Source organism: Cygnus atratus, chromosome 2 (assembly GCF_013377495.2).
Source record: "Cygnus atratus isolate AKBS03 ecotype Queensland, Australia chromosome 2, CAtr_DNAZoo_HiC_assembly, whole genome shotgun sequence".
Taxonomy (NCBI): Eukaryota; Metazoa; Chordata; class Aves; order Anseriformes; family Anatidae; genus Cygnus; species Cygnus atratus.
The window spans coordinates 43,990,917-44,062,287 of record NC_066363.1 but is presented as its reverse complement, the minus strand read 5'-3'; the positions used below and the strand labels follow the sequence as shown (position 1 = coordinate 44,062,287).

The 71,371-nt window shown below is 44.0% G+C and overlaps 1 protein-coding gene across 1 annotated transcript; it reads left to right on the top strand.

Moving 5' to 3' along the window:
- Positions 1–13,093: 13,093 nt before the first annotated feature.
- TRIM71 (tripartite motif containing 71) lies at positions 13,094–67,757 on the top strand. The gene is made up of 4 exons (XM_035549844.1): positions 13,094–14,020; positions 53,397–53,564; positions 63,337–63,471; positions 66,306–67,757. The coding sequence occupies exons 1-4, from the start codon at positions 13,094–13,096 to the stop codon at positions 67,755–67,757; spliced, it is 2,682 nt and encodes an 893-aa protein (XP_035405737.1).
- The last annotated feature ends 3,614 nt before the right edge of the window (positions 67,758–71,371 follow it).

Genomic DNA, 71,371 nt, shown 5'->3' with positions numbered 1-71,371 from the left:
TGCCATCATTTGCCAACGGGAGTTTCTACTTGATCTCATCAGTACCCTTACTCACAGGTCTGCTCAGCCACAAACACAAACAGAAGACTAATTAACTTCTCCAAAGTGCTCTCATAGCCCTCCGTTCCTGCTGTCTCTCTCTAGACCTGCTGACAGTCCTTTGATAGATTTTACTGTGCTCAGGAGAATCCCAGCTCTGCAGATGCTGCATAACAGCAAGGCTGCCCCGAGACTCACTCCCGCTTTATAAATGCGGTAGTTTTTGACTTCTTTTTGCTGTGGTCCTCCCCCTCCATACAGGTTTTTCCCCTCAGTAATCTCAGAACCCCTTTAGACAAGATACGAGTTGACATGCTTGGTTGATGTCAGGAAAACTGTCAGTTAGTGTATGGGCAGGAACCAGCCTTCTGGGAGATGCAATACATTATTCATCATCTTCCGAAGATCATCTAAAGGTCAGGCTATTTTGGCCTCAAGGTGGATAAGATATGCATTCAGCCTCACGGGCTGGCCACGGTTCCTATACCTGAGAGCCAGGGGTATTACACAATGTGCTTTTATCAGAAACCTGTAAAGCAGAGATGTCTTCAGAACCTTGCAGATCACTGGTGCTGGGATCAGATAATTATTTACCTTATCTTGAGACAGCCTCAGTCTATCATGTCAGGAGAGAATCAGCACTTCAGGCTTTGTTAAAAGGTAGGGCTTTTCTCTTTAGCCACTGAGGAACCACTTCTTGTACTGGGGTTTCTGCTGCAGTTTGGATCCACACAGTGATAGAAGTCCAACAAAACTTCATCATAAATGACAAATATGTGAATTCAGTTCAGAGCAGCTCCATGCCAGGGCCACCGTGGCAAGATGCCCAAGGGCAGTCAGGACAGGGCAGAAACTGCCAGGACTCTCAGCTACTGCTGCGGGGCTTGGAAGTTTTAATTTTTCTGAGTTGCACAGGTTCCCAGGGGCACCGGAAGTTTTATTTTGACAGTCATGTAGTCAGCCATCCCCCAGCCAGGCCTTTGACCAATATTCAAAGTATCTTTGGGAGGTGCTTAACATTGCAGGAAGTTTAAAACTTAAAACATTTCCATCTTAAAAACAAAAAGTAGCTCCCCAGTTAGGTGGAAGCTCTCAGGGTGCTGTGTCAAGCAGTGTTCAGACAAAATACAAAATGAATTTAGGTTTGTCATATCTGGGGTTTAAAATAAACAATGAAAGAAAGAAGGTTGGTTCCCGTATTGCTATAGCTGAGTAAAAATACTCTTTGCATCCAGGAAATACACAGCATTCCCTAGTACCTCCAGAAATACCGCGGTGCTCTCCGTCTGCTCTGATGCTGCCTTTTTTTTGAGGGGTGAAGGTGGCCACATCCCAGGGGCTTAAACTAGACCAGCTTCTCATGTCCAAATTTGTGTCTCTCACTCTGTAATATATGTGGTGACTTTCTCAAGTGTTTGTTTGACAAACAGACTGCGGCACGGTGGATTGGTCATAGAGAGTTCCCTGCGAAGTTCTGCCATTTTAACTGCAGTCATTTGCTGTCACCATAGCTTGGAGTTAAACTGGGGAGCACTCTGCTATGTCCCAGCATCTGAAGCACACAGCAAGAGGGGGCTGGGTGCTGGGGTGAGACCCGAGCGATGAATCCCCTGGTGCCATACCAGCTTGCAGTAGGAATGCCCTCAGCCCATATATGAGATGTTTTTATTCCGCAGTAGCAGCTTTAACTACCATCTAAGAGAAAGGCAGAGTTCACCTTTCAGGCAAGAACTCCAGTGAGTTACTTTGTATTTAAATTACATCTAATTGTCTGGCTTTCATATGGAGTGAGGACCAACCCCACCAAGCTGTGAAGTGTCCAGGCACATGGCTTCCTACCTAGATGCCATCTGACAATGGACTTGGAAAAAACTCATTCAATGCTTTCTTTTCCTTGCCTTTACTGGCAAGGTCTGAGCTCAGTGCCACAGACAGGGGAGAGGAGCACTCCCCACACTGGAGGATGGTCAAGCTAAGCACCAAAGAAGCAAGCTGGATGCACATATGTCCATGGGACCAGATGGCATGCACCTGAAATGCTGGGGAAGTCGGTCAATGTTGCTGTGAGACCACTCTCTTACATCTGGAAGGTCATGGCAATCAGGAAAGGTCCCTGATGACCAGAGAAAGATGCCTGCCTTCAAAAGAAAGGCAGAAGGGAGAATGTGGGGAAGGAACAGCCAATAAGCCTCATCCCTGTGCCAAGGAAAATTATGAAGCAAGCCCTGAGGGACTCTTTCCATGTCATGGAGGACAGGAGAGTGACTAGGAACTTCCAGCTTGGGTTCTTCAGAAGGAAGGTGTGAGGGTGCAGCCTGCCTGCCCTCATGATGGAAAATGTGACCCATCTATGTGGTAGAGGAGGCAGTGAAGGTAGATTTCTTCAGCTTTAGCAAGGCTTTCGCCATGGTCTCCCATAGCTTCCTTGTAGCCAAACCAAGGTAGTATGGGCTGCGTGGATAGACTACAAGGTGAACAAAAAACTGGGCTCCAGAGGGAGTTGTCAGTGGTTCGGAGTCCATCAGGCAGCCAGGTATGAGCCATGGGGCCAGAACCACTTTATACCACCATCACCAAAAACCTGCACAATGATGAAAGCTAACTCCATACTTGGTGGATTGGCAAGCATGTCAAGTGAAGTGATCCTTTCCCTGTTTTCAGCATTAGTGAAACTGCAAGTGGGTACCATGTCCAGTTTGGGGCTCCCAGTACAAAAAAAAAGATACAGACTTAGGGGAGCAAGGGGTCTCTGAGGTGGTTGGAGGACTGGGGCATGATGTGTGAAGAAAAGGCAAGGGAGCTGGGTCTGCATCGCCTGAAAAGACTGGAAGGACGAGAGGCAGCAGTCACGAGCTGCAGGGAAGGAAATCACGCCTGGACATAAGGAAAAATTCTTTGTTGGTGGAGGGGAGGCAGCAGGGGGCAGAGAGGCTGGGGACTTCTGTCACGGAGATTTTCAACCCACCCCCCCATAGCTTTTTCTCTGCCTGCTACCAATGTAACACCACTCTTCCAGGGACTACAAGAAGCAAACATTTTTACCCAGCTTATTCTTAAACGCTTAGCCAGAGCAGAGCAACAAAAAGCACCATTTACCGAGTGACGAGCTGAAAACCTCTGGGGAATGGAGAAGCTGTGGCTGGCCCAAGGGTGGCACGAGGGCAGGAAGGTGAGTGCCTAGGGCTGAGACAACACTCATCACCTTGGAATGGGACTTTACGAAACGATGGAGAAAGCTGCTACTGGCCACAGCATAGCTGGAATTTGGCCTGGAGTGAAGTCAGCAAGAAAGAAGAAATAAAACCCCCAACATCAAAGCTTTCCTCTCGGGGTCAATTTACACCTTGGAGTTGTCTGCCGCCAATGTATGTCAATCTAACAGCTCGCTGCTGAGCAGGGAGGGGCTGCGTGGCTCGGGGACCCCAGCCCAGGACCTCAGCCCTCCACCTCCTGTCACCTCCTGCGAATCCCCAGGCAGCTGGTTTTCCTCCATCCACCTGGCATCGAGGAAACAGGATCTGCAACTACGTATTGATGCCTGGCATAGCGACTGGCCAGGGGAGATTACTGATGAACCATTTACTTTTATCTGCAGGTCAAACTGTCTTTCTGCTTCCTGCACTGCCACCTCGAAGGCTGCCTTCTTACCACCACAGAAGAGCTGCTGCAAATCAATCCTTCGAAAAAGTTTCCTGGCGCAGCCTACAAATCACTTATCTTTGATTATTTCTAGTTCCACCGTGCAGTCCATCATGTCTTGAGGGCACGGGACAGAAGCCAGGAGCCCTCCAGTGCAACCGCTTGCTTAATTCCTTGGGTGTCTTCCCTGCTGATACATAGCAGAGATTGGCAACTAATCTATATATAGTACAGCGCCGCGGCCGAGACACAATGGCTGCATTCAGCGTGCATACATGGTGATGTCAGCAATGGATGTTTAATTGCATCATGGGAAGTGAGGGGAGAAAAGAATTGGGAGAAAAAAAAGGGAAAAAAAAAAAAGAAAGGGGGCCCCTTGCCCCTCCACTTTACATAATTTCCTTCGCCGCCAGATGGGAAGGCATGGGAATGCCGTCCCCGCATATCGGGAGCTCCCTCCCCTAAGCCTGGCACGGCCACATCTGTTTCCCTGATTTCCTACGCTTCTGATCTTCTTCACCTGCCCTGCACCCCACCGCCTTGGGAGAGCTTCCTGAGATGCTGCCTCCGCCGTTTGATTTGGCTTCCTGAGGCTCGCTCCCTCCTTCCTTATTTTTACCTCTCCGCCTCGCGGTAGCATCCAGAGGCTGGTAGCTCTGAAATGCTGAGGAAGGGTAGGGTCCGCACCGCAGAGACCACACAAGCCCCTTGGCTGCTTTTATTTAAACAAATGAGCATCTGTACGGCGAGGCAGTGGCTCACAAAAGGGGCTGTCAGCCTCAACACAACTCCAGCGCTCCGTGGCGAGCAAACAGAAGACACACAAGCTTCTCTTCCCAGCAGCCATCCATCATCCTAACGTACGTGGGTTTTATTTGGAAGGAGAGACAACACCCTGCTTCAGCAGAGCAAAAAAAGGAAAAAGATACTCAGAGCTGTGGAGTTCCCCTGTGTGAGACCTTCAGCATCAGCCAAGTCCTGGTGTCCTGGCTCAACGGCTCTAAAATTTCCCCGAGTCGCCGCCTTCCCTTTAAAGTTCCCGCTCTTGCAAACAGTTTCTGTGGCATCCTCTGCTTGAAGAAAGCTTCCCTTTGTCTTATCCCCCGGCCTATTTATAGCTCCCGTGATGGAGGTATACTGGGAAGGATTTACACCAACATGCCCTTCTGTGTGCGGACACGAGGCGCAATGCAAAGGGACACCAGAGAGCCTCCAAGAAATCAGAGGCTCCTCAGGGCACGTTTTTGGGAAGGAGGCTGTAGCAAAAAAGGGATTAATTTGGGTGTTTCACCATCAGCATGCAAGAAAGGCACTTATGAAGGACCGTATGAGTGCTGTCAGGGTCCCACATAGGAGAGGAACCACCCCAAAAGCTTCCCATGGCCAGGGAGAGCTGTCTGAGCAAGAGCTTCTCCCTCCTTGGCAGCCTCACAGGGCTGTGAGGAGGGGAGCTGCCTCCCCCGGGGCGTCGGAGCCTTCCCAGTGGAATTGGGGTCTGAGACTCGAACCTCTCACACATCCCACGGGTGCACAAGAGCCTCATCATGTAACCTGAGTCTGGAGGAACCGCATGATGCAAGGTAGCAAAAGCTTCCTCTGAGCCCATCTTACGGCTTTCCCTACAGGAAATGCAATTATAGCCAATTACAATACTCGAGTGAAGCAGAAACTTCGATTATCACTCCGCGGGGCTGCCGGCTTATTCATTCCCTCTGCTGAAGGAGCATGTTACCATTGCTGTACTGTCACTGACCAGTTGGTTTCAACACATAAAACCCTAAACATCTGAGGTCTGGGTTAGCTCTAAGACTATTTTTCTGCTAAGGACACTGCAAAAACGCCTCCGCTTTTCTCTCTCAGCATCCAATTCACACCTCTGCAACAGACCTGCCTTGGTCAGAGCTCCTCCTGTGGTAGAGTGGGGTCAGGATCGGTGCCACGGGTGTTTACACAGGTCGTGGTCCACCCATGCTCCAGGAACTGTGGTCCCTGGGGAATGATGAGGAGGTGTAAGGGGATTTGCAGCACTCTATCTCAGTTATCCTGGAGATGTAGGGGATGTCTCTTTGCAGACAGCTGGAGAGACTGAAGATGGGAGCATCCCCCTGAGCAGGCTGCACAAGGGCCGCATCCTGCCCTGCACAGGGCTGGCTGTGGCAGTGCTGCGGGGTGTTTGGGGCCAAATCGGGGGCTGGTAGCAAAGAATCGAGGTGCCCAAGCATTCCAGCTCCTGCCGGCAGGTCTGGAGGGAGCAGTTGCTTGCACCCTGAGTTTACACAGCTGCATGGAAGTGTTAGCAGCTGGCAAGCCATTCTCCCCCAAGCAGCAGTGTGTACCACCTCCTGCAGCTAAAAGCGTTCCCCCAGCCCGGTAAAAGGGTCCTGGGGACGTGGAGGAGAGTGAAGGTGGGGCTGAGTTGGGAGTTACAGCTGAGTTAAGCAAGCAGAGAGGATAAACTCTGAGGGAGGTATCGGGGCAGCGGCGCTGTCATGAAACAGGAGACTAATAACGAAACGCTTGCAATTATTAGCCCGTAATGTTGGCACCTGCTTTCTACCCCCAGCTGCGCGGAGCTTGCGTTCCTTGACCTGCAGAGCGTGTTTACAAGACGTGTCTATTCTGCCAAGATTTTCCTGAAGGGAAAGGGGACCCGATGGGACTTTTCTCTGAAGGTGAGTTGAGAGGCCGTTTTAATACCACTCCAGCATCAGTTTTTGTGCATGTTTTATATAGTCCAACATCCAGTCACTTTCTTGTGCACCCAAACCTGGATTTAGACCATTCTTAATGGCAAGCATCACCTTTGAAAACCATGACAGGATTAGGGCAGGGCTAGGGTGAGAACAGACATTTTCATCTTCTGGCCTTGAGCCCATCCTGGAGGGCAATAGTTGCGCTGTCAGCATGAGATTAAAGCCAACGCAGGTACTTAGTGGAGCAAGGGATCTGATTGAACAGATGGTGAATACAGAGAGATTTGAGAGCTCTGGAAGAGGAAACTAGTTTTTGAGATGCAGTTATTCGGAGAAAAAGGTGCTAAAAGTCCTTGGTATGTAAATCCCTTTAAGTGGTTAGAAATATATGATTTTCAGCCAGAATCTCTGAAAGGAAGAAGAAAGAAATCAGAATGCACAGGAAAAAAAAATGTTCTCAGGTTCCTACCAAGTAGCAGGAGAGCTAAGCATAAAAGGTGAGACTATCAATGCAAGTGAAAAAAACTTCTTTTATCAAATGCAAAAATGACACCTTTTCATTGGCTCTGTGCTCTCAAGCATGACAGTAGGGCCTTACTGCTCTCGGGAATGGAGAGAAGAACATCGATCCCCTAACCTGGTTATGCCTGGGGTTAAAAGCATTGTCAGCTGCTCGAGCACAATATCCCTGCTTCCCAACAGCCCTTGAAGTGTGCAGAGACGCAAAGTTGCATGCACACCAACACAATCTAGAGATTTCACTGGCACATGTGAACAGGGGAGGCTCTCTGTTCCCCTCTGGATCCTACCACATCCCAACAAGCACATCCTTAAACTCAAGGTGACCCTGCTGTAGGGGAGATGGATGGGTGGAGGAGGGGGCATCAAGAGCTTGAATTAAATTGCTGCACAAGCCAGTTCCCAGTGATTTATACCGTGGGGACAACACTTTACCGCTTCTTTACTCCCCAGCCCTCCACCCTGCTCAAGACCCAGCATACCATACAGGAAGCTCAGCAACACATGCAGAAAGTTGAACTTACTACTGTACTTACTAATGGATCCAATGACAGATATATGGTTGAGCAAGAGTCAGTGTGCAAGAGCAGGCATGGCAAATTTGGAATCTGAGGCAAATTTAGAAGTTTGTGCTTGCAAGAGGAAAAATGAGGAAAGAGGGGGGGAAAAAAAGCACAAATCAGTGCTAAAGTGGCTGGATATAAGTGGCACAGTTGTCCATGGAGTACTGTCATGGTGAAAGCCAAAAAAAAAGAATGGGTATTCCTCTGAGTATAGTGAAAAAGCCGCTAACAGTGAGCTAAGGAACAACAGCAAACCCTTCCCCTTTCACTTATTTGGGACTATTTGACAAATGTGAAATCCCCGAAGATGAAGGCAGCATCAAAGCCTTGCCAAAGACTTTACTGGGATAGATCTGCTGAAAGTGACCCCCTCACACCCGCATTGAGTGCAGGAGGCAAAGATCCAAGGAGGATGCGGCACTGTGTCTCTTGCCTCTTTGTCACTGTTAACAAATGAAGAAGGAAGGGGATTCTCGGGTGCACCAGGACAGGGAGAGTTTAAGGCTTTTATAATCCCTAGAAAATCTTACACAACACTTAAAGTGATGAACTACTGGCTTGGCTTTTTATGTCTGTGTACTCCTTTGGTATAGCAATATCAGGGATAGAAATGTTTTCCAGGTCCTTAGGTGCAAAAAAAGCCACAATGACAGAGAAGCTTGGTCCTATACATTTATTATTATTACGTGTGCATGTTCAGGGATTTTCACCAGCTACTCATCCTCTTCTGTTCATGTGCCATAATGAGCTTTGAGCTTGTGTGCTGCTGTAGTGCTCAACACAGCAGGGCAAAAACCGCCCGGCTGCTGGACCGTTTCACGCAGGTGGTATAGGGGAGAGCTCCTTATGTGAATGTTTGCCTCTAAAATTACAGTAAAATATCCCCAAACCCACAATTACTGTACCTGGTTCTATTTAACAAAGCTTTTAACCTTCAGACCCCTGGCTTTTCCAGCTGTATTGCTTTTGGCAGGAACACTGTTCTGTTTGTCCTGTCGTGCTGCTGGCAGAAATCAGATGCTTTCCTTCAAGTAGACAAAGTTTCCAAGCACAGACAGTGTGGAAAGCACATCCCGACATTTGAAGCAGATGCTAGGGAATGATTCAGGTGCAGTCTTACATCCTAAAGTCTTATTTTCCTCTGAAATAAAAGGGGAAAAGGAAAAAAAGTGTATTTTTAATGCATAGGTCAGCTGCAGTGGCTGGGCAGTTAGTCAAAGGCAGACAAATGTTGCCAAATAGAGATTTTCCAATTAGGCAGAAGTTGGCCAAAATCCTTAGAGCTATTTTGAGGCTAGGTAGGTGTCTCTGAAGATCTGGCCAGCAGTGCCCAGATTTTCATATTGTCAGAACGTTTTAACATTTCATATCTTAACACAGCTCCGATGCGATCACAGCAGAGTTGTGATTTCAACGCAGTCTAAGTGATGGACTTGCCTCGAGAACGAGCTATGCCGTTTCAAATTCAGATGGCAACAGTGTATGAATGGGGGACAAAAGAAAAATGGGAGAAACGGGCGTGAAAAATACAGGAGAGAAGGGAAGAAATGCGAGAAACCTCAGCAGAGTGACACAAAGGAGAATGAGCAGAATGCCAAGAAATGCCTCAGACGCTCACGTAAGCAGTAAGATTTCATTTATTTGGCACGGAGGGACAATAGCCCTGCTAACCAGGATAGCTATTGTTCTTTTGTTTTTAGGAAACAAAAAGGGTAGATGCAAAGCATGAGATTCCCAGGGAAAAATCATAAAAATAAGTTCTCATCCTGCTGTCTACCGAGGAACCAGAGGACCCTCATACTTCACCTATGGCCCTCGCGCTGTTACTCACCCCCGTGTTTGTCGGCTTAGAAAACAAATGAAATATATTGAGGCCTTGCTCCGTCTGAGGAGAGCCAAGGGTTTTTTTATAGTAGAAGAAGTTAATAGGATTGAAAAGCATCGAGTCAATGCACTAAGCAGAAAAATGCTCAGCGCTGTCTGCTGTGTCGCTGAGCACATGAGCGCTCCAGCAGCTGATGTTTCAGAAGCGAGTGTATTCCCCTTAGCTTTATTTCAGTGCTTTTCATAACGAAAACAGAAAGGCATCCGTACTCAAAAGAAGCCTCAAAATGCTGCATTCCTTCGGGGGTGGTGGAAGGAGGAGAAAAGAGGGACTTAGATCTAGAAAGACAGAGGTGCCCAAACATGAGGATGACAGTCAGGGAATAAGGACCCACTGTCTGGGGACAGGGATTTGCTTATAGATTTTTACAAGCTCAGGGAGGGTTTAAGCGGTACACGAGGTGCTGGAGCTTTGGCGCAAGCACAGTGGATCCTGTCAGCAAAAAGGACCTTCCACACGCAGGTAGCCTCGTGAACCCGCAGGAGCCATTTGAAGCATGGAGGCGCAGAATTTCCCCCTTCAGCCGGCTAGCTGAAAAGCAAACAGCTGTCACCGAGGAAGGCAGGGGTGTCAGATATGCCTGGAGACATGCATCTGGGGATTTCTGCCCAATTAAAATATTTCTGAATGCAAAAGGCGAGGATTTCAACTGAGGGGGCTAGCGGAAGGCGTTATCTGGGAAACCCAAACAGACCGGCTGGGCGTTTGTTGTTCGGGGAGTTACTGCTCTTCGCAACTAACTGGCTTCATCTGGAAAAGGACAAGCTCCACAGCATCATAATCCTCTGCGTCAACCACAGTACAAATAAACAGAGTCGAGTCAAGGCTCAATGATTTTTTAACCTCTGCTAGTCAAAGCCGTGGTGGGTTTCACCTGCACGCTCCACTGTGAACATATGGATACGGGATACAAAGAACAGAGCCCCCGAGCCGAATCCTTTACTGATAAATAACGCAAGTTCCCAGCTGCATACACTACTGAGGGGCATGATAAATATTCATGCTTGTTTATAACCTAATGCACGGGAGTTGCCCCGTGGACTTCTTCAGCGATTCCCAGTGCGCGGTCTGGCATAAGGACGCTGTGCTCTTGAGTTTCTCAGGTCTCTGAAGAGCTTTTGGAGATGCTCGCAGGCATGGCTCAATGCTGTGTTTAGGACCTGTCAGTAAAAGACAAAAGGCGTTTTTATTTCTAAGTAGACAGTTTCAGTCAGTGCCTAGTTTTTTGTATGTCTAAGGCCTAAAGAGAGGAGGAACGTCATTCCGTGTAGTTTGATAGACTGTTTTCCTTTTCGCTCTTTTTTCCTTATTTATTATCACTACTCGACGCGCATTTGTTTTGAGTTCATTTTCCTTTTTCTTGTTTGTTTTACCACCTCTTCCATTCGCAATCCTGTGCGTACCCTTCCCAGTCTCAGTTCTTTGCTCTCCGACCCTCGGCCGGTTTCACGTGCCCGAGCTTCCCCTCGCGAGGGGCGCGACGCCGCGGCAGCCAGTTGGGATGGGTGCAACTCCCCCTCGCCCTGCTGCTGTCACGGCCGGGATTTCGCGGCGGTGCAAGGGGGATGGACGCTGATTTTTTGCTAGCTTCATCGGGTCGGTGTCGGGAGGGGAAACGCCGCTCCCCGCCCAGCAGCAGAGCCGGGGCTGGCCGCAGCAGCGCAGAACGGGCTGGGCGCAAGGATGGACCGAGCGATGTGGCAGGTCTGAAGCCACCTTAACGCCCCGATGCCTTCGCAAAGCCCCAAACGAAAAGAAATATATAAAATAAAAGGAAAGAGGGGAAAAAAGGGCTGGGGGGCGACCGCGGCTGGGGGTTCCCGGCTCCGAAAGGAGCGATGGCAAAGGGCGGGGGGTCCGGCAGCGCGGATGGGGGCAGGTCGGGCGGCAGCAGCAGCAGCAGCAGGAGGAGGAGGAGGAGGAGGAGGAGGAGGAGGAGGAGGAGGGCGAATGTTTCCTGCCCGCCGCCGCCGCCCCCCGGCCGCCCCCCGGAGCCGGGCGGAAGTCAGCCCGCGCCGTCGGAGCTTAAAAGGCTCCCGCACGCCGCGCCGCCCCAGTGCCGGCGGCCGCAGCGGGGCCAGAGGCAGCGCCGCCAGCCCTGCCGAGGCCGGGCCATGCGCTGCCCCCCGCCCTGAACCCCCCCCTCCCCGGACCCTTCCCCACCTCCCAGCCGCCCGCCGGGGCCGGGCTCAGCCCCGCCGCACCCCCGCCGGGCCGGGGAAGGCGCCCGGCGCGATGGCTCTCCCCGGCTGCCGGGACGGTGCCGCCGCATCAGTGAGTAATTGCTGCTAATTCGCCCCCCGGGGCCGCCGGGCTCCGGCCCGGCGTTTTGCGGGGGGAGGTGGGCTTGGGGGGGGGGGGGGGTTGGCTTTTTTTTTTTTCTCCCCCTCCTCCTCTTCCCTCCCTTTGCCCAGGTTTTATGTTATTTTTGTTTTCTCAATAAAACCCCACGCGAAGAGGCGAGATGACAAAGGAAACGTGATCCCAGGCGCTGCAGGGGCTCCGAGCGAGCGAGAACCGAGGAGGAGGAGGAGGGGGCGAGCGGAGCGCTCTCGGATAGCATTGCACAGCGGCTCCAATTTGTGCGAGCGAATATAATCCACCCCCCATGAATAATTCAGGGCGGCCGGCGGGGACCTGCCGCTGCTCCTCTGCCCGGCCGCGGCGTGTGCGAGCCGAGCCCAGCCCGCGGTGCTGAGCGGGGGCCGGGCACCGCGTGGGGGCTCGCCGCTGCCCTCCGCGGGGGAGCCCCGCTGGGAAGGAGGGAGGCAGGGTCCTGCGGGAGCCGGGGCTCCGAGCAGCCGCCGGATCCCGTTCCCTCGCCGTCCCCGGAGCCTCTTTTTCTTCCTCCCTGCCCCATCCATCTCCTCCTCCTCTGGGTCCCGCCGGTGGGGTGGGTACCGAGGCCGCCCTCCATCCCCACCCCCAGTCATGCGGTGGCGGAGCAGGCGTTGGCGGGGGAGGACTGGAGCCGGAGAAGTCTGCCCGGCCGCTCTGTTTCAGTGCCTCTCTCTCTCCTAGAGCTGCTCTGGATTGCAAAAGTGGAGGGGGGAACTGAAACGAAATTTCCCCTTCCCCCCCGCCAAGCACAGGTTTAAAGGAAAAGAGGACAAAACCCAACGCCCCAAGAAGAAAGAGCGAAACTCGCGGTAAGCCCCGCTGCCCCCAGCCCGGAGGGAGCCACAGCGGACAGAGCAGAGCAAAGCAGAGCCAGGACAGAGCAAAGCAAAGCTGAGCCCGGGCCCCGGCGGCCGCGGGGGGACCTGGCGCCTGGCGCCCATGCACTCTCCGTTGAGGGAGAAGACGGGTAACCAAAGCGCCTTGTCAAACTGCTGACCCGAGGGGGAAATGAGAAGACTGCGTGAGGTATTGACTGCTCTGGGGATCGATACAATTTGTCTAATGCAACGGGGGATCGGGGGTTAAGTACATGGAAGGGAAGAGAGGATCCATTTGCTGAGGGAGAGCGGGACGGCTACACCTTGATACCAAAAATACCCCCCCGGCGGCGAGGTACGAGGCGAGGATCCAGCAGCTCCCTGCGGACTGCCAGATCGATGACACCCTATTTGCAAACCTGGCCAATCGATCCCACTTGGCAAAACGACTGATCGATGCCAGCTTGCTCGTAAGCCGTTTGCAAAACTACCTTCGGCACGCCCCCCGCCTCACTTTTCCTTTTTTTTTTTTGCGTGTGTGTGAGGGGAGATAAGCTTTTCTCCCCCTTAATTCCATCCGGATCAGGCCCCTCGCAAATGGCTTCGTTCCCGGAGTCCGACTTCCAGATCTGCCCGCTGTGCAAGGAGATGTGCGGCTCGCCGGCTCCCCTCTCCTCCAACTCCTCCACGTCGTCGTCCTCCTCGCAGACCTCCAGCTCCTCCGGGGGGGGCGGCGGCGGCGGCGGCTCGTCCTGCGGGGGCCCTCCGCGGCGGCTGCACGTCCTGCCCTGCCTGCACGCCTTCTGCCGCCAGTGCCTGGAGGCGCAGCGGCACCCCGGCGCGGGGGACGCGCTCAAGCTGCGCTGCCCCATCTGCGACCAGAAGGTGGTGATCTCGGAGCCGTCGGGCATGGACGCGCTGCCCTCCTCCAACTTCCTCCTCAGCAACCTGCTGGACGTCGTGGTGGTGGCGGCGGCCGCCGACGAGCACAAGAACGGGCGCCCCGCCGGCACCGGGCCCGCCGCCGGGTCGGCACCGGGGGTGGGCGGCGGCAACAACCGGCACCACGGCCGCCCCCCGCCGCACCGAGCCGCCGCGCCGGGCTCCTCTCCTGCCGCCGCCTCCTCCTCGTCCTCCTCCTCGTCCTCCGCCGCGCCTTCCTCGACGTCCTCCTCCTCGTCGGGCGGCGGCTCCTCGGCCGCGCTCCTGCTGCGGCGGCCGCACAGCCGGCAGGGCGAGCCGCGCTGCAGCTCCTGCGACGAGGGCAACGCTGCCAGCTCCCGCTGCCTCGACTGCCAGGAGCACCTGTGCGACAACTGCGTGCGGGCGCACCAGCGGGTCCGCCTCACCAAGGACCACTTCATCGAGCGCTTCGCCGCCGGGCCGCCCCCCTCCGCCGCCGCCGCTGCTGCCGCCGGGCCGGCCGCGCCGCTTGCCCTCAGCCCGCCCTACCCCGCCTCGCCCTACAACATCCTCTCCGTCTTCCCCGACCGGGCCAGCTACTGCCAGCACCACGACGACGAGGTGAGGCCGGCCGCAGGGGGCCCCCCGGGGCGCTAAGAGCCGTTAATGGACGTTACGGGGCCCCCGGGGTGTGTGGTGGGGGCACCGGGTGGGCGCGGAGGAAGGGGAAGGGTGGGGAAAATGGCCGCGGCGCCTCCCCGAGCCCCTCGGGGGGTGGTGGGCACTGAGTACATCTGAAACCGAGAGGGTGAAGAGGGGACGGTAACCCTTTGAGTCAAAAAAAAAATATATATTTTCCTTGTGAAGTTAGTAAAGTTGTTCATATTTTTTGACTCAAAGTTGTCCGTCGCTGTGCATCCCACCTCCATCTCCCGCTGGTGGTTAACAGTAGAGTTTTCTTGTGGAAAAATGGGAGCTTGCTTTATGTGGTCTCTCTTCAAAGCGCTTTGCCTGAAAGCTGCCCTCCAAATGATTTTAAGCACTCTAATGCCGCTGCTTCTTCAAAATCTGCTGGAAGTGTGTTAAGTCTCCTTGGGATGTGGTTTCTTGCTGCGATAATTTGAAACTTGGTTTTCTTCTCAAAGTGGAAAATAGTGGTTTGCTGCCCCCCCCCTCCCCCCCCCCCGTTCTGGGGGGTCAAGATGGGGGGCTTTGCTAGAATTTTCCAGTCGCTTCAGTGTTAGAAGTGGTTTTCCTCCTGGTACAGGATCAGCACAACAAGCTGCTTCAGAGGGATAGCCCGGCTAAAGGCAGGGTAGTATGAGAGGTATAAGAGTTTTCTGCGGGATGCTTGTTTAATAAATGCTCAAAAGCATTTAATGTAGTGAAAAGTGGTGATGCCCTTAAGGGCAAACTGAAAGCGGAGGCACTTCTAACTCCTCTAACGCTCCTGTATCTTGAACTTTCTAGAAAGCTCTGGAAGATCTCTTCTTTTTTGTTAAAGCTCCCAGTGACTGAGGAGGGAAAGTAGGAGTTTACTGGAGAAAGGGGGAAAAAAAATAGCACTGGGGGCAGAGGGCATGCTTGAGGGGCAAGGAAACTTTTTAGGTTTTGTTTTCAAAAACCAGCTTACTGGCCGTTGGGCTGCTTTTACAGCTTTTTGTGGCATCTTTCTGCCTGTGGATTTCTTAAGGAACTATATGTAATAGGGAATGCTGGAATGAAGGGACACACAGTTCTTAATAAGCTAAAAAAGTTGCGGTTTACCTTCATTTTGGACTATAGCTTTGGGCTAAAAACTTCTCGTTCTTGTGTTTGCAGAACCCAAAACTTCTTGTTGGAGTGTAAGTGACATGCTGGAGCATGAGCTGTGGCTGTATCACAAGAGCGTGCAGCTACTAGAGTAGATGTTGAATAGTCCTTACCACCCAACAAAAAAGTGGCAGGGGCAGGAGCTCCAAGTTATTTTTGTAGACTTCTTAAGCGTAAACACCAAAGGGAAGACATCCTAGGCTGGCTTCAAACTGTACAGCTTAACTAGAAGTGACTTCTAAAGAGGCTTGTTAACTAACTTCTATGTAACTTTATTTTCAAAAGTGTGCTTGGAAAAGGGTACATGTGTCAAGATTGGTCTTGGGTGTCCTTGTGTCCTGTAGACCGAGAAACTGTTTTAAAACAAGTGAATGTTTTCAAGCCTTCAGCCCCTGTTGAGAACCTTTTATTCTGCAAATTAATGATAATTAATGATCTATGGCTATTCTTGATTGGTGAGTTTTGGTGGTTTCTTAATGTGGGTGTGCCTGATTAGTATTTGCAAGTATTTATTATTAACTCAAGGGGAAACATTTGGGAGGGACTATGAGAACAGTTTATACTGTAAATCTTTCTCACTTGTTAAAAAATCTGGGATGCAAAATGTACAACTTTTGAGAGAGGGTGGCTGCAAAACAGTGAGGGTTATTGCTTGTTTAATTCAAAGAATGCTATTTACAGCCTCATAAAAGGTATGATAAATAGAAAGGCAGCCTTCCAAGAGAGTGCTTAAGTGATGCACTAAATGCACTATTAGACAGCCAAACAAAGTAAAAGCAAACCTAAAATGCGAGGCTGGAATGGTAGCTTGAAATGTTAGTCTCCATAGCCATGAACTGTGGTTCTACTTGGTATGCAAGTAGAAAAAGCTGGTGACAGCAGGATATTCCCTCAGATGTGTCTCCTGCAGGTAAGTTTAGGCACAGGCAATCTAATCTGTGAGCTGCTAGAACAGTAGTTCTCAGACATAGAGTGCTGCTTCCCTAGGATATATCCTCCTCATCCTATTTGAGATAACTTGCAAAGAGTTTGACTCTGACCCTGTTCCTGCAGCTTCTCTGGGCCAAAGCAGCTGGCTCCCTTATCTTCTTCCTCTCTTAACATGATATTCCTCTGTCCTTCCAACATCAGTATTTCACTTGTCACCTTTTGGTTCTAGTCTTCAACGGTTTTTTCCTCCCCTTCTCCTGGGAAGTTCTGTGTAGTTCCAATCCTCCCCCCTTCCCATGTCCCCATTTTGAGACCCCCTCAAGTGAAAGGAGGGAAACAGCACTGCCGATGGCTGCTTGCTGGGTGTGTTCCAAGTCTCAGAACAAGGCTACCAATACGCATTTGCTAGACAAAATCAACATAGTTGCTTATCCTTTCAGTGCAGAAAGATGAAGGTTTCAGCTCTTACTTGTCAGTAAATTCTAAGTGACTGCAGGCACTCACAGAACACAAGTTAACAGCTCAACTTAACTCACAACCATAATAACAGTAACAACTTATTGTTAGGAGGCAAATATTTTGTTTTCCTTAAGGAAAACAAAACTCCATGCACTGCTTTCAAGGTGGATAGTGCCTGTAAATACTAGAGATGCATGAAAGGAAAGTGAACCGTGTTCCTGGGGAAAAAGTAAAGGCTGATCTTTCTGTGTTTTGTTAACAGAGCTTCTGTTGATACCTGTTCCAGTTGGGCTAGTTAACACTTGGAACCTCATTGCCTGGTATAAAATGCTTTTGGGACAGCAAGGGGAATACTTAATTTCAGTCAGATATTTCAAAGCATTCTACAAAGGTGGCAATACTTCTGTTGCAGCCCTGAAGCTTTCTTCCGTGTGACCATGCTAGTGTGGATAAAACTGTTCCAGTAGTAACTGGATGATGTTGTGATAAAAGCCAGTAGAATAGGACTTTACCTTGAAAAAGGTTCTACCTCAATCTAATCCATAATTAAATCAAATAAGCTGATTGGTTTTCAGTGTATCTGATTGTCTCATATCTTGGCATGAAAGATCACATCTATTTTTCTTTCTGTAGAATTATCAATGAGACTGCAAACCAAACTAGGTGCTTAGAAAATGCTGGAATTGCTATAGGATGTTTGGCTTCTTAAGATGGAAGAAAGTATCTGGATTCAAATGACTTCACTATTGCAAAGAGTGGAAAACACAGCAAGTATCAAGTCAAACGATGCGGAGTTTCCTTTATGCCAGTCCTCAGCTGTGCTACATGGTTTAGTTAGTGTCACTTGGTGCTTGGTCAAAAGACTACAATAGCAGACTTCTGACACTTTCTAGGGAAAGTGCAGAGTGGCTAAATTCAGTCAACTTAATGGTCTGTGACCCCATGGTTCTCATATTGCTTTACAGGTTCAATCTCTGAAGTGGTTCAGAGACCATAGGGTAAAACCTTGTAGCACCATGGCTTACCCCTGCTGCAAGAAAGGATTTCATTTTTTTTTCCCCCTTTTACTTAGCCATGCTGTTCCTTCTTTTTTGCTTGCATCAGTTATGGTTTTGGTCAGGTTCTTTAATGATTTGGATTAATTCACAAACTCATTAGCAGTTTCTTATCAGATCAGTGAGTTGAAATGGATTCATGGGGATATCAGTGCTCTTGGGCAAGGCTGGCTGAAATTAGGCAGCTATTTTGAATCCTAGAGTTGCGTATATTCATAGTTTGTCTCTTTAGACAACAAAGAATTACATTTATTGTTCTGCAGGTTGTAAAAGAAAATTTTGAGAACTTGTGTATGCCTAGGGGAAGGAATACAAACAACTGCCATCTCAGCTGAAAGTCTGGTACCTTGGTTAAAATTGCTGATTGAATTCATACCTAAGCCGCTCTTATTAGTGTACTTCTCTGGTTCCACAACAAGAGGAAGCTGTGCTGTAACATCTCGTGGTTGCTCAAAGAAGAGAATCTAGTTTCTTCCTCTTTCCACCAGGCTTGGTTATATGTGCTCAGCAGGTGAGTCTGAGCTAGTTTAGCTGATTAATGTAGTAGAAAACTTGTCTTCCTCCTTCTAGCATTACTGCAAATTTGAATCACAGAAGAATCTGGCTAAAACCGAAACTTTACAAGGGAAAAAGAGGAAGAGTGATCCTGGGAAGGAAGTGTAGGTTAGATATGGTCCCCCTTTGTAGTGGTTTGCCATCGCTGCCAACACTGAACTTTGCTCTGTGGCACTCGTTGTTGTCCACCCTCATGTCTCACCAGAATGGCTGACATAAAGGGAAATATGCCTGTACCCCCCACTTCTCTCTCAAAGGCTATTTGTATGGAACTGCAGTATGTGATTCAAATGCAGGATCTTCCTGTCTGTTTTTTCTGATCATTGGGATTTTTTTACCTCCTAACAAATAAACTCTTAGGAGTACATCCTGGAGGCATCAGTTTTAATATGTACTTTATAGTAGTGCCTGCTGCACCTTTAGCTTTATAGGACAACTTCTACGTGACCTAGAGAAATGTGTATTTTCAGTATATAAATTGTGCACAGACTTCTTTATATATTGCTGCACCCTTCATTTATCATATTTGCTGCATCCCTTCAAATATCAAATGCATGTGCAAGTGTCCATCTAAAGATAATTTGGATTCAATTTCTGACACTTGTTCTCATGTTTCTTTCCTGGTAAAGAAAGCAGAACATGCCTGAGTTACTTTGTTCATACATGGCCCATGTAATGGGGACATATCTTCTGGATGTTCAAGGGTTTTAAAAATCTCTAATTTGACACAGGTATTGACATTTTTGTCAACATTGACAGGTTTTTTTACTTCCAGACAGTGTTCAGATACATGGCGCTAAGCAGCTCACCTTTTAAATTGCCTTGCTTTCCTTCCAGCTGCACTTTCCCTCAGTAAGCACTCAACTTCTGTCTCTTCCCTGTATGAAAAGGTATTTTTCTTCAACTGTTTTCTTTTGTAAGAGAATGTAAGTCCTATTTCATAGCCAGTAAAGTTAGCAATACCATATGGGACAGAATAAAACCTACCCTCTTCTCCTCTACTTTGGTACAACTGACATTCAAATACCCACAACATTTAGGGAAAACACAGTGAAGCCTTTCCTGGTGATAATCTGATACCATTATGTTCCTGGCCTTATTAAGCATGACTTCAGATGTTTTCCAGTGAGTTAACTGGAAGAAATATAAATGCCTTGTCTGTTTGAGGGACTTTCATGAGCTGTTTTTACTTGGAAAACTTCTCAGAAACCAACAGTATCAGTACAGTAGAAGCTTGCATACAGACTACAGCATAGACTTATGAGGTTATAATAACTTTCTTTAGAAAATATGGCTGGATATGTGCATATAGAATGGCATGAAACTCATCCTCTCTATACTGAGGGGAAAATTCCTTTATGTAATTTCATTTTCACCCTTGGAGACATCATGGTTACAGTATCTTGTAACTTCAAGAGAGAATCTGAATTTTGTATCAGTTTGGCAAACAAATCTTGTAGCATGTTTAGGATTATCCTTTCAGCTAAATTTTCAGCGTGTAAACATGTGTGCCAGACCATGCTTCCTTAGAGGAAAACTACCTAGTTATCTCTCTTAAAGTTAAGAAGGTATCACTCTTCTTTCCATACTGTCTTGACCCTGTTTCTTCCTAGTTCTCCTGCCATGCTCCCTTCCTTCCTGCAAAGCTGTTTGTGTCTTTTCAAAGGATCTTGATGTGTTGAGAGCACAGATCTTAATTTGTATGAATGATGTGCTGAACACAAGACTGGTGTTACCAAAGATAAGATTTCACAGGTTTGTCTTTACTTGTAATCCATGTTCAATAAAGCAATTAAAAATATAATCTTGGATCATAAATATGTAGTACATAATTCTTAGAAATGCTTGTACCCTGTCACTAAGTTTTAAAGTGTAGAAATACTGGATGGGAATGGAAATACTGCTTGGTAATGCAAGAACTCTTTAAATTTAATGAATGGACGTCCCTGATTCTAAAACATTTAGAGTATGTCAGTGTTGTACATGGAAGGAGCTGCAGCCAAGTGCATGTGCAAATCCATTGACCTGCTCTCTAATTTCCATTCCTGAGCTTGCTGCAGGGCTATGGGGAAGGGATGGTATTGTCCTTGTGTAATAAGTTGTTTGTGCATCCAAATCAACTTTGCAAGTCACAGAAATAGTATCACTGATTCTTTATTAATCTTTTTTCTATCTGACTTCTAACTGGAGTTCAAAAGCTTCTTTACAGTGCAATATGATGTCGGACAATTTTAGTTTTGTTCTTTCTTCCTTTTCCCAATTTAAAGAAAAATTGTATGTAGTTAGTACAGTAGTCCTTTTGCTGAGTCTAAGCTACTTGTCCCTTTCTTTCCTTTACCAACCTTCAAATAATTTATCAACTATGGCATCTATAGCTAATCACTTCATTTGTGAATTAAAAATGCTGGACAGTTTTGAATGCCTTAGTTCTTCAGTGTGAAAAGGAGTGAAACTTGCTACCCACAGATGAGGCTTATGAATGTATGTTCTGTGTTGTATTGCTGTGCTACATTTTGGCTATGTGGACAATACTGACACTTCAGAACAATTAATTCATAGTTACATGTTCAGCTGCAGGAAATAAGAGCTCTAGCCCTCTGTTTCACTTGAGTGTATAGTGTGCATTTCTAAAATCTCAGATAGTGAGCATGGATAGGATGATATATCTGGTCAGCAGTCTTCAAAGTAAGTGAATTTTTCTGAAGTGACTAAGACTTCAGCTGGAAACTTTAAATGAGAAACTTCTCATTAAATGATTCTGCTTGCTTTGTGCTATGCATTTGCTTTGGTGCAACTCAGAAAAATGGCTTGCTTTCCACCTATGTAGGCAACCTGAGGCAAGCTCTAAACTTGTGTCACTAGCAATAGGCAAAAATAACATTTCAGGGCTGAATACTTAAAATCTGGGGAAGGGTGAGGTATGCCATCGGTACTGTTGTAAAAATAGTCTCTTCTAACCAAAGAAATGTGGAAAAATGTGGAAAAATCTTGTCTGAAATAAGCAGCAAATTAATAGTCAAAGGCTGTCTTCCTGTAGCTACCTCAGTAGTCTTCCTCCTGTCGGTTACCGTGTGGTATGATCCTCAACAAGTTCATGCCATCACCACCAAGGCTGGTCCCAGTGTTGTCCAGGACTGCCAAGTAGCAACTGCCAGCCCTTGCAAGGGTCTTGGTGTTCGGGGAAGAAAAAAGTATATGCTCTCTGGTGATAGCTCTGGTGAGCTAAAGGTAATAGATAAGCTTGTGTTGCATCACTTTCCCTTTAATGTTGGCCTGTGTGCATAACCAAAATATTTAGAGGTATTTTGTCAAGTTTGCTAAACCTTATGGTTTTGTTTGTCTTACATGTTCATCCCATACATTTTGTGGGTAGGCAGTGTTATAAACTATAATTCACTGTAAATATTTCCTTTCCCTGGTTAAGGTGCTGTCAACATACCTAACTACTAAAGGATGTGTTTGGCTGGGTTAAAGGACTGTCAGGGACTTCTGATTCAGAAATTACCATCTCATAATGCCACCAGTTTAACGTTCCAGCTTGTTGCTGTGTCTTCCCTTTGTCCTGTGCCATCTTAGGTTCTATTAGCACACTTAGGTACTTGTTGTCCAGGGTGGCAGGCATATGCTAGAAGACTGATTTTATACAGTTTTTCTTCAGCTGATCTTGGTGAACAAAAGGCAAACTGTTATTTAGGAGAACACACCCCCTTTCCCTTCATTTCATGGCTTCTTATTACTCATGCCACCCATACTGTCACTGAAGTGTACAACATAAAATCCCTAGCCCTAAATGTTCAGTGTAAGCAAAGCTTGAAAGCTGTCTGCTCTGTAGATGCCTTTAAGCTTTGGAACCCAACCCAGCGTCGCAGCAAGGAGCGAGAGGATGCTGCCCTCCTAGGTGAGGGCTGGTAGCTGGGGTAGCTGGACTGGGAACTAGCTGGTACCGGTCCCTGTCAGCTGACCAGGTAACTATTCCTGATCTTCCCTAACATTGAGTAATGCCCCATCAGGTGATGGGGGGTGCAAGATAAAGATCAGGTAGCTTCCAGCATTTTGCTGTGTCTGTCGTTTGGAAGTCAACTATTGAGTTCTAAAATGTCCTAGTAAGCATGTAGATGCATGGAGCAGAGTGCATCTCTTCCTTTGAGGAAGAACCTCAGAGAACAAAAGGACTCCTCATGCCTCCGAGCCTCCTCTTCCCTTCCCAAGGCCTGCTGGTGAAGGGTTAAGCTCCCCCAGCAGCGCCCCTGCCTCCACCACTATATATGGTGTGCCCAAAGGCGCTGGGGATTTAATACATTGAAGTCGGAGCGTGAAGGGGGTCTGCAGCCTGCTAGACAAAGTCACTCAGATTTCAGGAATACTTGATCCATACAAGGATGTTACTTGAGAAAGGCACTTCTCCGTAAGAAACGGGTTGCCAAAGGAGCTGGCCCAGTGTGTCAGACGCAGCGTTCCTCTGGCTACATGGGCAGCTTGGCAGCTGAGCTTTGTGTAACTGGTGACTGATAGGTAGGACAGCCCAAAATCTGGTGAGAACCATCTCTGCAGAGAAGTCATTATTTGTAGGGGTAATAAAAACTGTACTTCTGCCACTGACATGTTTGCAAGTTACAGAAACTGTCGCACAGATAAATTCTCCTTAGTTATATTGAATCAACTGAATAAAAGACCAAAGGAATGGCAAATATAATTCCCAGTTCTTGTAGAAGAAGCTGCAACATGACAAAGGTGTCCTGACACAATGCCTTTGGTGTCAACTTCTGCTACAGGGGTTTAAGTGGATGGGCAAATATTTTTTGAAGAGAAGGGAGGGACTGTTAGTTTAAAAAAAACAAACTCTAAAGCAGAGCTAGAGATCTGGCGGTGGTCTGGAGTAGATGAATTTCTCAAAGAAATAATCAAACTAACAACAGGCAACCTTAAAATTGTAGAAAATGAAATAAGAATGAACTACTGGAACAGTGAGATCCTTGTTTTTTTCCAGTGCTTCTCTTTTACATAATAAAATGGCAACTGAGGATGGATGGGGATGGACTGTAATACTTTCTTGCTTCCCTTCCTCCTCCCTTTGGAGTATTGTGGAGGTACCAAGGATTAGGCGTTAGGTCAAGGTTAAAGCAGGGGCTGTTGGCAATGTCCAGAAAGGTAACTGCGTGCCCTTCCTCAGAGCTGAGGTGTCTGCTGCCTTCTACAGTCTAGAAATGTATATTTTAACTGACAATACTGTTTCATGGTAGTTCTAGCATCACCTGTTTTCTCAAGTTCTCAAGGAGTGTGGGTCTCTTACCAGAGCAGAAATAACTGATAACTGATGTGTATGACCCTTGAGCTCTCTGTTGGTGTGAGGCATGGCTCCTTTACTTGAGGTGTGCTGTATAGCTGTAGGTGGAAGGGCTAGTAAAGATGTTAGCAGGCAGCCTAGGCAGGCTGCTGTGAATGGAAACAAGCCTGGAGGGTCTTGAACTGACTCTTTCTGCATATCTGGCATGCTGCTGGATGGCCATCTGCTCCAAACCTCAGGCCACTCTTAAGGTCTACTTTTGCCAGGGAGAAACTGCATACAGATGCTTTTGAATTTGATATACTTGCTGGGATAGGTTTTGGACAACTGTCACTTGTCAAAATAAACATAATTTATCTTCATGTTGTTGCCTTCCTAGTAAATGTGATGTTGTCTCATTTTTGCATCTTGTCAAAGTAGTTCAGTAAGCACCTCTGAATTTGAACTGCTAACTGTAACAGTTGAGTCAAGCCAGCTTAAGGGATCAGACATGCTGTAGTAAGTTATGTCTTTGTACCAAGGGCAGGAAACGTCTCCTCCACGTGGGCTTGAAGGGAGGGAAGAGTTGCTTGTGGCAGGGGTTGCTGCCTTCTTAAGGTGAAACAAGGTGACTAAATCCTTGGGGTTTGCTTGCAAGTTATGTCTAGTTAACTGTCTGGCACATACTCTTATCCTTATTTAGCTCTTTTTGTCCTTGCTTAGGTTGAAGGTAACCAGTCACCACAAAAACACTTAGCAGCCTGAGAATTACCAGTGCTGGCATCTGACATCATTGTCACTAAAACAGTTAGCTGAAGTAGATGGAGGGAGTCAGGGAGGGAGTCACTTTGGTGTGAAATATTTTTCAAGGAGTAATTGTAGGTTTTCAGTTTTAACTGAGTGGTGCTGTTATAACAATTCCTGTACAATCCAAGATGATAAACATTCAAAGGAATGTTAGAGAATCTGCTGGAAACTGTATAGCACTGAATTAACAGTGCACACATTCATTTTCCCTTGCATGAGCCCTTGGCATCAACTGGATATAGGTAAGGTGGGCATGTCTTTGTGAAGACTTGAGTAGTTGGTTCTCTGGCCTCTGAAGCTTGTAGTGGCATACTATACACTCAGGTTTGGATCAGATCCAAAGGCTGCTTCTTCTACCTGATCGCTTCCCTGTCTGTTCTCTCATTACTGCTCCTCTCTCTGAGCTAGCTGTCTGAGCTAGCAAAGTCTGTAATCATAGAGTACTTCAACTCGTGATGCTTACTGGTGTTCCTCGTATCTTGGTCTCCTGGCAATGATGCCAAAAAACCTTCTGACACTGAGAGCATAAAGGGGAGAACCTTACCTTTATAAGTACAGGTGTTGCAAAAGTATGCTTTTTGTCACTAGAACACAAATTCACCTTGAACCACTCTTTCAGTCAATAGTTTCGCTTTTATATCTCAGTTCGTAAATGCTGCACAGTAATTGAATGTCTTGTATTGGCAGAAAGGACCATATTTTAGTTTAAGAAGTCATTAAGTTAAATAACTTAATAGCTTCATTTTATTGGTAAAAACAATGAGGATATCTTCATTCTCTAAATGACAACATTTTGGAAACCTATTCTTACTACCAGTGTATGCATTCAGCAAAGAATAGGACTGCTGAGGTGTTCAAGCTGATGAAACCATTTGGTGAGTGGACTCCAAGCGGAGTGTGGGAAGAGGAAGCTGCATATTTTCTGGGGAAGAAAAAGTGAATTGGTGTTTAATATGCAGGCAAAGCAAGAAGGCCAACACAGAACCAGCCAGTTGCCTCACTTGGCACAGGTATCTCCTGTCATCTAAATCTGAACTTCCTGTGCTTCAGCCTCTTTCAGTCTGTATATCCTGTATCTGATCCCTTTACCCATTCATTGGCAAAAAGCAGCAGGGTGAGCTGGCTCAAAACTAGGAGGAAGGAAGCAAATGCCAGGCTGACTGAACTCACTGGACAACAGAGGTAGGAAAACCCTGCAGCTGTAAACGTGGTATGGAAGCAGGACAAACACATACTGAAATTGTTCCCTGTCTCTTGTCCAAACGTGCTCTTCTTCCCTGCCTCTTCCTTGAGTCTAGCCACCCAAATATTGAAGTTGAATTAAATAACTAATATATTTTGCATGGATTTTTGTTGAAAGCGGTAACTTGCCTTTTATTATAAAGTGTGATCAAGTATCTCACTGCTGCTTGTTCTGGGCACTGTCTAAACATGGAACACATCACTTCTATTTAGTAACATGCTTTTGTTAATTTGTCTTGATTGTATATTATCAGTATACCTATATAAATATTTTATATAGTATTTATGAGGATTTGGCTAGCATAGTAAGGCAGGCTGATTTTTCTTAAAAGATAAAATTTGATATTTAATCAATCTAAGAGTAGCATATTGAACCAGAGTCCTGTTAGAACCATTCTTGTGTCTTAAATCTTCTGTCTTAAATGTTCAATGCAGATGCTTCAGAAGAAAATATGGGAAGCTGTGAAGTATACAGTTCTAAAGTAAATAGTTCACAAGGTGTCCTTCTGTTTTAACTTATTTGTATCCTAAATTAACATTGGAAAGTCTTTTGTATCGGTTTTCTGAGCAATAGCAAAAAACAGTCTCAACTGAAAATACCATACAGCAAACAAAATTTTATCTTCTCTAGAAGACAGCATTTTCATCTGTTTTTACTTTGAAATTTAAATTCCTTTTAATGCCATGTAAGGTGGAAACAAATGGAAACATTTCTCATAAGCTAGGGGGTAGATTGGAAAGAGGAAGTGTTTTATTTAAAAACAAACACCAAAATAAAGAATGAGTAGAGAGATGCTTCCCAGCTGAGATGACTGTGCTATCCAAATATACTATCAGCAGGTGAGAGAGATTCACTGAAATGCTATGCTGTCTTGGAAATTGTTTATTCTTCCAGGTATTCCTTAGCATATGAAAGAGCAGTTACTGCCTTCCTGAAATTCATGTGCATTCGGATATGGCTTACCTTGGCATGAAAGCCTGCCAAACTACTCATTGTAATGAAAATATACTCTGATTGTCAGTCCTGTCAGTTCTGACAACTTCGTTTATTCCTTGCTTTGAAGAAAAATTGCATTCTATGTGGTGGCTTATGATTTTCTTGGGAAAACTTAAGGTTTGTTTGCTTAAAGAAATAGTTGCCACCTGTATTAGTGGATTCTCATTTTAGAAATGTACTGGCAATTTTCCAGTCGGCTCCTGTGGCAGAGACTGGGTTTGATAGACAGTTATATAGTTCCTTGCTCTTAAAGAAGGGGAAATATCCAAGGTGACTTCCACAGCTGTAGATCTAGTTACTTGGTTTGGGTGCATGTATTCTAGTGAAGTAGCACGTGCCTCTTGAGCAGTATGATGTGAAAAGATATAAAATACTACACATGCAATCTAAGAAAGGAAACTCCTGTCTTCAGAGACCCGTGTCTGACCCAGGCAAACTGCTGCCAACAGTTCACTAAGAGCAAATGGCTGTTGTTGAAAGATACTCTCCTAAATTGGTGAGTTAGAATATCATGGTGTGTGGGTTGTTTTTCCCTATTTCATGTATCTGTTTTTCTCCAAGCAGGGGAGAAATTCCTGCCAAATATGTATGGCATGGCTTTTTTTATTATGATTAGGTATGCATAAATGTTTTTAGCATGAAATATCTTTATAAATCAAAGTTTAAACAAATAAAAAAAAAAATCAAAACCAACCAAATTCTCAAAACACCCAGCGCTCATGTGGTCAAAGATGCCACTTCTTGGAGTAAGCTGACTTGTTTCATGTTTGATCCCATATGGAGTTACGGAGGGAAACCATTCCTTGAGTGCTTTTGTTAAATAAAGCTGTTGCCATGAATTAAGCAACACTGCCCTGGAATGTTTCTGATCATGGTCTTGCAGAGCTTGTGACCTTTGCACTGAACATGTGAACTGAAACTTCATCTTCCAGTGTTCAATAACCGTGTTAAAAATTCAGAGGTGAGGCAGTCTTGGGATTTCCTTAGGCTAGCTTAAATGCCGAGTGAAATTTAAGTACTGATTTATACAGTTCCTCTTTCTTTTTTGTAACCAAGTCAAAAATGAAAAAGCTAAAATCTGATTACTATAAAACAGAATTTTGTCATGTTAAAACTACACTGACAGCCTTCTGTAGCCCTAATTTATTGGTACACACAAACTTAAAATATCACTGCCATCTCTAGAAGCATCCAGTTACTATAAACCTAGATGTTTTAAGTAGCAGCAGCAGTATATCACTACAAACAATTGCTTTTAACTGACTAGTCTCTTCAAGCTCTATACCCAGTTCTTGGTTAACTGGTCTGCAGGTGAAAGAATGGGAAAAAGAGCAGTTTAAAACTCACACCTCATGTACTCAACCACAGCATTATGTAGCTGGCTTTCCTAACCTACTAGAATGCTAACAACAATTAGTATTCTTCTTTACCAGATAGAAACACTGCCATCTCTTGGCTATTCTTTGTCCCGACCTTTTAAATATTTTTTTAATTTCTTGCAATGTTTTCTGATATGATTTCTGAGTAATTGGATGAGGATGACTGTGGAAGGCTTAACATATACTACAGGCTTGAGATTTTGTATGGGAATTTTAATCACTAATCTTACCATGGAACAAAAGGAAAGAGGGAGTGTTACCTCTAGCAACTCAACTTTTGACATACCTGTTATCTCCTTTAAAAAAATTAGGTGAGGATGGGCTGTGTTCTTGTTAAATTAGATGACCAAATAATTTTGGCAGTAGTGCTGGCATCAAAGTAATGATGGCGGGCATAAGGGGATCTGGTCTCTATTCCCTAAAAAGGGATTGGAGAAATATTTTTCAGTGATCTTGTTTTCACCAAATTCAAATAGTGTTGATCACATACTAAATTCTGAATTATTTAGAGTTGGGGAAGGAGGCACATGTTAAATTCTAATTGTTTTTTATGGCCAGCTTCACTGGAACTGCTTGAACTGTTAAGTATAGTACACTTTTAGTATTGCCTGTGTTGAGTGGGGTTATAATTGGCTCTTCATTCTTGAAGTTTCCCCAAGTGAGAGGGAAGCTGCACTTCTACCCAAATGCCTTTGTTGCTGTGAGCAGCAGCATCTTTTCCTGTATGTGTCCAGTGTTGTGCTGACCCAAGTGTATGTCTGGTTGTGGTGAGCCTTCTTCCTGAAAATGTATAGAGAAGGGTGACTTCAGGCCAGTCAATCTACCAGATCTGAAATCAGCCTTGAGGAACACCCGACGCTGGCTCTTCTTCCTGAGAAGCCAGTCCAGCTGGGTGCTGGGAAGACTTCATGCTTAATGCTTGCCCAAGTGAGGGAGAAGCGTGACATACCACTTCGGAGGACTCTACTATGTTAGTTCTTCTATGCAAAGAACCGTAATGCCCGTATCCCAGAGGGAATAGGCTTGAAGGCTATAATACCAGTCAGTGCAATCCCCACCCCATGTAGAAAGTCTTAGGGGAATGCAGAAACTTGAGAGAGAGACAAGGTGCTTATAGAACATGAGAGGACAGCACTGGTGGAGTGGGATTGTCAGGTTGCTAACAACATCCTGACTTCTGTATTAGCAAATGGAATTAATTTCTTGATGTGTAACTTAAGCTCTGGGATGGGGAATAGCGGGTATGGGTTTCCAGCATCTGTTCAGAAGTTGCATCTTAAAACCCTCTCCCAAAGGTAGTCAGGTCCCCTTCTTACACTCCCACCCCCTTCAAGTGTGTGGGGCTTGTGGGTGGGAGGTCATGGTGGAGAAGTAGCTTTGCTCGGTTGTATCCCTATTGCATGCACTTGTCAAAGATGGGACAGGCATAAATCAAATTTCCTGTTCTGTGAATGAATTTTCAAGTCTAATTTCTGAGATGGTGTCAGGATCTCTTGTGGGAGATCTTCAGTGCTGTAGAGCAAAACCTCAGGAAATTCTCTGAGAGAGCAAGGATGAGCAAGGTTTTCCTGGTTTTCTATCCAGAAGGAAAGGAGGGTGTCTAGGCTGGCACTCTGCTCCAGTGGCTCATATTTCACATCATTAAATTCTTTATCCTGAGTTAAACAAAAAGCATGTTACTACAGAACAAACTACAAAAGTAGCAGGAGTTGCTATTTAAAAAACTCTATGGCCATAGCAAACTTGGTTTCACTCAAAGATGTATGCTTTATTTGCAGATTTAGAGTGAGGAAATTGTAAAGGGTAAAAGATACCAAGTTCTACTAAGCCTTCCCTCACATCTTGACTTTTATTAAGAACTTAGTTGTCTGTCTTCATGAGTCATAAGGTGTAGGAGAGTTCTGAAATCTCATTCTTGGATTTAAATGGTAAGCCATATGATGGTCCCAATGGTTCCTAACATATTTGTATTGTGTTTAGTAGCAGAATTAAGTTTTGATGGCATAGAGTAAAAGTGCATTATGCAGAGTACTGTTGCCACGTCCTTAATAAAAACGGCTGTTCAGTGTGCATTTCCCAGCAGCATTATTGCTGAGTCAGGCATACTGTATAAGCAGGACAGACTGATTTTTGAAATGGAGGCTTACTGGGGAGAGGATTGGCAAAAAGTGCGTTAAAAACTAGTTTTCTGAAAATGCTTTTGTAGTGAGAAATTCACTAGGATAAAATCTTAACTGAATAATTCTGGTTCATTTGTGAAAGTAAGCAGACCACAGAAACTTCAGAATTGCTTGCAGCTATTCTGGTGGCAAGTCTTCTGAATGGAAGAACAAAAACCTACCTTAAGACTTCTTTGCAGTGTTCTGGCAAAGCTTGAGAGTTTTTTAACATCTCAAAACACGTTTGACCTCCCCACCCTTAAGCCATTCTGACACTCTTTACCCCACTGCATTTCAACAGGAAAGAAAGATCCTTTTTATAGCCAAATGGCTTCCTCTTCTCTTCTCCCTCTTTTCCCTTCCACCCCCCACCCCAGAGTGCCTTTCTAGTGTTTAGGCTTCAGCTGCTGCCCAGATACTGGCTACATCTGTCTTGTTTAGATGGTCCTAAGGAAAAACAGCACAGACCATGACCAGAGGGCCAACAACAAGATATGTTTCTTTTCAGATCTGAAAGGAAGCCCTGCACTTGCTTCTGCCTGTTTGCCTAAACTGTTTTTAAATCAATCACAGCTAGGGCTGGTAAATGCCTTTTCTTCCCTCTCTCAAACTCCAAAACACTTAGATCCTAACGAGTTAAGTATGGTGGTGTTCACAGGGCTGTTTCCCTTTGTACCACTTCGAATTGGATGAAATAAACTCTTCTTAAGGGCTCTCTTTGAGACAGCCGTTGGGGAAAGCTTGAAAGTGAAGTGGGGTGGGACTGGGAGGTCTGGAACTCCACAAAATGTTTGTGCTTAACAGTAGGCTGGGCTTTTGTAAGGGCATCAAAAAGGGCTGGATTAAAAGATGTTTTTGGGTCTGAGCACTGCTTGATGTTTTGTGGGGGGTTGTGTTGTAAGAAAGATAGTGGTTGTCAAGAAAATAACTGTAGGGGCTGATGGAGGACAGTGAGGGCTGATGGAGGACAATGTGGTTCCTTTTTTGGGGAGTCTTCTGATTTTTGAAGTGGAGGATGAAGGCTGGGACAATGACAATCTGGCAGTCAAGAATGGTGTTAAATGTTGGGCTGGGGGGTCTGTTTTTTAAAGGTAAATGGCTGGGGTTGGGGCAGCAATGCATCTTCATGAAATGTAGTTATAGTTGAAATGGGTTTGTTTTGTGATATAAAATCTTGTTACATATAAAATAGGAGGTTGTCTTATAACAAGCCTCTCAGGCACTTATTTACCTCACAACTTGCATGTTAGTCCGACTCTTCTGAGGTGCTAGCTTTTGGTTAGTGGTCACTTGTTAGTGTGTTACTCATGGAGTAAGAACAAATTACACAGGGTTAGGAGATACAGCCTAAATGGTTTGTGTGTTACTTGGTTCTTTAAACTTTGTGCAAACCATTGCGAGGGTGAGACTATTCTGGGTTTCATCTGTAGTAAGTGCTTGAACTTTGGAATCCACTTTCCCTGCTTTTGTGTGGGGAGGCAGAGCAAAATGGATGTTTGCACTGAACTCAGCGTGTGCACCGAGCTTCAGATAACAATTTGGCTTTTTAACATCTGTGTATTTGGTGCGTTGAACCAGCAGTGCAAGGCTGTCTTATGTATCTGCACACTAGGTGTAGGAAAAATAACCTGGTCAGCTCACAGGTGCTTTACCTTTCATTACTGTGTGTTGCTGAAAAACAGCTTGTGATTCTGTGCTGGTGCATAACCTAAATAACCTAACCTTGCTCTGAGGCTTCTTGCTTTGGTGAACAGACTCTGAAACTTGTGACTGGAATGTGTTTAAAAAGGCAGCCTCTCCTAATACATGGTACAGAATGTTGTAAACCAGTAGTGTAGGCATAAAAATGCTTTTTAAAACGTTTTCCTAATAAAATGTGGATTAAATAGGGAATTCGATTCACAAAAAGAAAAAAGGATTTAATAACTGAGTCACTATCCTTTTCACTTGAAGGGGTAAGTTTAAACTTAATTCACTGATTTAATAAAAATTAGTGGCCCGACATCTAATTCTCAGACCTGAGAGGCCACAAACTAGAATAGGCTGTGCCCACCAAACTGGCAGGATTCAGGTGCTGGCACAAACTGATGTGTATACTACCTGGATTTTATCATGACCAAGAGACCTGTGGAGCCACAGAGTCACACATGCTTGTAAATAAACTGGAGCTTTGTCTTGACTGCTCTTAAGAGGAGTGGATGAAACGACCAGCTGAAACGACCTGTTAATCCCCAGGACCTCCCCAGTTTGAGACTTGTGCGCTGTTTTACAATCTGTGGCTTTGCCCTGCAGAAATAGTGGGATGGGGTAGAGAGTGCAGATTAGAATGGTGTGTATAAATTAAAATGATTTGCGCTCGCTTTCATTTTCAATTTAGTAATGTTTGAGTTTCCTGATTTAGCAAGAGGATGCTGTAAGGACTGGTCTGGCTGCAGAAATCCTGCTCTCCTTGTCCCTTAGCCCTGTATGCTGCCTTATTCCTCTGGTGTGGGCTGGGAGGAGGGGCTCAGCACCCAGGTTGCTGGAGAAGTGGACCTGCAGGGTAAATGTTCCCTGTGCACAGAGGCAGCATGTGACTGGAGAGAACCCCACTGGCAATAATGATAGCCCGTGTGGGGAAGCATGAACACGGACCTGCCATTTGTATTCCTAGCCACTGAAAGCTGATGTTTGGCCTCTCCAGGCTGCCCCCAAAGCCTCCAGCTCCTCAAAATGGAGGCTGTTTGCTGATACAAAGGCAATCAGCAATGCTGCCGGAGGGCGTTCCCTCCCCACCACTTTGCTCCTTCAGGCTGTGGTTCTGCAGTGGCCAGAGCGGAGCGCGTGCTGCTGCGGGAGGAGGGGCAGGGCAGGCTGGCCCCCTGGCTCCTAGCTGCCTGTTCACACAACTTGCCTTTACTCTGGCAGCTTTTCGTACCTGTAATAGTATTCCCCAGTACTTCCAACAATCAGTACAGCAAGCCATATCAGGGAACTGAGCTGACTTGTCAGCAACTCATAGATTCAGGGCAGCTTTCAGCCAGATGAGTTCTTCGATGGCATTGCAATATGCTAATGACTGCATGAGGGAATTCACTAAGAACTGTGAGGTGGGGCTGCTCTTTAATAGGAGAGTTGTACCTTGAAACAGTTGTGAAACGTCAGCTGTGTATTTGCAAGCATAAATATGAGGTCATGCTTTCATCATGAAATAGAGTAATGTTGTTTTATAGGTTCATGATCTCTGAAATTAAAGCTGACTTCCCTGACTGCTTCTACATAGTCTACATAGCAGCCCTAGGAACTTGCAATGCTGACGAAACTAGACAGAAGAAACTGTGGGACTGCGGTAATTGCCAGGGGCTGAGAATCACTCAGGATTGCATTGGATCTGCTTGACACCACAAAACCACAGGAGTAAATAACTATCTCTTAGAGTAAACCTTGGACCGCATTCACCTTCATATCCAAAGCATTGCCTGCAGTGAATGTGCTTGGCCTTTTTTCTTCCACATTAAGCTATGCAGTTAACACAAGCTCAGTCTTTATGAAGCAGCAGCATTGGTCCAGTGAACAGAAAATAGTGTTACAACTGAAATCTATAATAGTGGGTTTTCCCCCATTCGTCTATTTACATAGGCTCTCTGTAAGTAGGTCTTACAATGTAGCTATTAACGCTTAGTTGTTAAGTTGTTGTCCTTTATCTTTTAGATTTGTTGCTTGTGTCTGGCAGCACAGCTTTTCACCTGTCTTCTAAGTCAACACTTGTTTTATTTTTTTTGAAACAGGCTTTAATGAACAAATGTAACTTTGGGATAAGGGAAGAATATTAATGTACAGTGTAACTGGGGCTTCTGTTCACTGTAAGGGTCTTTTGACCTGCTTTATTAGTGGGGGCATTGTTCTGGTAAGCCATTCCAGGACCCATCCTGCCAGTCTTCTGCACAGGATTAATCATTTCCTCTTGACCTCCTGCTCTCTTTTCCCAACATGTTGCATTGATCAGAATCCTTAACTTGCAAGTTTGCTCCTGTTTTTTAAAAATGGGAGGAAAAGGAGGGGGGGAAGGAATGCAAAGAAATTAGATATAATGTCTGCTGTTAACATTCTTAGTAAGCTTTTTTCCTTTTTTTCTTGACTCCTCCCTTTTTCCCCCAAGAAAAGAAATCCCTTCCTGGTCTGTATTAGCTCCAGATCTCAAGCGTCTTGAGTGCCTCTGTTTCACTAGAATTATGTCTTCTGAGCATGCAACTTCCTGCAAGATCAGTTTTGCTTATAAAGGTCACAGTTAAACTTCACCTAGCTGAGGCTATCCACTCCTGATCTACCAGATTAGAGCACTATGTTAATGTTCTGTCTGCAGTATTTCTACCATAGGTAAGCCAGCATCAAGAATACTGCGTGTAACTCATTTCTGTTTTATTTATGCCAGCAGAGAAGGGTATTAATGAGGTCGTATAGGGTACCTCCTAACAGAAAATTCAATGTTTGTTTTTGCTGGCATCTGTTAGGCCTTTAAGGGAGCTGTTGACTTAGATACAAAGGTCTGCTGCCAGCCAGTCCCAATTACATCAGTAGCAGGAAGGAATAGTCGCTCTGTTCATACTGCCCAAGGGTCCCTGTCTTCCCCTACTGCCTGTTACTGGTGTCCAAACCAAGCTCCCAGGAGCAGTCCTCTTCAGGCTTAAGACTTCTTGGCTGAGCTAGTTGTTCTGTTGTAGCTCACTGTCTGAAGTGTTAATGGCAGCTTCATGGAGAGAAGGAGGCTTGAAGAAAGCTGGTGTGGTTAAAAACAAAGCTCTGCTACTCATCAGAACTCTTTGTGCAGCTGTAATGTCCTAGGTAGTCTTCTACTCTTAGCCTTTGAGGTGAAAGCATCTTGGCCTTTGCTCTTCTCTGAGCAGGAAAGAAGGCAAGGTAGGATTTAACACTTCCTGGAAATAAGTCACTGTTTCTGTGGATAGTGATGCCAGCTGGTAAGCTGTTAAGTTCATGGCCTTGATAAGATCAGTGCAGTGCTAAATGCCAGTGCCACTCCCAGGACCACTTTGTGCTGCCCAGACTATGTGGGGATAGGTCTTGGCACTCCAGTTTGGCCTCCTCAGGGGAGTGGCTCCAGAAGAAAATGTGACAAAGCATATACCTGAAGATACACTTCTGAATGTTGGAAATGAGCGTGCCAGACGTGGATCATGAGTTGGGAAGTAACTCAGTGTGGTTCTAATAAAAACAGACTGTAAACTCTGTCTCTAGTGAAACTGTTACTCCCATGGAGCAAGAGAGGTCAGTGTGACTAGAAAGCCCATCCTCTAAGCCCATCGAGTCTGCTGAGGCTGAGACAATAGCCCTGTGTTCCTGAAACTGTGGGGGTTATTAGCTTTTATTAACCATTTGTTTTGGAGGAATCTCTGAATTCCACTTTGGTTCCTGCCCTGAGGTAGGGTTATGGGATCGTCCTTTGAGTAAAAAAACAACAAAACCCAAAAAACTGTCTTCTTTCCAAACAAGCAGCGTGTTCAGACCAAGCAAAAAGACCACATTACAAAACCAAATTTTTTGTTGCTTTGTGTGCATTCACAAAGGAGTTAGAGGTAAGAGGTCCTTTCATAAAAGCACCTCTGTGGAGGAGGAAGTGGGCCTGCTGCCTGCTTGGTAATAGCCCAAGTAAAACAAGCTACCTGCACTGAAGGGGAGTTCAGGCTGATCACTGCATAGGAGCTCTGGGGGAGCTGCACCTTTCCTGCTTCTTGCAGAAGGTGTTAAGAGTGTGTGAGTGGAGGGTGCTTTCAGCCATGCCCAAGACTTTGCATAAATAGTTGGTTTTGGCTGCTGTTGGCCGCCACACCCAAACATCCAGGCTATTGTCCCCAGCTTCTGCTGCCTGTTGTTCTCTCCAGCAGCTCCCCGGTATCTGGCTCTAGTGATAAGAGGCATAGTAGCAAAGAGGAACATGCAGTTGCAGAAAGGGGGCCTCTTTGGTCACCCCTGGTCTAACTCCCACAGGCCTGTCTGTCTTCTCCCTTTCTTCTCCTGTAGAAGGCTACAAGGTCCTTCATTGTAATTCGGTGATAATGGACTGCTTCAGCTGCGGAGTGCATGGGGATACTGCATAACCTTGTGCCCTTGTCATGTGTTATCTTGATGGCCTGTATTGGCAGTCATTACTATAATCAATCAATCTAAGAATTTCCTATTGGCTTTTCTATTTTTTTCTTTCACAGCAACTTCTGTAGGCATATGCATAAATTATTTTCATCCTTCAGACGGAGTGCTTGAGAAAGTCATATTAGTGATTCTCTGGGAGTTCCTTGTGGATGGTCTTGAGTTTTAGGGTGTTTTCTCCCACCGTAAACTTGAAATATGAACTTGAAACTGTCTTGAAATACTGTCTCTGATCCCTTTGTAGAGATGAGAATGGAGGTGTAATGGAAAGCAGATCTTTCTAGTATAAGTAGAAAAGTTATCTTTCACATAGCAGCCAGAATAGGGCTGAGGTAAGGTCAGGGCAGTCAGTTACCTGGATGACTACCATCTCATTGCATTCCCATGGCACCTTCTGTTTAAGAGCAAATAGCTGCCTGTAGCATTAGGCTGCTCCTTATGGTCCACAAGGCATCCCTGAGTCCCTGGAGAACTCTTGGACATAGTTTTGTCTTGTATCTAGCTCAAACAGAAGGGCCTTCTCAGGAAAGTATATTAAGTAGCTGGATTTCATAGGCTTTTGACAGAACTGTAGAATCAGTGGTTTGGGGACTGGAAGGGACCTTCAAGATCACCCAGTTGCAACCCTCTGCCGTGGGCAGGGACACCTCCCACCAGACCAGGTTGCCCAAAGCCCCATCCAGCCTGGCCTTGAACACCTCCAGGGATGGGGCATCCACAGCTTCTCTGGGCAGCCTGTGCCAGTGCCTCACCACCCTCTGAGTGAAGAATGTCTTCTTTATATCTAATATAAACTTGCCTCTTAGTTTAAAGCCGTTACATCTTGCCCTATGCTTACACTCACTGACAAAGAGTCCCTCCCTAGCTTTTCTGTAGCCCCCTATAGGTACTGGAAGGCTGCTCTAAGATCTCCCCAGAGCCTCCTCTTCTCCAGGCTGAACAACCCCAACTCCCTCAGCCTGTCTTCACAGGAGAGGTGCTCCAGCCCTCTGAGCATCCTCGTGGTCCTCCTCTGGACTTGCTCCAACAGGTCCATGCCCTTCTTGTGCTGGGGGCCCCAGGGCTGAATGCAGTGCTCCAAGTGGGGTCTTACGGGAACAGAGCAGAGGGGGAGAATCACCTCCCTTGCCGTGTTGGCCACGCTGCTTCTGGTGCAGCCCAGGATAGTTGGCTTTCTGGGCTGCAAGTATGCATTGCTGTCTTGTGTTGAGCTTCTCATCAACCAGCACCCCCAGGTCCTTCTCCTTAGGGCTGATCAGAAGCTGCATCACAATATGGTACCCACTTCCAGAATTACAATTCTAAAATAGCTGTATTATCCAGTCCTACATTAACATAATCTGACCTCTTCATACAAGAAAACTTAACTACAAGAGGACTACAAGTTGGAAAGCTAGAAAAGTGGGGAACGGCTACTTTTAGCAAGGCCTTTTCTAGTTTTCTAGCTTTGCTTATCTTACACTCTTCTCAGGACCATGGCACAGGAAGGCAGTGCAGCAACAGCCATAGGAGTTAGCTCTTGTTTCTGCTGTAGCTTGCAGACCTGATGTAAACCTTGCTCTGTCCCTCTTAAAAGGAAAGTAGTGGTGGTAAACCTATTCTCCCTCTAGCAAACAGTGGGTGCATGTTACACTCACTTTAAACAGCCTACCATGGTGTCTCAGGAGTGGGTTGGAGCATGTGCTAATGTGGTTAAACCAGAGTGCTGACCAAGTAAGAATCTCAGATGACCCTTCTCTGAGATGTCTTGGCAAAGTTGTGTCCTCAAGCCTCTGTATCGGAGACATCTGTTATGGTGTTCTGTTCCTTCAGTGCTACCTGAATTGGGTACCTGCAAAAAGGTTTAAAAGATAAACAGCCCATCTGTAGCTCTTTAATTTACCAGCTGGATGAACTTTGAAGTTGTTTAAGAAATTACTGGTATGGTCTTCCTGCGTTCTGTTCTGGTGGGATTTGTTACTAAAGCAGACTTAAAGTTAACAGTAAGTTTGGATAGAAGTCTCATTTCCTGTGGTGAGCTGTGTGACCTGCATACACAAACCTGCGTTCAGAACCAGTTATATGCATGCTGGCTGTCTGAAAGTGAACCTTTCCTAGAAATAAAGAGTGTGAGCAGAGGGGTTGATGTGCCCACCCTTAGTTGCTCAGGAGGTGTGCTTTTCCCATTGGCGGTGAAAATACTGGTTGCAAAAAGAACAAGGTAGCTAGCAGCACAGGGTATATTTTCGCTCAAGTCATCAATGCCTACTTGCAGTTTTCTGAAAATATTTCTCCCATGCCATTAAGGGTTGTGGATATGATTCAGTCCATGCCTAGAGACACTGCTGTGACTCTTAGGTTCTCATGGGAAGAGTTGGCAGTGGCTGATCCCCTAATGCTGGGGAGACGGCTGTTTTGTTTGGACAACTTGCTGCTCCCTAGAACAGAGGAAAGCAGTAGCTTTTATTATGACAACCATAAGAACTAGGGTTTGGGCTGTGTGGCCCTCTAGACTAAAATTGATTGATCTCGCTTTAAAACTGCGCAATGTTCTTAAATACGTGTAGACATATTTTAACAATTGATTGCCTGCAAAGTGTTTTGTGTGTGTGCGCATGTGCTCAGCTGCTAATGGAGAATCAAATATGCTTTTCAAATATACCTTGGGTGTGTCAGAAACCCCTTTTAATGGCTGTGCTGCCCTTTGCCAAGCAGCAGTAGCACCAACCCCATTCTAGGAGCTTGGAAGCTGACGGACCAGAGCTGAGCATGCACAGCCTTGGTGTTCAGCGAGGCTGTGTGTAAAGACCAGGTTGGGAACTCTTACCAGAGGGGGCAGTAGCAGATAAAATTTAAGGTTTTGGAGACTAGAGAGAGATGACAGCCTTTGTTTCTATCTTTGCTATTTTAGCTGTGTTAAATAAAGTGTTCTAGTTCTTTAGTCCAAAGAACCATGGTTGGCCACAAATATATTGCTTAAAAATACATAGCCAAGTAAATGACTTTAAACTGTGACTTCTGAACTTAAATCATTCCAGGAAAGAAATGTGATATCCTGATATTCTCTAAAATGTATTAATTGCAGTTTTAATTTTTCCTTGCTCTCCCTACTAGAGGAATAGAAGTTACTTGAATGATTCAAATGCTTGACTGTCTTTGCCTTAAAGTTTGAAAATTTTGTAATTGCTCTTACAGCTTAGCAGAGCAAATTTTGCCTGGAGAGATTGAAGGGTTTGTTTAATCTTTGCCTGCAAGACCTAAACTCCTTTCCACCCCCACCCCTCTCAAGGATAATATTCCACTGTGCCAGATTGCCCATATTGCCACCAGAAAATTGCTTGGACCACTTCTTACAAAATCAAAGGTCAACTCCATGCCTTGGTGGCAGCTGGGAAACTAATGATTTAATGCTGCTTTGACCTTTGGCTTCCTAGTCCGTTTGAGCCTGACCCAATGTTTTAATTTTCCAATACTGCTGGGCAGTTGGCTTTTGTCTGTTTCCAGATGTAACTTGCATATTGAGGCCTGTTACTGAAGTGAGAACAAAACAACAAAACATCTCAGCCTAAAAGGGGAAGGAAAAATAACAGCACCTAAGTTCTTTTAAACTACAAAATACAGCTGCCCAGTGAGGCTTGATGTTGCTGGCTGTAGAAGAGTCGGGTTTGTCATAACACAATGTGAATATTTGTCCAGCATTTGCATCTAGACCGAAAGTATTTTAACTGCAGTCTCTAAAAAGCCACTTTTTACAGCTCTGTAAAAGGTAACTTAATAAAAACAGTAGCTCTTTCCCATTCTGTTCTCAATCTCTTCAAATCGTTTTTTTCTTCATGATATTTATTGGAAGAAAAATCAATGTTTGATCTGGTAGTGGGAAGCACGAGAAACGTAACCAGTAGGCTCATGAAAACGTGTGTGCTGCTTTTTGATGGGGGGGAAGTGTGAACTGAGATGGAAGGCAGTGATGACTTTGCTTTTACTGATTAGGAATTTCCTTTTTTCAAAGCACCGCAATGCTTGATCAAGTATCAGTACTTTGTCATGGATTTCTGGTGTATATGGTGAGGTGAAAATTGCACTGTTTCTTTACAACCACCGCACCGGGCACAGTTTGAATTTGCTATTAATGGTGTGATAATGTTGGGGAAAGTACCCTGAAGTGACTAGTCTTTTATTGAAAAGAGGAATTTCCATATGCATCAGCACTCGAGTGGAATCTTTCCAAGCACTCAGCAATCCTTTTTGCCTGACCCGGCTGCCCATCAGGTACCAGGACTTGCTTCTTGCCTGAACTTACAGCACAGCTTTCAACTTCCAGAGGTCGGTTCGTACCCGGCCTTGTGTGTGAGAGGTTAGTTTTGCAGAGCAGATGGGCTCCTAAAACTTTTATGGTCTCCAGTCAAATCACCTCAAGCTGTAATCTCATTAAATCCTAAGTGAATCAGTGGTCTGGTTATTACTTGAAAGGGGAGTTACAGGAAGCGATGTTCCTGATGCAGTAGGTCTGTCTTGGTACTAAGCTACCAGAGGTACTTGCCTGTGTGTGTGGCTCTTAAAGTTGCTCCATTACTTTGATTACAGTGAAGGTGGTATGCAGGGTGCAGCAAGTTAACCTCTTGGTAGGGGACAAAGGTAGAGCCGCAGCGTTTCCTGAAATACCTATTGTGAGCATCTGTTAATTTACAGAGTTTAAATTCTCCCCCACACTTTTGATCACATACCCCCATTACGCTGTCCCAATAAGCCTTTTGTCTTAAATTAACCTCAGAACTGACTGAGGAATCACAGCAGAGTGCTTAATGCACACAGTTGCTGTGAAAGAGCTGCATGAGGACCCTGTCAAAAAACCCTGGAGCTTTCCCTTCCTCCTTTCTTTCATCAGCATGTTGTCTTTAGGAGTTCCTGTGCTAGACTTGATTAAACAGATGAATAGGCTAAAGCAGAGGAAGGCAGGTAGCTTCCTTGAGAGTCTTTTAACCAAGCAGACTTAATTTAGTAAATTAATTTACCTGTGCTTGGAAATGTGGTTAAACACGTTTTGTTCTTCTGCCAGGATTGCAGAAAATCTTTGTACAAAATCTAATCTATCTCCTGAAAGTTTCTTCTTAGCAGGCAGGGTACATGTAGGGCTAGCTTGGCAATACACTAAAAAAAAAAAAAAAAAAAAAAGAATCCTGGCTTCCGCTTAACTTGTGTTTTACAAATAGATGCATTTGTCAAAACCTTTGTAACTGAATGCCAGCTATGGCTGGCTGTAGTGCACGATGTGTGTACGTGAGCATTCGTAAAGACTTCCCACTTGACTGTGCTCAGTTTTTAAAAATTATTCAGCATTGCCTATCTGGTTCCCCCACAGGACAAAACCCTACTTTGTGTAAACCCAGTCTTTTGGTGAAACTGGGTACCCCAAATGCAGTTGAACTCTTGGTGCTGTCAGAAATAGTATATTTGACATAATGTGAATGTTGTGCTTCCACATCTTTGCTTGGTAGGAAAGGCCTCTTAAGAGTATGTTATATAACATTTTCACCATAACATAGCTTTCTTTTTGAGTTAAGACTACTGCCTCTGCTCTCTTCCCAGGCTTGAGCAAGGAGTTAACCGTGTCAGTTACCCCTTCTCCCCTCTTCCTTTGAGCCACATCTGACTCTCCTCCCTAGTTCTGCCTGGATAGCTTTGCTTTTGTTTTTACTGTCGCCTATTGAACAAACCGTCTATATTTACATTCATCCTGATTTAAAGCTCAAACAAGGCTACAGTTGAAGCTCAGATAAGGTTAACTTGCCTGAACAATACAGAAGCAATCTAAAGCTAGTAAGTGTTATGTGGAACAGCTGATGTTGCTATTGAGAAGGTCGATGCTTTCACTTAAGGTTTCAAAGTATTTAAGCATTTTAGAAAACCAAAATGCTTTCAAGTTCTTAGTCTGAGGTATATTGCTGAAGTATGCCAGGGTGGCCCTAAACCAATTTTAGCTTGGTTAGGCCAAAACCATAATGCTCTATAACAATTTATTTGGCAGCAGTGTGAACATATACACTACATACTACACTTACATACTTGACCCATGAGAGCCTCATGGAATGGGTTAAAAATAGTGTGTGAATCATAACTTAAACCTTGAGTGGGACAGAGGCTTGTCTTTGGTCTCCCCAGACTGAACATACTACTCAGTAACCGTATCTGTGACACAATGACAAAACACAATTACTTGTTTACTGTTTGTAAGCACTTCAATTCAAATCTTCTCTGTAGTTTGAATGTGTTGTTCTGCTTTCCTTCCATTGTTTAATCATATTCATCTTGGGATGCGTCTCTTCCCTCATTTCCCAAATTCAAAAAGAAAGCATTCTTAACCCTTTCCATGAGGGCAAATAAAAATAAAATTGCAGTACTTACTTTCTGTCCTTCTGTCATAGTTATCTCTTTGACTAAAGAGAAAAAAAAAAAAAAACTGGAGGGGGGAAGGGAAGCCATAAGATTTGAACTTGTTTGTTCCAGTATTTCACCAATTTGGAAAGAAGAGTAGGGCAGGTAAGTGATTAATTTAGAGTTCTGAAACTTCTGAGGTCTTGCTTCTGCTCTGTCACTGGAGAGACAAGCAGCTAGAGGAATATAAAGACATGCTTGAATTCTCTATCAGGGCTTGTCTGGAGCCTTCAGAAAGAAATATGTTGAATTCTGTGTTAACAGCTTGTAAACAAAGGTTTCGGTTCTTACAGTTCTGTAATGGAGATAAAATTATTCTGAGTAAACACATCTGCCTTCTAGGAACAGATCTACTTATTCTTAGATCTGTTTTTCTTTTATGATTTACAGTACCTTTTTGGCAGGAACTGCAGAGCTGTGTCATTATATGATAGATGGACAAGAATTTACTCATTCACTCACAAGGGATTAAAGAGTAACCTGCAGTAATGTTTGTTATATGATTATTGAAATGCCCTGTGGCTGTTAAGACAGCTAGGTCTTCCAAAACAAACACTAAATACTAGAGTTCATTTGGAAGTAATAGTGCACTAGCACCCAAAGGATAACGCTTTTGTGAGGAGTCTTTCATAAAACGTGATTGTATAATCCTCTCTAAAATTAAGGGGAATTGTAACAAGCATGCTAATCTGATAAATTTGGTCTTGGCTTTCTACTACTAGCAGCAAAGCTTTGATCCTCAAGTTCAACATCATTTCTCTGAATAAGATACACAGACATGTGCCAAGTCATATGCTGAGAGCAGATAATGATTATTTTGACATGGATGGTACAATTAGATGATATTAGCCAAGGAACCCCGATACGGTGCCTGTATAATATGCTGTTAGAAGCTACTGCCTGGCTCTGCGACTCACCACTTTTTTCTTTCAACGCAGTCCAAATTTGTTTTTGCTTAATTAAGTTTCCTCATTTATGAGGAATCCCAACCAAAACCTCAACATGTTGTAATCTTTCTTCCTGCTCTGAAACATGTGTACGTAAGCTAGTAAAGTTTTTACACTTGCATATTTTTAGTGTGAGCGTTTGGGAGGATGATGGTAGAGAGGGAGAGACCGAACGTTTTTAAAGAAGATTTCTTCCAAATGTTCATGTTAGCAATTTTTAGGTTTCAGTGAAGAACAGTAAGTTTCTTCAAAGACCTCATCCAATAAGGACTTTTTGTATGTGGGTATACAGTTATAAAAATAGTGATTGGGACAGTGTGAGGTAAGAGGAGCAGAGAAGGCAAAGAACAGAGGAGTGGGCCACTTCAGTGCTGCTTTTGTGCTTTCCACAAAACCTGTTCCACATAAGCAGTAACTAAAAACATTGCAGTATAAAACACTTGGAATGGGTTTATATGTCAGTTTTCCCAGACAAGTCTTGCCTGTATTTCGTAATAAAAGGCTACAGTCGGTCATATTTGCTTTGACCTGAGTTTGATGTGCATATGGCACTTGGAGGTAACTGGACTTGTTTAATAGGCATGGATTGCTTCACAATTAAAGAAAAAAATTAACAGCTCCTGCTGTGTGTGAGTTCAGTACCACGGCCATTCTTGTTACAGCTTTCCTCTAAAGAAAGCCGAGCTGGAAGGCAGAAGCAGGAGGAACAGCCAAATCGTTGTTCCCCATCAGGTGTCCAATCTGCAGTAGCAGACAACGCCTAATGCTGAGAAGAGAAGGGTGAGACTTCCCCTTCCCCTGTCCACCTCAAACATGTGCACACTCGGCCAACCAGGCAGTTTCTCTCTGAGAATGAGAGGCAGAAGGAATTCCTTCCTAATATCCAGGTGATCAGCTTATGCCCTAAAGCATAAATCAGTAGTGCTGTTCTTTGTTTTTTACTCAGCACAGCTTAAATTGTCATAGGGTAGCAATAGAGTGTTGTTTGTAAATTTAAGCTGATGGAGGTATTTCTTTCTTGTATATGCAAAAGTGTTTGAGTCTTACTACAAGGCGTCATTGCAAGCAGCCTAATCCCTTCAGTAATTGCTATCTCTGTAGTGATATTAGTTTGCATAATGCTAGGTAAATCTGTTGGAGAGCTGATAGTGGAAAAGGGGGAAGGGACAGTGTTGTCCACAAGTATGTGGGCTGATACTGCCTACAAGGCTGTTACTCTTAGCGGAGTTTGGTGGTGGTGTTAGATAGCAGAATTGCTTCATTTTGCTAAATTTATATCAGCAGTCCTCTTTGTTAAAACGGCTTTGAGGTTAGCTAGCCTAAAAGTTGATGCATTTTTCCTTCCATCCTAGCAGAAATCCTCTTTTTAAAAATGCTCCTTTTAAAAAGGCACAGAGATGCTTTTTGAATTCTCTAGAGATTACATAATATTATTAAAAATATTTTTTAAGAAACTGGAACAGACAAATCTCCCCCCAATTGGGAGAGAGAAATTTCAAGATAGAAATTAAAGATGTTGGTACTTAGATTATTTATCAATGTCACTTCTATATGGAAATGTCATCTCTGAAATTTGTTACTTTGGATATCTGTTCTGTCTTAGTTGTTTTGACTCTGGGTTCTCTTGCTCGTTATTGCCATACAAGCAAAGAGGGGGGAACCACTAGACTATAAAGCCACAAAGGAGGCTAAGAATTCAACTGGAATTCAACTGGAGATGGGAATTTATAGTTGCATAGTTTTCTAGTATTCCATAGCTGCTGTAGTTTGAGTTAAAGGTTAAATTCATGTGGTGTTTAAACAGTTGGATTTCTCAAATATGCACTGCAATATTCTCTCTTGCAACAAATATTAGATGCTGTAGTTGAAGCATTACAGTGTGAAAGAGAAAGCACAAATTTGTTCTAAATGCTTTTCTGAATCAAGACTCCTAGTACTGCTCGTTTGAAAAAAAAAAAAAAAAAAAAATGGTGTGGATCTTTGTCAGTATTTTAGAAAATAAAAAATCTGCAAAGCCACAGTTTCTCTGGATAAATGTTCTTTTCCCTCAGCTGGTTTCCTCAACTACCTAACAATTGAGCATTATGAAATTAAGATGTCTAGTCTGGTAGGTTCTCTGCCATGTGTGCCCACCCCCCCAGTGAAGCCCATTAAAAATATTAATGGGAATCTGTCGTGTAAATAAGACTTAGCTCACCAAAGAATTTTCTTAGGTAGCAGTGGTTTGACTACAGGCTTGCTCTGTAAGAAAATCCTGCAAAAGACCTGTTTGTGCTGGGACTGGGAAACTGCTCTGGCAAGCTGTGCACAGTCCATCAGCTTAAGATGTTCCCCAATTGGCTTGTCTCTTGCATGAGGAAGGGCTGGCCTTTGAAGGAAAGCTGGGAACTTCGGAGTTTGTCTTCTCATCACCTCCATCAAATTAAAAGGGGTAAGGTGTTTCTCTAGTACATTGAGACAAAGCTTTCTACCTATTTGTTTGCAAGGCATATAATAGCATCCTTGCTGTCAGCCCTCCATAATGGCCAACAGCTGCCAAGGACATGAATGGAGGTGGTGTTCTCTGTAAGGCAAGGAGCAGGACAGAGCTGAGGAACACAGATGTGAAGGGGTGAGGACTCTACTGATGTTACCCACAGGTAAGGAAGTGGGAGCTCCTGCATATCTTGACCCCTATTTCTAGCTCTTCCTGGACATGGAAGAGAATTTGAAAAGCTCTGATGTTGAGTTGTGCATGAAAAGAGGGAAGTGTGTTAAGTTCATAGGGATGTTGAGATTTGTGGGTTTTCTCTTAAAAAAAAAAAAAAAAAAAAAGCAGCTTCATGTGTGATAGTAAAACAATAATTGTCAATCCATTGCAACTTAAAGCATCACTGGCAACTTAAAGCATCACTGAAATCGTGGGCAAGCTTTGGCAGAGAACAAGGCTCTCTTTTTAGAGAGCTGAAGAGGCAGGGATTCTGAGTGACCGACCTATAGGGACTCATGACAGTGGCTTGGACAAAACAGACTTGAAGTGGAACTGGGTTCTGACCCACTCTAATATCTGCGTCCACAGCAGGCTATTAATGTGCTTTCTTGAACTGTTGAATATTTAGATCCGCCCACTGTCCCCTGTGCCAAGACCACCCTGCTGCTACTCGTGTCATGTAGATTTGGCATAGAAGCTGCATTTAAACAGCTAATGAGTTGCATGCTGAAGCACAGGCTGGTCTACCCTATTGAAAGCTCTAAAAGAGCTGACTTACCACTGGCTGCATAATCTACTAGCTATTGATACTATTGCATTTGCCCACAGACTGGCTACTTTACCTGCTTTACTGCTGAAGCAGATGCTGTGACTTTTTTAAGACAAAAGAAATGAAGTTTTCCTACCCCAAACAATTTCTTCAGAAGAAAATTCTGGAATGTAGATTTACTGTTACACACTGATAAGCCACTGTGATAATTGTACCTGTGCCACTTCAGTATTAGTATTAGAACAACTTTAAGCCTAGCTTTTCCCTGTTTAGGAAGAATTGGAGCAAAGAGTTTTTAAGGTGGATGTGAAATGTTCTTTCCAGTCTATCTATTTACCAGAATCTCAGAGGCAGTATGTTGGATCAGATGTCCCAGTTAACCTGCACCCAAGAGCTTTAAGGAAGCTAGCTGATGAGATGTTAATCTCCAAATGCCAGGCAGATACCAGGCAAGTGGTGTGGTGCTGTCCATGTTTGGAGTGGATGACCGGGGTCCTGCAGCTGGCGGAGGTGCTGCTGTGAGGTGCTTGGGATGCTGCGGTTCCAGGGCTTCAGGCGGGTAGCTAAGTTCTAGTTGTAAGATTTTGGTCTGAAACACAGGATTAAATTTTGTAGCATGCTGGAGCCAGCAGATCCTTAAACTGGCTTTGCCAAAGGCGTGACTTGCTGCCTCCTTGTGCAGACTGTTGTTGTGCCACTGAGGATGTGCCCTTCAAAGTGGAACTTGGTTGTTGCTTCTAACCCCTTCTAACACTCTGAATTTGCAAATGCTGCTTTCCACCACAAAGATGACTTAAATGGTCTTTGTTTATTCCCAGCTGACTGTTAATACCAATGGATTTTTCTGACCTTGGTTAGTGGAACTATGCATCTTCCAAAAAACCTTTTAATATAAGTGATTTGACTACCAACATTGTCACATCAGCTCTCTCTAAAATATGCAGCTGCTTTTACTGGCTTCATGACACAGTAGCAAGACTGGAAAAGGTAAAAATCATGAAGTGTAGGGGCACGGTAATATGTTTGGTTTTAAAACCTCTTAGTTTGTCAGACTCAAATCTGGTTAGCTCGTGTTCATCTCAAGTTCACAAGGTCAGATTGAATAAACCAGTTTCTAAAACTAATTTTCTGCTGCTTATAAAGATCCCCTCATCTCTTAACTGAGATGGAAGGCATGAGCGGTGAAGGGGGGTGGAGATAAAGGAGAATGCAGGAGGTACAGGGCTTCCTCTTACAGCGGCTGCCAGCTACCAGGGCGGTGTAATTGTAGGGTGAAACAACAGCCCTGAGCTGCGGCTCCACACCGGGAGGACTGCTGGTTAGGCAGGGCTCGGTCTTCCCCCTCGTGTGCTGGGCCACGAGAGCTACCTGTGTATTTGTTCACTAATCACGCTGTTGTTTGTTCGCTGGTACGCATACGTAATTCTTAAAAACGTCTCTGAAAGCTAATTATCCCAAATACAGTGGGGAAATGAGCAAGTTATTTGATACGCTAATCTTCAGTATTTATATTTAGCATTCAAATTTCAGGCGTTATTAGTGGAGAAGTTAAGGTACCTAAAATGCTACTCTGATCGTGGTGTGACACAAGCCAATTGTTGCAATTGTTGCAGGTCCATTCTCCAAAGTTGCCATTAAAATGGGAACTAAGAACCAGGTTTTTGTGGAGTGTGAACAATTTTACCTCTTTCCACTTAAACTCCACAACAATTGTCTGCATCAGGCTCTGATCCAGTTCCTCCTGAGTTACGTATTTATGCTGTGAAAGCCTGTGTGTATTTTATATGTATGTATATATATCGCTGCTTGAATGATGTGGGGAAACAGTTTTTCTAGATTTTCTGAAAAAAATAGTGGAAGAGAAGGACTGAAATTCACTGGAAAACGAGTTTATACTAAATTCATAATGCTCAAAGCCTTGCATAGTACCTAACAAAGCCACTGGTGTTTGAGTTATTGTCAGGGGAATTAAATAATAAAACACCTTTACTAATGGAAAATTTCAGACTGGCTACTTTTTCCAAAAGGTAAAACCAAGAGGCTACTGTTTTGTCTGTAGGGTTTTTTGTTTAAGATTACAGGGTAGCTTTCAGAGCATCAGACTTCATTTGTGCTTTAAAACATAGCCTCGTGTGTTGCTGCCTTGTGCTAATACCTAACACTGGAGGCTTAAAGAAAATCTTGTCAGGGCTCTGAAATGTCGTGACGGCATGTTTTGTGCAATGCAGCTATATTCCACATGTTTTGCCGACAATTGTGTGCATACATGCTCTTACGGGCTCTAAAATGAGAGAAATCAAGTGTTCGCAAGCTGGGGGACGAACGGCACCGGCAGGATCGCTGAGAGGCCGTTTATTTAAATGCAGGTTAAGGATAAGCCGCCTCAACTGCTGTTTTTGCTGCATTTTCTTCTGTCCCGGTGCCTACTACATTCCACTGCTTTTGTCTGGCGTTGGTATTTGGGAAATTTTGGTGAGGGCTGGAAGGTGGGGGCGGGGGGGCGCGCTGGAAGCTGGTCAGCAGCGAGGAGAGGAGCGCTGGTGTGGGAATTGTGGAGTGGGGTCAGGGTTTAACTTTAGTGGCCATTCATCAGATGATGATTGATTGCTGTGCAGTCCCAGGGGACGTTTAACAACATCTCCGCCCATCCCCCTGCCCCCTTTGAAAGCAGATGGACCAAAAAATGGGGAGAGCGACACCCAGGAATTCCTGCTGTTGTAAAATGTTTTTACGGTGCACTGTACAGCCTTTCCTGAAGCAATCACATTTATGGCCTTGCTGTTGTATTTCTTGGGCTGCTGTGGCTGTAAAAGATGAATAGCCCTGTAATATGGTTCACTGATTCTGTTTAAATTGAAGTAGGCTCCCTTTATTGTTTTGTGTCTAAAATTGTGTGCCACCAATTCAGGAAATATTTCCTGTTTGGGAAATAATCAACCCATACCTGATTTACTTTAAAATAAATCACTTTTAACTATCTCTGAAACTATTCTGTTTTTGCTTTTGACTTTTATCTCTTCATTTAATTTTGATGAAACTCTAAAATACTATTTAACGTAACAAAACAGCTCTTTTAAAATATACTAAACTTGCTTATGCATCTTTTTCTTACTGGAAAGCTTTACTGAAATGAGTGTTGATAAGGTAAGTTTTCTCCTAAAAACAATCGTGGTAATTATATAGGAGAAGAAAAAAAAAACTAGCACAATTCAGAAATTCTTTGAAAGCAATCCATTTCTGCTTTCTCCTCGCTTATTTCCTTCCTATCAGAACACTCATGTGTTAGAGGAAAAAAAGTACGGTTGAAGGCTTCACTCTCAAAATGTTTTCATACATTCAGGAAAATGTTGAAATTAACAGGGCGATGGTTGATTAGTTTAGATCTTTTTACTTAGCTTGCTTAGTATTGTCCCTGCCTCTTCAGGTGGAGGGGGGTATTTTTCGTCTTTGCTCTTATAAGTGCTGTTTTCCAGGCTGTGTGTCATAAGCAGATCCTGTTTTGGAGCGCTTGGCTGTACTCTTCCCTTCCACTACCCCCACCCATCCACAGTTCAAGACTCTTCTTGCTGTTTTAAAGGCGGTGATCTGGGCATAGAAGGAGCTGTATGTTGCTGTATTAACAGCGCGAGTGAAATTCAGGATGGCCTCACTGCTGAGATAGGCAGAAGGGGAGGCTTTGCCAGCTTCTAGGTACACTACAAATTCGTTGAGGCTGAATTGAGAGCAGAGTCCTGTATCATCCTAATACCAGTATCAAGAAAATACAAAATCAGTATACTGGTTTTTGGATAGGTTGCTTGTTTGTGTTTTTGCTTTTCTCCCCCTTCTACTTTGAAGCACGTATAGAAGCTTTACCTAACAGTACCCAACCTTTGTTCCGTGACCTAGGGACTGGGATGCAAAAAGACTCAAGTGTAACCATAAATGAGCGGCTGTGGATGTGAGCATAGACAAACTGGATGCTGTGCTCCAAGCTCTGCTGGTCTGACTGGCACAGATCCCCCTTCTCCCTGCACAACTGAGTACTTCCCAATTTAACTCTGGATTGCTGAGAGTCCTTCTGCTTGGTAGAGCCGATGTATATCCTATTGGGTGCTCCTGTTCTTGTTTTCTCATTTGGGGTTGGTGTGTCCAGAGGGGAGCTTCTGGGCAGTTCCTAGTTCACCTAGGAGTTGAGGGACTCTTCCAGTCTTTTGGTGACCAGCTTCATTCCCCACTGAGTGCCCTAGGGATATTAGGCAATTGTTCTTTCTCACATGTGTATTTAAGAACTGTTTTAAACAACAGTATATTGATGGAGATCAGTCCATCAGTCTGCTTCTTCCCCTTCTCTTTACCTAAGCTTGTTAACTCCTTTGCTCCCAGATTTAAATCTAAGTAATTTCACCATTTTCTATTTACAAATTTTCTATTTACAAAGAAACAAACAGGAGGCTTTGTCAGTGACTTTGTAGTGTTTACCCAAAATACTGTAACCCACATCCTACATAATCTGGACACTTCTGAAATGAAATTATGGCTCTTGTCACTCCTCATTCTAAATTGAAGAGGGATGTTCTCCACCACATGATGGTGGGTGGCAAGAGGCAACTATAAATGTTAAATTGAATTTCTCTTTGGCTTGAACAGCAGGATGATTCTTTGCAGTGGACACGGTCACCTTACAGGAATGCCTGGCTGGCGGGACAGGTCTGTGGTGTTTACCCTAGCTTTTGCTTCTGGTGTTGCCTACTTTGGAGGGCTCACAACAGATTTAAATTGCTTTTGGACTTCTGTTCATATGGTCACCATTTTCCTTTCAGCTGCTCTGCTTGATTGAGGCCCCAAATCCCTCTTGTATGTTTTTAAAGTATATCGGATTCATATGACTTAACTTGATACCCTGTCTTGGTTTTCATTCTCTCTCAACTTCTCAGTTGCTTAAGTGGAGTCATTCAGCAACATGTAATAAACATTCCCTGTAATTTCAACAGCAAAATTACAGAACGGCATGAGCAAGTGAACATTGTATACAGATTTAGACAACCGCAGTGTAAAGACAAGGAACCCTGTAGTTGAGGAAGATGTATATAGAAAAATGCATTCCAGAACCAAGGCGGCTTTTACATCCTTAAAGACAGAGGATCTGAGACACTGCTTAAGGGTTTAGTGTTTGAACAGAAGCAAAATGAAGTCTGTTCCAATTTCCGTACAGCAAAACTTAACTTTCAAGAAAAGGGTTTTAGTAAAATCTGACACGTGCACAAATGCACACATACCCCTTTGAGAAATTAATCCATATACCACTTCAGCTGTTGCACTTACAGGAGCTTAAAATGGCAGTTCATGCAACACAGGAAATCTGAGGGAATCACCTGTCCCCCTTCCCCCGTTCTTTTGTGGGAGAAGGGAAATGGGGATGTCATGCGCTGTATCACAGGCTGTTAGCTGGAGTCAGAGGGGTTGGATGACAGCTGTGAGGAGACAGGCATATCGAATACTTGCCCAGGCTTTGTTCTACTCTTGCTGCCTTTTGTGAGGTAGACCTTAAATAGCTGGTGATGGAAAAATTATTTGTACCGTGCAGTGGCAAATAAGGTTTCGTAGTGGTTTTCTGGCTCTTATGTGGTAGCCTAGATTTTTCTAACACTACTCTATTCAAAGTCTCACTCCTAGCTACATACACGTTCTTAGAGACTTTCTTGTGTTGAAGTTTTGTATTCCCTTACTTGTGTCTTCGGAAACAAACCAGCTGATGTTTTCTTCCAAGAAAACAGTTCCATGTAAGATGCTATTTTTGTGTGCTACTTCCCTCTACTGGATGGAATGGAAACTGTTATGGCTGGTGAATGGATCCACCTATTAGGCTGGGCTGATGTCTTGTGTAAGACTTTCATTGTGAATTCAAAATACTTTTTAAGTGCTTTGTGAGTAGAATGGGATTTAGTTATTACCCCGAGTTCCCCGTACCACAAAAACGCTCTGGGCACACTACTGTCTTGTCTTGTTCTCCTCCAACTCAAGCATTTCCAAGTATCACTAGTGTAGAAATACTGTGGCAGAGCAAAGGTTTTGTTGCTTTGCAGTTGGGAGTGGTAGGAGGGAGTTCTGCCTAATATTGTCGCTGCCCTGAGTACGTATAAGTGGTTTACGTGTTTTCAGAAAACAGAGGATGGTTCTTGGCATGCGTAATGTTTTTCCACTGGGAGGGGGAAAGGTGGGGATGCTCTATTTATTCTCCATTGCAGTGATTATTGTGACCCACTTCAGAGAATGTAGTGTTGTGTATGCAGGAAAAGTCTTCATCTGAAACTTGCTATAGATGACATCTCCAATCTGTAAGTGTTGGCAGATGGCTTCCGTTCTTAAGAGGAGCTGATGTGGACATTCTTCCTAGTATTGTATTGCAAAGAAAACAATGACACTTCCATCTAACTGTTAAAGTACAATTTGGAGCTTACTAGGAGGGATTGCTCTTCCTCTGTGGAGAAACTATTGTGAAGTCTTTGCCCATTGCTACTGCCTTCAACCACCTTTTTTAAATTATCTGTTTTTTTTTTCCTGTCCCTTTTTTTTGCCTTCAAGTCTTCATCAGACAGTGATACAGGTTTTTCTCTTCTAGGTACTGCATTTCTACTGTGATACTTGCTCTGTCCCCATATGTCGGGAATGTACCATGGGACGACACGTGGGTCACAGCTTTATCTACCTCCAAGATGCTCTTCAGGACTCCAGGACTCTTACTATCCAGCTCCTGGCAGATGCTCAGCAAGGACGACAGGCTATTCAGGTAAGATACTCCCAACTGAAGTGCTTGATTTTTCTCTTCTATTCCCCCACAGCTTGTTTGTTACAGGGCAAGGTGTCAGGCAAAAAGCTCTCTGCTGCTTCTGTCAGTCTTCTCACCCCTTCTGTTCTCCCAGAACTGACAGAAGTTGCTGTGTAGGTGAAAAGAGTGCTGGTAAGAATTTTGCATTCTTGCAGCGTAATCCTGTCATGCAAATCATAACATACATGAAGATCTGTCCAAACACACTTGAGCATGAAGCATTTTGAACCAAGTTCTGATCTTATGTAGCAGTGCTGAGCATGTTTTTGTTTTTACAGTTGAGGCTTATTTTCAGATGTCTGTCTTGTCTGTATGGCATCTGTACTGTAACTACCTATAAGTCTGATGTGTGTTCGTGTTGCCACCAAATGTGAAGTACTAATCAGCTGTTTGGATTAGTGTGGAACTCCTAATCTGTCTGGGGAAGGGGTCGGTTATCTCCATACAAGGACTGCTCTGACTACACAGGTGCATATGGTATCCTACCTCGGCTATTTTACAATGCAAATATAAATACTGAGTGAGAACCAGAAGGATCGTAGCACAGTGCTTCAGTCTACAGAAGGAATTTACACAGGGAATTAACCTGCTGAGGATATGTGGATAACTAACTTGTGCTGTGCAGTATCTACTACTAAACATTGTAATGTTAGCAGTAGTTTTCTTTGCATGAAGAGGCTTTGGACAGGGAAGGCTTAGTGCGATGCTACTCTCTGCTCTACTACCATCTAGTTCTGTCAGCCTTAAATGCTTTAATTTTGAGCTGGATACTCAACACTTCTATGCAAGATTTAACCATCAAGACCTTTTCTTTGAGTAAACACTACCAGAAGGAAGTAAGCATTCTCAACTGGATGTGCTTTCCTTGCAAATACATGGTACAGGAAAAAGCTTTCCATTCATCACTGCTTATTTCCAGTAGACGAGTATTTGGGTGGGTCTTTTTAAATTTTTTTTACTAAATCTGTTAAATCTCATCCTCTGAAGGGAGTGGTCACTGCTAATAGCAGTGTTTCCAAGCTCTTTTGTGGTGCTACAGAGTTCCTGCGTACTCTGGGCAGGTGTAGGACTTGTGTGTCTAGAGGGCTGGCTGTTCTGAAGTTGGGATCCCTTTCTGTGATGTGAGACGATAATTTCCTGCCTCACTGATAAGTGAGAATAAACCCGAAGTTTTATCCTGTCATATAGCTATAACCTTTTCTAGGGAAGCTTGTTCAGTGGATCAGGAGCAGCTAAACTTTGTCATTTGTAGCTGTGGAATGAAATAAGTATTGTGATGGTATAGATTTTAAACTGTTGATACCTCCCTTCAACTTTTGGTGTTAACAGCTTACATACACCAGAACAGCAAATGAAAAAGTTTTAGAACTGAGTGGCTAATTTAAAACTGCATGTCAACACAGAATCCTGCAAACCTTACCTTCCAAGACTTGTTTTAAACTGAATTGTAAGGCTCTTCAGCAGAATCCATACTGAAACATTTAGCATGTCCCCAGAATGAGCAAGATTATACTAGTTTAAAGAACCTCGGTAGTGTAGTGTTTTAAATTTCTCCAGGCTGTCCTGGACAAGGGCTTGTCTGTTAGTAATTAAATTACTGCTTTTGACCTCCCAGGCTCTTAATCATTTAACTGGTCTGGATAAATCATCTAAGTAGTGACTGTCTCTTGGAGTACACACTAGCAGAATAACACTGAGTATCACTCTGCTAGTATTGCAGGCATGCTGTTGTGCCTCCTTGCTTCCTACTGGGTTTACTCTCCTCCTTTCTTCCCAGTTCTCTTCTGGCTTTTCTGTTGGAGGCTTCTGCTAATGTGGTCAGCTGACTGCTTTATATGATGGCACAGGTAAAGGGTGGGTGGCCCTAACACTGCTCATGTAACTCAAGCAAATAGCTCAGTTGAATTATGCTTGTCTAGTTTTGCCATGGTCCAGATACTGTCCATGCAGGTTAAGAGGCATCTTGGAAGTGCTAACTGTGCAATTTGTATGAAAAATTCTGAAATAAATGATGTTTTTCAAGAACTGACTTATTAATGCAGTGGTCCTTTTAATCTGGACCACTCTGCAGAGAAAAAAGGGGTACTGAGTGAGCATATCTGATAAAGTTGAGGTAGTAATCTGTGAGTGAATGTGGGAAGACTACAACTCTGATATTGCTACCTAAGTGACAGCAGCAACAACTAGAACTGTGACACAGTTAAAGGCAGAGGTGTCGACTCAAAGGCTGGTACAGTGAGCCTGCTACACAAGGCAATTTTACAGAGCAGAGCTTTCCTTGTTCTTGGGACAGTAGGGCTGTGAAGCTACGTGTTTATCCCAGGGAGGAGACAGCATGTCAGCATGAATTTAGGACAAACCCTGAACTAACCAGACTCTAAATTAAAATAAATTGGCTTGAATGCTTTCCTTAAAGCTTGGAAGCAGTCTGTAGAACTAAGTGCCAATATAAGCTGCAATATGAGGAACAGACTGGTGTTCTAAGGCAGGTTGAAAAGTAATATGGTGCAGTAACGCTTCTTAGTGGGATTGTTTCATAATGCTGTATTAGTAACTTTCCTAATAAGCTAGGAAAGTGATACCTCTTGGACATGCAGTGTTGAGGATGGATGAAGAGGGGTGGCTGGGAGGAAAGGGAAAAAGGTGGACTCTTAAGGGCCTTGCAGGAGAGGGGAAATCAAGCCAGGAGTCAACTGGCTGGAGAGTATCTGGTTAACCAAAGTTGAAGGCTTTTAGGAAGAAATGTTTATTTAAACTCTTCCTGTGGCTTTGGAGGAAAGATTGTTTTTCAGACTTGGGGGGGGTGGGGTGGGGGGAATTGCTGTGAGTTAGGATACATTTCAGGACTGACTGACCAGATCAAGCTTCAGTGAATCAAGATGCTGAAAAGAATGAACCCGACTCCTCAAAGGATTCAAATTTCTCCAAAACAAGCAGTAAGCCTGGCAACATGAGGCTTGCTTCCCCCCCCCCCCCCTTATTGATTCTGCAGCAAAGGAAAGCTGCTCGCCTGGTGCTGCCCTGGTCCTGGCTTGGAGCGTACATTTCTAAGCCCATCCCCAACACAAGAACTTGTGCATGTGTAACTGAGTGGTGAGCTGATCCAGCTGAGAGGATAACCTTTCGGCAGGATTACTCTTTTGGCTGAGTCAGCTCCCTAGGCTGGTTCACTACAGTGCTACAGGGACTGATGATGCCAGGAGTAGAGCAGAACCCCCCAGCCCTGTTGCTTGTAGGACCTCTTTCTGAGCAGGCATATCTCATCAGAAAGCTATCCTCCTTGCAGAGATAATTTTCTAGCATTTTCAGTGACTTGATTCATATAAGGGTCTTAAAGCTGAAGCTGACATCAGATTAATGGGGTGGGGGTGTCACACAGGACTGTTCCCTTTTGATACCCATCAGCTTGTCCTGCTGACTTGCTTTTACCTTATCAGAGTGCATGCTTAGCTGTCTTCTTTCAGAATTTTTTCCGAGGAGGGGGCCACAAACTGAGCGTAAATCTGTTATGATGATAGATAGATGGCTTCTTCAAAATGTCATGTTCTTAAAATACATCTATACATGTGTAATTGTATATATGTATGTGTGTGTAATTTAATGCACTTGAGTAACAGTAAAGCATTGAGTGCTTGCTCCCATTTAGGGTTAATTTCCAGGTGAACATGTTAAAATACAGTTTGATCTTTATATGTCAGCTGTCTTAAAAATAGCTATTTTTTTAATTGTAGCTGAGCCTATAGCTGTGTTTGCTGGGGTATTTGGCAATGCTTTAATTTAAATGTGGAAGCCTGCCATGGGACTGGTCATTAGCAGAGCGTGGAAGGAAGTGACTTGCCTTCCAGCATCAAATGCTTAATCTTTGGTAAGGAGGGCCAGCCATTAAGGCAGTGCCTCTTCTTGCAGGAATAAATTTGGGGGAGGTGGTATGAAATAGATCAAGTGGACCTTGAGCACCTTCCCTCCAGAGAAGGGGGGAGAGAGGTAACTAGGAAATTTTGGTCCTTCAGAGGAGGAAGCCGATCTGTTATCCTGAGCCTCTGCCCTTCAGTGGGAGCTTCCCTGTGGGTTCCCATATGGAATCTGTGCTGCTGCTGGGAGGCCGATAGCTGAGAAGGATGGCACTGCTGTGCTGCAAGGCATCCTTTTGGTGTTGTCACACTGAGTAAGCTCAAACACCCCAGTGCATGGCTTTGAAGTCAGGCTTGTTGGGTGGAGAATCTAAAAATGAAGCCTAGCATACAAAACAGAGAAGCACAATTGACTCTTTCCAGCAGCCCAGATGAAAGGAAATATAAAACAGAATACAATTTCACAAACGGTCAGTTAAGTCCTTAATGTAAATCTAGCCTTTATATCAAGAGGCTGAATTTCTTTAGGTACTCATTATTTTGCACCTTGTTTTAGTGAATTTCTTAGTTTAATATACAAGCAGATAGTTACCAGGGAAGACAGACTTTCACGTTTAAGTCCATGGTACTTTACATTGTAAGTCCATGCTACTGCTCTACCTTTAAAGTTTAGGCAAAAATCCTGTTACAACTGAAGTGGTTTAGTTTGTCTGCCGTGAGCTAACCTCAACAACATGAGGCTCTAGCCCTCCCTGTGTCAAAACTCTTTCAGATTCCTTAACTGCTTTAAGTGAGAATATCTTAGTTCGTTCACACTTCTTACAATGAACTTTAAAATTGGCCCAATGACTGATTTGCGCTATGGCCACACCAATATTACTTCAGAGCAACTGCAAAGCCTATTTATCTTAACGTTCTTACTGTAGCTATACTTTGTATAAGATCTCCAGTTAGTTTCTCTAGTAGGGGAACACTAGGAAGCTTATATCCAGTGGAGAAAGCTGGCTGTTATGGCCTAAGCAATTGGAAAAATCCTGTAAAACCAGCCATCTATCTGTTTTCACTTCCTTGCGGTAACAAAAAATATTTATGGGTGCAACACCCTTAGCATGTGGTAGAAGAGGGCTACCCTGAGATATGCAGAAAGACTTCCCTAGTTTTTTTTAAGTTGCTTTTAAAGTCTAGAGAGGGTTTGCCAGATATCTCAAAGCTTTTCTTCCCAACAAAAAAGACCCCCCCCCCCCCAATCCTTTAAGTAGGATAAACTTGCTCTTAAGTTCCTTAGTGTTTAAGGTTTAAGTCTTCCATATTGAGGTGGGAGGTGGGTATTTAAGGTTCTTTATCCACTATCTGTGAAAGGACCTTTTAAACACTCATGCAAGCTTAGCATTGATGGTTAGCAATTCAATTACCACAAACCTCCTCTACATGTTGCATGGTGTTGCCACAGTCGTGTTCTACACAGTGCAGTGTTGTACAGCAGTGTTCAAATAGATAACTTTCTGAACTGATCAGATGCAACATCATGGCTAAGCATCTGGATTAAGAGGCTCTTCTGTTTGAGACCTAGGTTGACCTCTTTGATTAATTGTGTACTGTGCAGACCTAATTGTGAGTGTACCCAGATAACTAGGGTAGCAGGCTGCAGAAACTCATACAGTGAGGGTTCTCATTGAGTGTTGCACACTTCTGGCCATAACTTTTAAAAAGTGGCACTAGTGAAAACTTAAGCAGTGATTTCTAGAAAAATACTTCTAAATGTGTTGTAGGAAAATTTAAGTTAAGCAAAGATGAAAAGCCTTCTGGAGTTTCATTAACATTAGGCTCTGGTTCCTGGTGGAACCAGTTCTTAATGTACAATAGAAGATAAGAAATCTGGAGAACTGCTGAAAACAGAAAATGGCAAAAAATGGCAAATCCTGCTCTGGGGCCCTCTACAGTCAGCCCAGATATTCAGAAACGCAACCAAGTTCTCATACTGCTTCGCTGCTTCTGACTCCTGCAGTCAGCTCCTCATGACTTTGTGCTGCAGAATCAGTTGTCACATCAGAACCGCTGTAGCAAGATCATTACTGGAAGTTTTTTGCGGGTTTTTAGATGTAGCTGAAGGGGAGCTCACAGAGGTGTCCTAAAGGGCACCAGGGGTTCAAAACAACTCTGTTTTTGCCCTTTTACTCAGGACAGGCTGGAGCATATAGAAACTAGCCAGGCACATCTGGGTGTCTAGTGTTTCTAGTCTTGCCCTGAAAAGGAATGCTTGAATTAGCGGTTTGTATGCAGGTCTGGCACCCTGGCTGCCAGTGACACTTCTGTGTCACTGACGTGTTTGTGCAGAGCCAGGACTAATAAGATGTAAAATGCTGTATGAATTGATAGGTATAGCTACCTTGAGGGTTCAACGGAGTTGTCTTTTTCAGCTTGTACAAAATGTCCGGAGACCAGGAGACTTGTGCACTTAATAATCCTCATTAAATGCTTTGTAATCTGAAAGTACAGGTAATACTGCATGCCATTGGCCTATTCCGCTGAATGTGTGTTCTGTGTTGCTTTTTGGGTAGGTTTATAGAGAAGAACAAGAAATTCTGAAATGGGTTGGTAACAGCATCCAGTGATGGATGTTTGCAGGGTTGAATTGCATTCCATCGTGAAAGCATGCTTGTCTGCCCCCTGGAACCTTGATTTGCAAAGCTTCCATTTGTTATGGCTCTTAAACACACTTCGTCATTACTTGAATTTTAATATGACAAATTGGAAGTACTAGTTTCAGTCTGAAGTTTGCAAGATACATTGCAAAGTCCTTTCTTTAATTTTATTTTAAGCAACAAAAGGCACTGGTGACATCTGTAACAGAATGGGAAATATCTTGGTCACGTTACCTTGGCCCCTGGGTACTCACGTGAGTGCAAGCTGCAATTAGGCAACTTACTGTATCTACCAACAGCAGGAGCCATGGTAATTGTAACTGAATTTGTGATGGATAACTGAACTGGTGGATGGTCTCCTAAACACAGTCCTTGTCTCCAGTTTCTGAAGCATGTGAACTTGTTAACCGTTGCATTCACAAGCACTGGAATAATTATGCTATGAAGCATGGCATACAGGGTGCTTTTTAAAAGGATTTCTTGTAAAAATATCATGTGCCTGACCAGAACAAGAAATGCTGCTTCTCAACATTGTTCCTAACAATCTGACCTCTCTGAGGACAAGTTCTGCATAAAAATGCCTGCTAAACAAAAGGAGAGATTTACTGTGGCAGAGTTGTGATGCCTTACAGTAACTAGAAAGTGCGAGGGATTTCCATGTAGTGAAGGCTCTCAAAAGTTATCCTTAAAGCTTCTAGTTCCTGCTTTAGGCCGGTAATTTGCCTGTTGCTCTTCTCCAACGTACCACTACCTGCTGCCCTGCTTGCTGGTTAGCCTTCCTAGGCTGTTACAGCCTGTTTGGGTAGAGTGTTATGGGATCGTGTGAATTTTCTAAAGCTTTGTTAGTGTTCTGGACAACGATAAAGTTGTAGCATCTTTGCCATCCTTAGCTGTTTTGAACTGTTTAGGCTCAGACTAATAACAAATCCACATGCCATGAGTTGTTGGTAGACAATTTCATGCTATAGAGTGCAGTTCTTACAGAAAGCATTGTGAGGATGCTTTGCCAAACTGTAACCGGTTCCTATGGATGAAAAATCAGCATCTCCTGTTGTGATGGAGTTCTTGAATGGTAGAGTGGTTTTGGTAAAGAATTGAGAATAGCTGAGATTTTTCATACCTTATAGCTAATTGCAGTGTGCACACAGATCAGTCCTAATGGGTACTGCTGTACAAAAAGCTCAATTTCAACCAAGACTTTCCTGCTTTCAAAAATACTTGCTAGAATTAGAATATGTATGGATAACGTCGTTTCCCTATCGCTTAACTTCTTAAGGATATATCCCCATCTCTTAGCAAGAGGAGGGTATTCTGCCATTGACAGGACTAAATCTGCTTTGGAAGAAATACGTTTCCTGACAGTAGAAACTGGTTCTGTATTTGAATGGCAAAGCAGAGATGATATGGAGGAACAGTAATTTCTCGCATGTGGACTTTTCCAGCTAGGACTGAGACTTACTGGCTTTTATGAAGTCCTAATCTGTGGGCAGTTGTGAAATGTCTGCTTTGCTAACTGTTGTAACAAGGTTTTTTCCCCCTTTCTGTGGACTTGAAATGTTGAATCAAATTTGTCCGCTAGCTTTGTGTGAAAGCAGGTCAGGTCTACATGGAGTGGGATATTTAGGCTGCTCCTTCTAATTTGGAGGGAAAAAAAAGAAGCAGGGGACAACCCAGGTGATTCTAACCCAGAGCTGCATGAAGGCAGAACAGCTGCGGCATGCTTCTCTTCCTGAGCCCTGTCCTGCAGAGGAGCTGTAGAGTAGTTTCAGTCTTCCTCTGCCAGTTTGCAAGAGACTCCTCATTAAAGATCAGAACTGTTGTCCTCTTGTGTTGTCCTCTTGTTTTCTTAGGCTTGTCTTCATCTTCTTTTCTCAAGGGGCTAATGACCTGAAGTTAGTCTTCATTTTCCTTTCAGTTCTGTATTCCTACATGACCTGGAAACATACACTTAATTCAATAACTCAAACTTGTTCTAGAGAAACTACCTGGAATGAGGAAACACTTTTATTTCTGTTTGACAGGTAATGCTCCTGTTGTTGGCATAAATTAGATGCTGTTAATTTGCCCATTCAGACTCTGAAAATACCAGTAACTCTGCTTTACATAAAGGATAACAAAAAGCCCTGTCTAACTTTATAGGCAAAGCTGGAACCAGGTAGTTCATGGATTATTGTATCAGCTTAATTCTGAAAGTGCATGTGTACTGATCAAACTGAAGATCTTTTCTGTAAGACCCTAGATGTGAAGCCCTTAAATTACATTTGTTCTCTTTATCAACTATCAAGACTGCATTTCAGAAGGTATCTTGAGCAACACTACACACAAAGTACAACTTGAATGCTCTGGCAGAAAAATTTCTTTGCCACCTATTCCGAAATAGCTTAGGGAAGTTCTGAAATGTACCAGTCTTTCAAACCAAAACGAGGAAGAGGAATCATAAAATCTATCAGAATTCTGCATTCAAAAACAAATATTCATGGATGTTTCCATGGCTTTCAGTATGCAATGTGGAAAATGAAGTTGAGTTTTCTCATCTGCCAACAAGTAAAATTCTTCCTTGTCAAGCCGTCACAGTGGTGTGTATTGTTGGTAGGGTGTTGGATTTTTTGTGTGTCAATTTTAACATCTTTGTCAGTTACATGGACAGTGGGATTGAGTGCTACCTCAGCAACTTTGACACCAACTATGCGGTGCAGTCAATGCACTGGAGGGAAGGGATGCCATCCAGAGGGACCTGGACAGGCTTGAGAGGTGGGCCTGTGCGAGCCTCATGAGGTTCAACAAGGCCAAGTGCAAGGTCCTGCACCTGGGTCGGGGCAATCTCAAGCACAAATACAGGCTGGGTGGAGAACAGATTTGGAGGTGTCGGTTGATGAGAAGCCCAACATGAGCCAGCAATGTGAACTTGCAGCCCAGAAAGCCAGCCGTATCCTGGGCTGCACCAAAAGAAGCATGGCCAGCAGGACAAGGGAGGGGATTCTCCCCCTCTGCTCTGTTCCTGTGGGACCCTACCTGGAGCACTGCATTCAGCTATGGGACCCCCAGCACAAGGAGGACACTGGAGCCTAATAGATTTATTAAAAGAAAAAAATCACATCTGTTTTCAGGCTTTGAAGTGCAAAATGGGTGAAGGCCTGGTAAAACCTTAGAAGTGTCACTTTGTGCCTTCTCCTGAAAGTGTAGTTAAATGTCAGTTCTTACAGGTTTGGTTGTTCCCTGAATGTGTCTTTTTCTTTCCAGTTGAGTATTGAACAGGCCCAGGCGGTGGCAGAGCAAGTTGAGATGAAAGCTAAGGTGGTACAGTCTGAAGTTAAAGCAGTGACAACTAGACACAAGAAGGCCTTGGAAGAGCGGGAGTGTGAGCTGCTCTGGAAGGTATGTACTTAAACATTTGTGCATCGTACACTTGAAATTGGAAACGTGTTCTTTAACAGTACAGGGCTAGATTCAAATATCTTTCCTTGGAACACTGAATTGAAATACCACTTCAATTGAAATACTGTTTTCTAGAAAGCAGGATGCTGGATTCTGGCACTGGTTGATTTTGTTTTGGAGGTATCTCTTAATCTTAAACTTGTTTTTTGGTAGGAACTACTATATCCTGAGGCAAGCTCAGCATCACAAGTAAGGTGGGCACCCCCCCTGCTGGCTCAGCAGCAATACATCACATCTCCAGTGCTGAACAACAAATAGAATGTCCTTCACACTTCGTTTAATGATAATGTCCCTTTAAAACATTTTAGAGGTTTCTGTATAACTAAGTATGTAGTATATGGGTGTTCTTATAGAAGGATCCACTTCTTGTACACAAAGGAAAGGAGTAAAGCTGTATATGCTGTGTCCTTAGAAACAAATTAGTATAAATTTGGCAAGACTGGCTTTCTCAACACACCCAAGAACTTGCTTTATTGTATAAAAAGTGTAGTTGCCCCTCTGATTAGTGAAACTAGGCAATATGGCAGTTGGATTTTTACTAGCAGAATAAAAATATTTCGCAGCAACAGTATCTGCACTCAAGTACTTTGAGTAATCTCAGACTCCTGCATTCACTTCAGCTGTGATGAATGTGCAGGGTGGGAGGGTGGGGGAACACAACAATGGGAGAAGTACCCAGAAAGGTAACTTAGTGGTCATGCTTTTTTAGTGTTTAGCAGTGGTCCTTTGGGTCCCAATGCAGTACTGAGCAAAAACCAAACCCGCTCTTCCTGCTGTTGGCTTAGTTCTTTTAGACCAGCCAGTCAAACGGACTTCTCTGTGACTGCAAGATTGCTAAAATTGGTACAGGGGAAGGAGCAAATAACGTGTGGCAAAGAGGTGGGAAAGCTTACAAGTAAATTTCAAGTGCTAGTGTAAACCAGCAGGTGCACTGGATGAAGTATAGTAAAAAAAAAAAAAAAAAGTCCTGTGTGGCCACTGCCTGTATTAGCATGTGCAGGCCAGGATGGCCTGTACACATGGTTGAGGCACTGGATGTCAAGAGGCAGTGACATTCTGCTAAATTATTTCTGCCCTGCCTCTTCTCCTGCAACAGACTGGAACAGTAATTTTCTGGTTTAATCTGTTGCCTGCAAAATGACCACTCTAATGGTAAGGGTTATTTCTTGGCTGTACTGTAGGTACAGGGAGATTAATCTCCTAAAGGAGAGGTTTGTGTTTTTGTAGTTCTCTTGGTTTTAGACATTCTTATAAAAACAAACTTGATAGTTACTGTCCAAAGGCTGCTTTCTTGAGATACTTGGATTGAGGCAGATAAGTTCACTTTCCACTCTTGGCCTTCCCCAAGAAACTTGGCAGCCTTTTCTTTTGAGGTATTACTAGTACAGAAGTAAGAGATGCTCCTAAGCTGTTTGTATCCCAGCATATGTGCATTAAAAAAAAAGCCTGCACTGAGAACAAGTTCCCTTCGAGTTATAAAACAGTGTTTTCTTTTTATGAAGGAAAAATGGGTCTTGATAGCATACTGGTGTGAGAAATGATTCTAGCAAAACAGAAAAAGCAGAATGCATATTTAGGCCTGATGTGAAGAGTGCTAGTGAATAATTCTGGGTACCAAAGCTGAGGCCAAAGTACTTACGATTGGTAATCTTTTGGAAACTGGTGATTTTAATGAGATATTGGAGGAAGCATATTTGATACTTTTTTGGAAGCAGTTGCGTAAAAACATTTATCCCTTAATTTTAAATGAAATGGCGTGTTTGTACATCTGTTAACTGCTCATTTTGTGAAGTCTGAAGACTCAATTATACACTGACTTGTCCCTCACCAAAATACACTGGTATTGTTCCGCAGCCACACAAGTATCAGGCATAAAGAAATACATATTTGCAACAATAAAGCAATTACTTATTTCATTAATTTTACAAGGCAGGTGTATTAGCCAGATGTCAAAAGTGATTTTGACAAGTAAAGACAAACATGAGCATGTTTTTAAAAACAAACAAAACTATTGTTGGTTGAGCTTCCAGCCCAATTAGGGGCTGGCAGCAACTGTCTGTCCTTTGAAGTGACGTTGTGGCAACCTGTTGTAAAGTAGTAGCTCAGCATGACTGCCAGTATTTGGAAGAAAATATTAAAATAATTGGATCCTAAAAATTCCTGGAGATAGGTGTCTGATATTATCCAGTCCCATGGAAACAGTTTGGGCAGGCATGGGAATGAGGAGAGCCCATATCCATTAGCTGATGCCAACTCAGCATCAGCCTTGTGTGATAGCAGCCCACCCTCTGAAATTCTTCTCCCTTCTCCTCTTGGAGATGCCTTGGACTCTGCTCTTTATTGAGAGCTGCAGTAACTTCAGTCTTTAGAATCTAAATAAGATGTGCCTTCTGATGGTCGATCAAGTACCTTGCAGGTAGGGGGTAGAATAGCTTTTAAGGAAGCAAGTTGTCGTTAGCTACTAAAGAATCAAATCTTTCAAATAGAACAAATAGAATACTGATGCAGCAGTTCCATAGAGCAAGAATGTATGATTTTAACTGGAGGACTGGAGAAAACAATCATCTGAATTTGGATAAATAATTGCTTTCCCTCACTTCTGTTCTTCTACGCCATAGTTTCTAAAGGCTTGTTCTACAGTTTATCACATCCTGTGTCAGCATCCTGCAATAACTACATAACTGTTTATGTAGAAGTAACATTAGGAAGTGTTTGGGTGTCATGGGTTGTCTTTCCCTGATAAGTGTGCTTTTCTTCCCCCTTCCTCCCCTAAGGTGGAAAAGATTCGTCAAGTCAAGGCTAAGTCACTCTACCTGCAAGTTGAAAAGTTACGTCAGAACCTAAATAAGCTGGACAACACAATTAGTGCTGTTCAGCAGGTCCTGGAGGAAGGTCGTACCATGGATATTCTTCTGGCCCGGGACCGTATGCTGGCTCAGGTGCAGGAGCTGAAGAATGTGAGGGGCCTTCTCCAGCCACAGGAGGATGACAGGATCATGTTCACGCCCCCTGACCAGGCCTTGTATATGGCCATTAAATCAATGGGCTTTGTTAGCAGTGGGGCTTTTGCTCCTCTGACCAAAGCCACTGGGGAAGGCCTCAAGCGTGCACTGCAGGGCAAAGTAGCCTCTTTCACAGTGATAGGCTATGACCACGATGGTGAGCCTCGCCTTTCAGGAGGTGACATGATCTCTGCAGTGGTGATGGGTCCAGATGGAAACCTTTTTGGGGCAGATGTCAGTGATCAACAGAATGGGACCTACCTGGTCAGCTACCGTCCACAGCTAGAGGGAGAGCATCTGGTATCCGTGATGATGTGCAACCAACACATTGAGAACAGTCCCTTCAAAGTCATGGTGAAATCTGGGCGCAGCTACATAGGTATTGGGCTACCTGGGCTCTCGTTTGGCAGTGAGGGAGATAGCGATGGCAAACTCTGCCGCCCCTGGGGGGTTAGTGTAGACAAAGAAGGCTACATCATTGTGGCTGACCGCAGCAATAACCGCATCCAGGTGTTCAAACCGTGCGGGACTTTTCACCACAAGTTTGGCACGCTGGGCTCCCGGCCTGGCCAGTTCGATCGGCCTGCTGGTGTGGCCTGTGACATCTCACGTAGGATCGTCGTGGCTGACAAGGACAATCATCGCATCCAGATCTTCACATTCGAAGGGCAGTTCATTCTGAAGTTTGGGGAGAAAGGAACAAAGAATGGGCAATTCAATTACCCATGGGATGTGGCTGTCAATGCAGAGGGCAAGATCCTGGTCTCTGACACAAGGAACCATCGCGTTCAGCTGTTTGGGCCTGATGGTGCATTTCTTAACAAGTATGGCTTTGAAGGGGCACTCTGGAAGCACTTTGATTCCCCCAGAGGTGTGACTTTCAATCACGAGGGCCACTTGGTCGTGACAGACTTCAACAACCATCGCCTCCTGGTCATCCATGCAGATTGCCAGTCAGCACGCTTTCTGGGCTCAGAGGGCAGCGGGAACGGCCAGTTCCTGCGCCCGCAGGGAGTGGCGGTGGATCAAGAGGGGCGCATCATTGTGGCCGATTCCAGGAACCACCGGGTGCAGATATTTGAGTCAAATGGTAGCTTTTTATGCAAGTTTGGCACTCAGGGAAGCGGCTTTGGTCAGATGGACCGTCCTTCAGGTATAGCCGTCACCCCTGATGGCATGATTGTTGTGGTCGACTTTGGAAACAATCGAATTCTCGTCTTCTAATCTGTGTTTGAATTAGGAAGAAACTGTCTCAGGGAAATTCTTCTAAGAGAAAATGAAAAAATACAACGTTAATTCAAACCTACCTCATCTTTAATTTTTTTACAGATGAATGTACTTATCTTTTCTGCAGGGAGTGAGCCTGTAAAGTTAAATTCTATCTACCTCATTGTCCTCCCTTCCATCCCCAGTTTCTCTCCTCTTCCCTGTCCCAACACACTCACAGTTCAGAAAACTTTTACCTCTCCCCCCATGGGGTTTCATGCACAAACATGTTGCTGTGCACATTAGGTGGTTTGTGTGGTATATTCTGTAGGCTAAGCCAAAAAGGCCCTATAAGTTTTTTAATGGAGAAAATGGTAGTAGGTATTTGTAGAGAATTTGTGTTCTTGACCATACTGCAGTTCTGTGGGTGGGGACACGGGAAGGGGATTTTTTTTTTTTTGAATTGCTGCTGCAGCAGAGAACTTTTTCCTGTTCTCCTTTTTATACCTCAGTGTGTTTGATTTACTGGTGAGCACAGTGTCTTGTTCCCAGGAGACTTTGAACTTTTTGTGAAAGTGAGTGGGATTCACTTGCCAGGAAGAGCAAGTTTGCATCTTTTTGGCATTTCTGTGTACTTTTCTGAAACACAGTAATCCAACAGCACAAAGAGAAGCTGATGAAAATGCACAAAAATTCTTGAGTTGAAACCAAATTGTTCATTTTAGTGGCTTAGTTCAGTTGTCAAAAAGTTTAGACAAAGCAAGGCTTCCTTTAGTGTATCCTGTCCTTGAGTATTTCTTTTTATTCTTTTCATCTGAAAGTTAAGTTAGCTTTAAATTTTTTTCTTTTATCAGTATGTATGCCTGATCTGGATAAGAAGTTATGAGGAGCATTGAAACAGGGAAAAATCAAGCCCTTGATTTAATTTTTTTGTGAAACGACTAGCTTTTTTCTTTTTTTTTTTTGGTCCTCCCCGTAGAGAGACTTTAAGGGGGAAAAAGTTCAATGGATTTGTTAGGAGTGGTACCTATTTCCAAAAGTAAGAAATAAGCACAGCTTTGGAGATTCAGGGTGATTTTTGGAAAAATCAAGTCTCTTGTGTTTAGAGGATTGCAATAACTATCAGTGATGAAACTTTTTTTCATCCTCTGGCTTTCCCAGGGAGCTGGACTGGAAAAGTCCAGAAGCTCTACTTCAGTATTTCAGGTGGGGTGAACCTGTAGCTCCATGTAGCTCTTGCTACAGATCCAAATGAAAAGTTACCTGTTCCAGCCTAAGGCAAACTATATCAAGATGAAACTTTTCTTTTTTTCCAGGGCAGTACCAAAGAATTCTGTGTAAAAAAAAAAAATAAATAAATAAACTAATGATCCTTAAAAGCTTGGAGGCAGGGGGAAATTAGCCCTTTCATGGATATTAAAAAAAAATGCTTTTTTGAGAAGCAGAAACTTTCTGGGACAATAGATATCTTTCTAATAAATGAGGGACTTTGAGGCCCTGGAAGCTTTAGTTTTATTCAAATTTTTCAATTCACATATAGCTGTTAGTGCAGGTATGGTCTCTGGAGTTGTTGCTTTATCCTCTGGATAAGGCACTTAGTGGCAATGGTTAAAGTTAGGGAGCACAGGGCTTTTCTGTCACTCAGTGATGGAAGGATTCATGTATCAGTAGTCTTTGCCTTGGAAATGCTATGGGATTTATATTACTGTTTGCAAGAGAAGATCTCTGAAACATAAGCATGGTCAATGTCTGAAGGGCCTTTACCATCCTCTGAGGAAAGGGTTCATCCCTTTGCCAACTATCATGCACAAAAGTAACCTGAGATTGAAAGGCTCTTCATAAATTTGTGAGAAATCACAAGGTGCACTTTCCTTCTTGCTGCTTTTCCCCTCCAAGGAGTGTTAACTTTCTGGGTTTTGTAGAAATCCTGATGTGTTGCATATAGACTTCCTCCACTTAGAGGAGGCTTAAACTAAAGGACCAGAAAGAAACAGACAAATTCATTGAGATGGCAAAACCTTTTAAAAGAAGGGTGAGGAAAAACACCTAAATTAAATAATTGTGCTGCCTTTCAGCCAAAGCCTCAAGGAAGCAAACTCTTCAAGGCAGTATGTTTCAGCTGGGCTTAATCTTAATTAAATGATAGCATGTTTTAAAAACAGTCTTCAAAAGGATAATCTTTTATACAGTTGTCTGTCATTAAACTTGTGTGGCCACCCATCATATGGGTATGAGAGAAACCTAGTTTACCTTCAAGTTCTACTTGTGTACATGACTCCTGTCTTGGGGGTGGCCAACATTTATGGCAGATGTCAGTGTTTGCTTCATATTATTCAGTCCAAGAGTTATTTGCAATTTTGGGCTGTGAAAAGTAATATCTGCAGGATCTAGATACCAAAGAAAATTGGTTTTAAAAGCTTTAATGTTTAGTTTGCCGTGTCCTTGCATTTAACCTATCATGTCTTAATAAAAATGCCAGGTGTATTGATATCTTGACCTGAGTGGCTGTTGACGTTAGTGTGCTAGAAATGCTCTTTTGCTTTGGTGCTTACTGGGTTTCTTCTCTGGGGCTGGGAGAAGGGAGTTGTTATCCAGGCCTTTTTTTTAAAAAAAAAAAAAAAAAAAAAAGGCTAAACATATGTTCAGCATTGTTGAACAGAAATATTCTTGCCTTTTTCCAGCCTGCACTGTGTAGAAGGTGACACACAGAAGTTGCCCTCTGCTATTTGGGGTGGAGCCATTGCACAAACCACCAGTCCAGCTCTGTCAGGGAGAAGAATAACTAACTTTTAAGTTGCTGTCTACATAATTCAGTGGACTTGCTCACAAACCAAACCATTAGGCCTCAAGCATTTGACTTCACATGTTGGGGAGCTCTTTTGTTTTAAAAACACTACTATTTAGCTACCCAAACTAATTCCTCATCTTTGTCATAGGTAGTGCTAAGCACACTTGGTTTCACTGAAAAGCAGTAGTGTAGCTTATAAAATGGAGTGTTTTATATGCAATGAAAATGAGTAGCGATAATATACAAGTTCAATGCCAACATCAGACACTTTTTTAAAGTTCCTTATATGGTAATATGTAGCTAATTAACAAGATTCAAACCTTGTCGTGTTTTTCCCATACATGTTCTCATGCTATGAATGTTCTAAAGTTAATGGCCCGGTATCATAATATACATGGTGAAAGTGTACAGAGGAAAAAAAGCAAGGCTTTGAAGCTTGATTGCAAACCAAACAAGCCTAAGTGGTCGGAGTAATCTTCTGAACCAGTGGAGATGATGGTCTGGAGAAGGGTAAGGTGAGCTTGTGCCTCTTTCTCTTAGCTCTAGCATTGGCAAATGAGATGTGGGTAACAGACCTGTCTGCTAGAACTCCCAAAGGAATTTCACTATGCCAGGTTAAAACAGTGGCTCTCAAGCAAACTTTTTGCTTGACAATGTTATCAGTGGTCAGTTTGGTTGTTCCAGGTTCAGCCTATGAAACAATCTTGTCCCTTCTCAGTTAAGCAGGAACTTCAGTCCCAAACTGCAGCAGACACAGTACTTGATAATGCAGGTCCTTCAGATAATTCACTCCTTTTATTTAGTACCTTTAAGTAACTTGAAGCCCATAAACCCAAACTACAAA

Excerpts from the sequence above, each read along its gene's own strand:
- TRIM71 (XM_035549844.1), top strand. The coding sequence starts at position 13,094 with ATGGCTTCGTTCCCGGAGTCCGACTTCCAGATCTGCCCGCTGTGCAAG. Across the intron at positions 14,021-53,396 it reads GCCAGCACCACGACGACGAG|GTACTGCATTTCTACTGTGA; the intron begins GTGAGGCCGGCC and ends TTTCTCTTCTAG. Across the intron at positions 63,472-66,305 it reads AGTGTGAGCTGCTCTGGAAG|GTGGAAAAGATTCGTCAAGT; the intron begins GTATGTACTTAA and ends TCCTCCCCTAAG.